At 46.6% G+C, this 71,108-nt stretch overlaps 3 protein-coding genes across 3 annotated transcripts in view; all 3 read right to left on the minus strand.

Moving 5' to 3' along the window:
- Nucleotides 1–7,645: 7,645 nt before the first annotated feature.
- Nucleotides 7,646–8,961, minus strand: Sst (somatostatin). Its single transcript, XM_041678232.1, has 2 exons — nucleotides 8,708–8,961; nucleotides 7,646–8,013 (listed from the first exon to the last, which is right to left on the minus strand). The coding sequence occupies exons 1-2, from the start codon at nucleotides 8,843–8,845 to the stop codon at nucleotides 7,801–7,803; spliced, it is 351 nt and encodes a 116-aa protein (XP_041534166.1). The 5' UTR covers nucleotides 8,846–8,961; the 3' UTR covers nucleotides 7,646–7,800.
- A 21,969-nt stretch (nucleotides 8,962–30,930) lies between these two features.
- Rtp2 (receptor transporter protein 2) lies at nucleotides 30,931–35,097 on the minus strand. The gene is made up of 2 exons (XM_041677735.1): nucleotides 34,934–35,097; nucleotides 30,931–31,438 (listed from the first exon to the last, which is right to left on the minus strand). The coding sequence occupies exons 1-2, from the start codon at nucleotides 35,095–35,097 to the stop codon at nucleotides 30,931–30,933; spliced, it is 672 nt and encodes a 223-aa protein (XP_041533669.1).
- Nucleotides 35,098–64,011: 28,914 nt separating this feature from the next.
- Bcl6 (BCL6 transcription repressor) overlaps nucleotides 64,012–71,108 on the minus strand; it is a 22,340-nt gene continuing 15,243 nt past the window's right edge. The window contains exons 5-10 of the mRNA XM_041678159.1: nucleotides 70,011–70,988; nucleotides 69,288–69,472; nucleotides 67,780–67,947; nucleotides 66,211–66,341; nucleotides 65,968–66,105; nucleotides 64,012–64,279 (exon numbers count right to left, since the gene is read on the minus strand). Coding sequence (XP_041534093.1) covers nucleotides 64,136–64,279; nucleotides 65,968–66,105; nucleotides 66,211–66,341; nucleotides 67,780–67,947; nucleotides 69,288–69,472; nucleotides 70,011–70,988 — 1,744 coding nt within the window. The 3' untranslated portion in view covers nucleotides 64,012–64,135. The remainder of the gene's footprint in view (nucleotides 64,280–65,967; nucleotides 66,106–66,210; nucleotides 66,342–67,779; nucleotides 67,948–69,287; nucleotides 69,473–70,010; nucleotides 70,989–71,108) is intronic.

Here is a 71,108-nt window from a genome sequence, read left to right on the forward strand (position 1 = left end):
TGGGGGAGAATGATACAGGTTGAATGGATGGGGAAAATGATGCAGGTTGAATCGCTGGAGGAGAATGATATAGGTTGAATGGATGGGGGAGAATGATATGGGTTGAATGGATGGGGGAGAATGATGTGGGTTGAATGGATGGGGGAAATGATGTGGGTTGAATGGATGGGGAGATTGATGGGTTGGAATGAATGGGTAGGAGAAATGATGAGGGTAGAATGGGGAACAGTGGAGAGAAGAAGTTGAAGAGTGAGTTAACCAAAACTAATATGAAAAAATCCTATGGAAACAGACTAATGACTAAACTAATTTCAAATTGTAATAATCAAAATTGAGTTCAAATAGAGGCATCCTGTATGAATAGACAATGCTGTTTCCAGAATGTATGGGTTATTAAACAAAAATTGCAGTACCAGAAGTGGGATACTTCCCTATGATCTATTAGTCAGGGAGCCCAGATGCCTCCAAAAATAACACAAGCTCTTGCCCTTGCTCTTAGTTAACAACTATAACTAAATGGTAAGACTCTATTTCGGAAGATGCCATGTATTTTGGTTGCAGGACATAGAGAAGTCAATCTCAAACTAGAATAGAAATTCCACCGTGTTGTCTAGTGCTCACAATGCCAGAATGTTCTCTTCACAGTGCTGAGGGAAAAGACATTAATGATCTTACCCAGTGCTGGATCCTCTGTCCTACAACACCAACCTGCCCAACAAGATGTTACCATTAGTTCAGTCATGGCGTGACTGTTACAAGGTCACCATGTAATGTCTGACAGGATTTGATGCCTGCTCCACAGGAGAGAATGCATGCCTACTATGGTACTGTAAAACTCATCAAAAAGGCCATAAGGTCATAGGCCCTAGACCTTTTTAATAGGGAAATCCTACTAAATGGTCATGTTTTCACATTGCTTTCTAAATATGTATATTATGGCCTGGATTGCTGCCAGCCTTGTTATCAGAAAAAAAAAATAACACCTCTCTTAAAAATAAGCAGCAGCCAAAGAAGAGACTTCTAACTGGTCAATGCTAATAATAAGTGACTCTGAGACCTCAGCCCTACGGGGACATCCTCATCAGCTTCTCCGGGATGCTCAGGGAACACAGCGGAAGAGGAGGAGGAGAGAATGCAAGTGTCACAAAGTTGGGAATAGTGCTATGAAATGCTGTCCTCTGCTCATGAGGCCACAGAAGTTGTGGTTACCCACTCAAGATCATGCCTGTCAAAATTCTAGCATGGGGGAGAGGACCTTCCCTGGGGTCCACCCCTACCTGAGGACCTCTCCTGGGGTCCGCCCGTAGCTGAGGGCCTCTCCTGGGGCCCATCCCTAGCTGAGGGCATCTCCTGGAGCCCACCCCTAGCTGAGGGCCTCTCCTGGGGCCCATGCCTAGCTGAGGGCATCTCCTGGAGCCCATCCATAGCTGAGAGCATCTCCTGGGGCCCACCCCTAGCTGAGGGCCTCTCCTGGGGCCCACCCCTAGTTGAGGGCATCTCCTAGGGTCCACCCCTAGCTGAGAGCATCTCCTTCAGCCCACCCCTAGCTGAGAGCATCTCCTGGGATCCACCCCTAGCTGAGGGCCTCTCCTGGGGTCCACCCCTAGCTGAGGCACTATTGGCAATTGATTGTGGCTGGGAATGGAGAATCATTCTTTTCTTTTAGGGCCACTAGTAGTTTGCCCAAAGGCCAGCAGATGACCCAATACCTATGCACATACAAGTAACATTAATTGGACACAGTTGTATAGTGTTTTTATAAAGAGCACAAGAAGTTAGGAGGGCTAAGGGAGGAATTAGAGGTGGGAAATGGTGGGAAATGTACTCATAATATATTGTATATGTGTATGAAATTCTCAATGAATAGTTTTCAAGTTAATTTATAATAAAATAAAGCAAAAGAAGAAGGAAGAGAAAAAATTTTCCAAATCTCTAAATCCCAGGTTAGTTCTTTCTGTATTTTAGATTCAGCTGAAGAGAAAGAAAGAAAGAAAGAAAGAAAGAAAGAAAGAAAGAAAGAAAGAAAGGGAATAAAGAAAATCTAGGAATGTTGGCACATGCCTGTAATTCCAGCTACATGATACTGGAACAAGACAAGCCTAAAGACCAGCCAGGGTATTAGAGTGAGATTCTGTCTGAAAAACAGACAGGCATACAAACACATGAGCAATCAAAACACTCTGAGCTTAGGTGCTTTGCACGGGAGAGGTGTTTCATTATCTCACAAGTGCAGAGGTTGGAAACTGAAGATCAGGAGGCCCCATCTGTTCAGCTTCTGATGTCAACCTCCTGGCTTTGTCAAGACGCAGCAGATGGTACCGTGTGACAGGGCACATGTGTGAGAGAGGAGGTCACACAATGAGAAAGATAAGGAAGAAACCTCAGGGAAGCACCGGGCTTGCTCTTTGCAACAATTCACTCTTGTGAGGAAAGAATCATTCCTGCGAGACCCAACCCACTTTGCAAAAATCAGCATTCATCTCCTCCCACGTGGTGCCTCCATGACCTCATCCTCCGAAAGATTCACCGTGGGTTACTGCTGTCCCATCGACCGCTGTGGGACAAACAATAGCAGTGGCTACTACCCAGTCTTCAGTGTCGTGACTGGCTTGCCCTGCACATTTAGCACTGCAGCCAATAGATTTGTAGCTGTGTCAAGCCTGGCTTTCGGTAAAACTCACAGATGAGGGAAGAGGAAGGTTTAAGCCCCGAGGCCAATGATGCTGCTCTCTGGCTGTCGTTCACTCATTCATCAAAGCCAAGGACATAATGTTTAACACGTGAAAAAGAAAAGTTACAAGCGATTCCTGAGAAACAGCGCTTCTAGCAAATTCAGAAAACCAAACCCCAATCCCAGAGCTCAAGTCCCCTGTTACTCTAGCAATAATGGAGAAGTAAATCTCCTTTGTATTGTGTGGAGAACTGAGTCAAGGCTGTCTAAAGCCAAGCTGTTTCTAATTCACTTGACAAGTTACAGGTTTTGTGTAACTCCACCCTTTCCCCTAAGAACCAGTGGGAAGAAAATTGGATTAAAAATTAGACACTCTGGTTCCAGCACTGTGTCTCTTAAACAAGTTACCGAGTCTGTGATTCATTTTCCTCATCTGCAAAACAGGAATGTTATAGCATGTTTCAAGTTATCCTATATTATAGAAAGGCAGACTGCCTCAGTAAACCTATATCTTATTTATTCCATCTGGAATGGAATTATTAAGGCTTGGAAGACATTATGTAAAACTAGTAAGAAATCTGGCTTAGAGAAAAGAGGAGTTTCCGGTGGCCTCTGCTCTCCTGTTACTCGGCACAAACCCCTCAGGCAGCCTTTGGCCATTCCTGATTAACGCGTCCCGATCACTGTCCTCAGTTCACTGAAGGCTGGAGATGTATTATACAAGCACAGCTTCCAAGTTTTCAGAAGCCCTTTAATGAAAAACCAAACACCAAAACTAAAGCATTTCCTCTAGCTTGTTAAAGAGCTGGGGAGGACTGGGAGGTATGTGTTCCCTAGCTGTGAAGATGTGGATGAAGAATTCTGGGAAGGTCACCTCAACAGCCCTGCCAGATCATTGTAAAGATCCATCTGCCTCCCAGGACAGCTCCTTTGTCTCTATTCCAAGACAGACTCATTCTTCACAGCAGTCTAATGCAGTGTTACGCTTGAGTTTCTTTCCCCCTTAATCGGTGCCTTCATCATTTCTTTCTAATGTTTGTTCTATAACACTTTCTTGTCCCTCCAAGACTCAAGGAAACTACAAAGCCTAAGTACTTGCAGCAGACTAATAAAACATCAATTATGGAGACGGCCAGACTCCTTTGGGGTCAAATAACCACGTCAACAACCTTGGGAGGATAACAAGGGTAACCTAGGATATTCCCAAACTCTACATCAAGTTACTGTGTTATTAGGGAGTTCAAATGATTCCTGTCTTCTTTCAGTAAAAGAAGTAAGGTGAGCAGGCTGATTTTACAACCCCCTTTCATAACAGCCCCCTCCCATTTTGAGCATTCAGATTGACAGGCGTGAGTTATGTCTCCAGAAAACGGGACTGTGTTTACATCATGCACACTTAGAGCTACAAGCAGGAAACTTGAAATGGTAGTCATGTGATATGTATTTTGGATATTACCTGCCAGGCATAGAACAAATTCAGGTGAGGTTTGTGTGTGTGTGCGCGCATGCGTGGGTGCTCTTTCTCTCTGTCTCGCTGCCTAGCATGCATTCAATCTTTTGGAAATGTCTCTGACAGCTCCTGTCTTCTAATGCCCAGGAAATGACCTGGCGTGGAGTCTTTACTCAATAACTAGTTTTGTTCAGTTAATAGGCACATAAATGAAAAGAGCGAGCTGGACGAGGTGGCACACACCTATAATTCCATCCCTGAGAGAGCTGAAACAGGAAGTTGGAAGCTGAAGTCCAGTCTTGGCTGCTGAATGATACCATAGCCCCCTTGACCTCCCCTAAAAAACAGGGGTCAGTGGTACAGCTTAGCCTGAGGGGTAAAGACCTTGTTGTATCTTCAGTTGAATTGAAAGCAGAAACTAAACCTGCGTGTGTATCCAGAACAGAACTTCACTGATGTCAGAATAAACAAACGTAAAGAAAACGCTAATGATTCTGTTCTCTGTGCCGGTGAGCCGTGATTGGTGGGCAATGAATCAGCCCCTGCTGAGGGCTTGATGAGATGGGTTAGAGACAGCTAGACCCGAGGAGGTTTGCAATTCTCGTGCTTCAGTGCTTATATTAAACTCCCAGCAATGCACTGTACCTTTCCGGTTGTCACACCAGCCACAAATACAGTGATCGCTAACGCTAAATCAAGCACTGAAGAAGAGTCTTGTCAACTAGGAAGTAGAAATTTGCTTCATTGACAGGGAAGCTCATAGATCATTTATTGTTTTTTTTTTTCAGTGAACACTGACAAGCCTCCACGCTTCATACTCCCTACAAGAGACTAGAGAGATGATGGATCAGGGTCACGAGTACTTGCTGTTATTGCTGAGGACCCAAGTTAGATTCTCAGCACCCACACTGGGTGACTCTCAGCTTCCTGTAACTCTGACCTTTGCAGGCACCAACGTAAATGCCCGGGTGTGCATGTTTGTGCACTCACGAGCACATGCACACACAAACATACACTGCCCATGGTTAAAAATAAAATACCTGAAAAAGACAACAGTGTATGAGATGCTGCCTGAACATATGTTTGCCCCAAAGAAGTTCATATAGGAATGCTTACTCTCCACTACACACTCAGACAACCGTAGCAAACAGCAGAATAAGACAAGCAAACAGCGTGGTAAATGATCAGAAAGGGTGCATTCATCTGACAGAATAAAGGAAGAATTGTATAGAGCAAGAAGCATATAAGTGGGTTTAAAAGGCTGTGTTAGGTGTTTTGCTCATGGGAAGAGGAAAAAGCAGACTCTTGTCTTAGCAGCATTTAGAAAATGCATTCCATCCCAAAAGAAGCTTAACCCTAGCATCAAACAGAAGCCAGGGCTCATCTGGTCCTAAGAACTTTAAAATGCTGATCAAACAAAGCCTCTCCATGCCGGGGGTGGGATATGGGTCCACAGACTTGCACTCCTCTCTCAGATGGGGACACTAAGATCTAGAAAATAACAGTGTTTACTCAAGCTCACTCCCTGGAAGAGACAGCAGGTCGTCCAAGAATGCCGAAGCCTGAGTCAGGGGAGACGGAAGCTCCTGAGAGGTGCCTTGCGGCTGAGTGAGACGCAGCCAGCACTCGGGGGATCGTCCAGAGAATCCAACCTAGGGGGAGCTTGGAAAGTAAAAGGCACAGGCCTCTGTATGTTCAAATGCAGAGAGGTAGAATGATAATATCCATTATGCACTTTTCTTTCTTCTGAACTTCTAGGTTGGCACAGAAAGTAATGGTTTTCATTATGGCAATTTCACATGTGCCGTTCTGGATTCTCCTACTGTTTCCCCCTTGGCTCATGACACATATCCCTTATACATTATTCTAAGTGAACCAGACCAGTATTCCTCAGGTACCTTTTTCATGGTCAAAGCCTAAAATGTCAGGGAAAACTGGAAGGGATATGAGTCCCCTTTACTTACAACATGATTCTCCTTATGGAGGTAAAAGTATTGGGGCTCAAAGGTAGGTTACGTTGTCCAAAAGTAACGGCATTTAAATGTTAATGGCCCCGTTTATGTGCAGGCACATGACTGGGTAATTCTTGCTGATGCCCATGCTGCTGTTAGAAACTGACAGCTGAAGATGATAGCAAACATTTGAAATCTCCTTGTACCCGTGCAGCTTATTTACTGCTCAGGAAACAGTGGCACGGTGTTCTCTTAATAGCATGATTCTATTCCTCTGCAGTTTATCGGCAGCCGACATGCATAAGGCTGTCATGTCAACACAGACACAGCCTTGAAGTGGACATGCACTGATGCCGTCCTGAACACCCAGCACAGATGAGGCCCCCAACCCCCCGAGGGAGCTTTGTTCTCATAGAGATCAGTAAAGGGAGTGGGATACTATTCCCATTTTTGATCAGCTTCTCGGAAATTAGCCTCCACAAAAACACATTCTTACTCAAAGTATGCTTTACTGAGCTCACATATTTCCTGTAAAATCTGAAATTCCTCTTTGGTCTTTATTTGCCCCTTTAGTAAGTTTTTACTATTCTATTTATGCTTATTTTATATTTGGTTTATTAATCCAGCAGCTGTGAGGGTTAAAACGCATATCCTCTCCCTCCAAAGACCTCTATTTCTGTACTCTATGAGTTAAATCATTAATATTCTAATCTTCATCTTGAGCAGTCTCATTTACTATGTTGTTTAATGATAATAATAACAGTTATAATTTATTGATTATTTATTATTGGGATTATGCTTTTTATCTGACTCCTGTGTTGCCGGGACCAAAAAGACTTGAGATGGCTCCTCCCGCTATTCTGTGATGAGGGTTTTGAGCATGGATACCTTTAGTATGGTGCAGCATCTGGTGGAGGAACCCGACACTTTTCTTGCGACCCACAGAATTCCTGGGCTTTAATTTTATAACAATGGATAACTAACTTCCCTGTGAACACTAGGTGCATGCCTTTAAAAGGGGGGCGATCTTCTAGCCCTCTTCAGGTGCAGAGAGAACTGTCAAAGAAGATATAAAGCCAATGGTTTTTCTAGAGCTGAATGTTCACAAACTGAAAACAGATTCTAAAGGCCGAAAGTTTATTTTAGCTATTTAAGCCAAGTCCTTCCACCTCTTCTCCATCGTTTTCTTTCTAATTTAAATACGTCATGTATTCTGTGGAGCACCACAGTACCCAGCTGAATACATCAGTCTGCCTGCCCATAAGTTCTAAAAGACATTCTGACAACCCAACATCTATTTCCAAATGTCTTTAATATGTAAATGATGTTTGTGGCAGCTGTCCCCAATAACCATCATTTGGATCCATGCATCACTGTATGGACATTTGAAGTTATGTAAGTTTTAAGGGACCCATCTTTCAAAATCCAACCTTTATTACCACAGGGAATTTGAAATGCGTGTTTATGAGCATTTTCATGCATACCTAGAATGTGTTTATGAAAACGACCCCTCAAGTTTATCATGTATTTTTGAGCAAAACAATTTACTCAATAAGAAGTCAAACACATGGGTTTTTTTCATAATTTCACCATAATTTTATTTTTTATTTACAGTCTTCGATTTTTAATGCAGGGTCTAGTTGAGCATTGAAGGAATGGAGGTTAAGGAAGAGAGATTGGGATTAGAAGAGAGGGTCGGAGGTCTGGCTGAGACAACGATCTTAAAGCTAGCAGGATGTGAAGGTCTTCCAGAAGAAGTTCTTGCAGCCCGCCTTGCGTTCCCGGGGTGCCATGGCTGGGTTCGAGTTGGCAGACCTCTGCAGCTCCAGCCTCATTTCATCCTGCTCCGCTGCCTGGGGCAAGTCATCGGGCTCCAGGGCATCATTCTCTGTCTGGTTGGGCTCAGACAGCAGCTCTGCCAAGAAGTACTTGGCCAGTTCCTGGATAGGGCAGAGAGAGGAGCAAAAGGAGGAATGGGAGAAAGGGGGAAATGTAGTTTGAAAATAATAGCTACTCAAAATCCAGTTTTCACAATAATACAGATGGTTGATGTATTCACTAAATTATGGGGGCGGGGAGCCTTCCAAAAACCCAAATCTGCTTTGTCTCTATAGGCTTAAAACCCAGAAAAACCGCAGGTGATTAAAACAAAGGTTGTTTTATAAATAAATAGAAAGCCAAACGTTTGCGCAGCTCTATTTCCCTTCTCTGAGATACAGAGTGAACCTGAATTCTTGCCGGTCCCCCACCCCTACCCCATCCCCGAGGTAAAGGCAAACCTCCCCGCCAGACTGCAGACTCCCTCGCCCCAGTCTCGTTTTGTGGACTAGCACCGCGCTTCAGGACCTGGGTCAGCAACCCTCGTGGCAGCACCAGGGATAGAGCCCAGTCCCTCCTTACCCAGTTTGTGAATTTTCTTGGACGCCAGGGAGGAACTTACCTGTAAGATGATCCAACAGCTCTGATCAAGTCGGGAGAGAGTAAGAGGGGACCCCACACTTCAAAAGTTTCCCTGAGGGGCTGAGCGACTCTGAGAAGCGCTAGCCAAACACCTGTCGCAGGGGCTTCAGCAAAGCTAAGGGTCCGGGAAGGTGGGGAATTCACAAAAGAGAAGAGTCCCGGGCATTTCCATACCTGTTTTCCTGCGGCTGCGGCCAGAGACTTCTGCAGAAACTGACGGAGTCGGGGGTCCGAGGGGGCGCCGGTGACACCGCCCAAGGCCAGGACGATGCAGAGCGCGGCCAGTGCGCACTGGAGGCGGCAGGACAGCATCTCCGCGGCCACAGGCAGCCGAGCTGGAACGCGGTGGGTCAGCGGACGCTGGTCCTTAGCAGCAGCGACGGCTCCGGGTAGCTTCTCCTTCAGCCGCTATCGAGCTCTCCACGGTCTCCCCCTTTTAAACTCTCTCTCTGACGTCAGTCAAGGAGGCGCCCCCAGATCTCACCAGTGCTTTTACGCACCATTAGCCTCGCAAAATCAATCACAGAAGAGAGGGGAGGCGACACAATTTAAAGTGGCTTATTTTTAAAAAGGAAAAGAAAAAAAGCCTGCACCCACGCAGGCACATGAAATCCCCCATGCCACACAGACCACACAATCTTACTTTCACTCAGTGCTGACAAGTGTATTCCATAGTTCTGTCACATACGTGCGCACTCAATTACAGAGAAAATACCCAGTCCTTGGCCAGTAAACACAGCATCACACATAGTTGGGTACCTGTCTCCGTACCCGGACTACTGAACTAGCCATCCTGCTTAACTGGGTTGTGTGATAAATGAGACTTAAAGCCATCGTCTAGGAGCAGATGTGAGAACGAAATATGCAATTAAGGGAGCTGAACTATTTTCTCTCCCTTCATCTCCTAAAGCCTTGTAGGAAAAAGGATGACTTGGGCCTTAAAGGGGACCTCACTTTTGTCTAATCTACCTATCCTTCTAGTGTGACAAAAGAAAGACCCGGGAGGGACAAACACACATGAGAGAGAAGAGGAGGGAGGGGAACTACACCTGGAAACAACCCTGCAAAGCAGTCTCAGAAATCATATAATAATGCCTCAGAAGTTCAGTGAAGAATGCCGAAGAGATTAGCAGACAATCGCTCTGTACAGCTGGAGCAAAGACTAGACATCTGGACTCCAAGGCCAGGGTTCTTGCTTGCCACGATGATTGTTCTGACAGATCTCTGGCCAGTAGAAGAAACCTTAGGTTAGGAATCCCCAGGACAGGCACATAAAAATCCAGGAGCCCCAGCAGTGTGCCGGCCATTGTGTGTCTGTGTGGGGAAAGGATCAAGAGACTCTCGGAGCCTCTGCCTTCTACTACAGAGGAAGTTTAAGAAGGTCTGCTTGTCATCTAGTTTGGCGACTGAATCTAGTTGGGGGCTCTGGCTGCAGTTTTCAAGACTGCTTATTAGGAAGATGCCAGCTCTGTTCCTGGCACAGAACAGGTGATCTCCACAGGCTCTTCAAGGGTTAATATTTTGGGAGTGTTAGAGAAGTCAATAGTAGAGGGTTTTTTTCTTTTTTTTCTTTCTTTCTTTCCTTTTCTTTTCTTTCTTTTTTTTTTTTTTAATGTACAGCCCCAGAAGTCAAATGAAGCAGAGAATTTGCCCAGTGTTGCTATGGGCCATGCATCATGAGTTAGACCATTCTCAATATTTGCATTCAGATTAGGAAGTATACAGGAGAGAGGGGTTGGTTGGTATCTTGAAGTGGTTTGGATAACATTCCCTTTTGTATCTGTAAGCCAAAGCAAAGAGAGTATTAACATCAAGAAGTGCTAAAGCTTCTTGGGCTCACCAATTCCAGGCAGGGTAAACCCAAAATAAAGCGTTAAATTGGAAGGAAAAAAAAAATCACTCATGTGTGAACAGTCTGCACGAGCAATGAGTCTGGAAAGCTAGGAAACCCAGCCCTGGAAAATAGGCAGTACCCTCTGCACCCTAAGATCCTTCCAGGCTCTAGGTTGTGCCTCAGCGTCTGTACTAGTCACCCATCGTGAGGCACTCTCAGATGACCTGGCCCTCGGCAGACAACTAGCTAAAGAACAAGTGGCATCTGGCCATCTCTCTGTCATCTGCCTCCTCCTCCAGACCGTCCACACGCCTGCCCTTTCCCTCTCCAGTTTGGCCTCTCTCTTTTTCCTCTTCCCATACCCATCTCCTAAATCTCTCTCAGACTGCTTCTCACTCAGCCCTTACCTGCCCTCTCCCTACACTCCCAGCTTCGCTTCTTGTTCTTAACCTCACAGTTCAGTTACTTTCTGACTCTCCCTCTGCTTTCAGGTTTCAACTGACTGTTTCCTGCCTTTGCCTCCCCAGGTTACAAATGACTATTTACTGTTTTGCCTCCCCATCCCCCTTTCTCACCATGCCTGGCTAATGCCTAGCTCCGACTCTGCCTCTCAGCAGCTTTCCTCTCTGATCCCCGCTTCCCTGTCTTGTCTCCTCAGCTGTTTCCTGCTGGAAACACTCTTCTGAGCAGTCTGAGCACCTACTCTGGAATCGCGGAGCGGGAGCTGCTTCTCCCACATTCCCCCTGAAGTGCTGAGGCTGCGGATGGACTAGATGGCTCCTGGGGTTTGATTCTCTCGTACAGTCCTTGGATTGTTAGGAATCTGAGAGCCACTTAAAAGAAGAGGCAGGGCGTATTTTTTCATGCCCCGCAACAGGCAATCTTAGTATAAAGGACGGTTTAGCATTGGACTGTCTCAAACTCGCTAGCCTGCACACCCTGAAATAACCCCCAGAACCTCTGTCCCAGCTCTCTAGGCTGAGAGGGGAAGGTAGACTGTCCTGGTGGTCACCCGGATTCACTTGCCCTCTTCCTTGTGCAGCCTCTAGGGGTCACCAACACTGCAGGCTAAGTTGCACGTGTCACAGAAGGAGACTGAGGTCCTGAGAGCATAAGGACTTTGCACTGGGCTTGAGGAGGGGAGTAACATGGTCAAAGGAAAATGCACCATAGCCCGGATTCCTTGGAACTTGATTCGACTCACTAGCGCCCCTAGAGGCCTAGGAAAATTCTTGCTTGTAATTACCAAAAGTTCTGCTGGCCTAGAAGTTTGGGTTCCAGAAGGGACAGAGCTCCTGCTTGAAGACACAACAAACATTTCATTGAACTGGAAGCTCAGAGTTTCTCCTGGCCACATTGGGATTCTTATGCTCCTAAACTAATGGCCTAAAAAGGAATAATAGTATTGGGAGGAATGATTAATACAGAATGGCAGGATGGGGGCCGAGGGGTAGGGAGTGATTTAATTGTTTCTCCACAATGAAAGTGAAGTTGTTTCTGGGGTGCAGGAGATCATTTAGGGTGTCTCTGGTTATTACCATGTCCTTCAATTAGAGTCAATGAGAAACAACAGCAGTTTAACCCAGGCAGGATGACAAAGGGCCCTTCGGGAAGGAAGATGTGGTCCATTTCTCCAGAAAAAGAACCCAACCCTGCCCAGTTGCTGTCTGAAGAGTGGAGGACACACAGAACGCAGAGGAAGGTAGTTAGAAACACCAGCTAAGGCCAGTTGCAGAAAGATGGTTTGTAATTAACGTGAGTGTTTCTACTTAATTATTATTAGTAGCCGCACACATTTGTGCATGTGTGCACACACATTGAACAATGTCTGTGTTCCTCTAAAATGTTTTCACATTTCTGAAAATGCAAGAAATTTTTCTGAGAGTTCCTGAGAATTTGAGAAGCATGGGCGTATGCTAATGACTTCTCTTGGGCATCTTGCAAATGGAAACCCTTTTACATTCCTGAGAGAATAAACTGGGAACAAAGTCATCGGTGGGGAAATTAACACAGTCTAGAGGGACAAGGGCTACGTGTCTGAGACCCTAAGAACAGATATCCAGGTTTTTCTTGCCTACCATCACCAGAACAGTCCTTATAGGGTTTAAGAACTAGGTCAGGCAACGGAAGTGAAGGTGCTGGTAGCCATGAATCAGTGGAAGCCTATGGAGGCAAGGTGTTGCTGTTGTTCCTAGACCGAAGTAGCCAGCCCTACCCCGAGGGCTGACACTGAATGAGTCAGCCAAATACTGTAGGGAGTAAGCTGTTCAAACTGATGTCATGGTCCAGTTAGACAAGCTTTCCTCCTGGGGGCATGGAGGGCATGGCTCTGGAGGCCAAGTAAGAGGTTTTCACAAATAGGCAGCAGATGGATACTGACCTACACACACATACACACACACACACACACACACACACACACACACACACTAGAAAACCCTCTTTTCTCCTTCACACCTTTACCATGGAAACAAATATGGTGTGATTTAGAGATGATTAACTCTTTTGGATGGTTTCACTAGAATTGCTTTCTAGAATTTAGAGCTGGCTCACAAAAGGTTTAAGTCAGGTGGAGGAAGATGCACTTGCAGTATGCAACCCTCTCCTTACAGAGAGCAGACTTGCCAGGGTATGGTGGTAGAAACGAGAGTAAGCTGTATAGAACCTATTCCTCCCCAAGGGCAAAGCTGCTTGAGGGAAACTCCCGGGAGGACCTTTTCTCCTAAGTGCCCCTACCATCAAGGAGCTCAAGAATGAGCATGCATAGTCCTCCAAGGCGTCCTCTCGGCTGTAGGAGTCCAGCTCACACCCGTGAAGCTGCTGATGCCGATGGAGACAGATGTTGCTGCAAACTTCCACAGAGCCCACACCACAGTGACTGCCGTAGATAACAAAGAGGGAAAAGCTTGCGGGTTTAACATTGTCTGGAGGGAGGGATGTGTGGTGACGTCTTGGAACGATCTTATCTGTTCTTTCTCTTCTCTTGCTCCACTGCGAAAGCTTTAAACCCACTGCCGTCAAGTCTGAATACAGACACAGCAGGCAAGCAGGCATGTTTCCCCAGACCCAGCTTTTCTAATCAGGTTCACACCAGGCCACCCCTCATCAGTCAGTCCTCCTGGTCCCCTAAGCTGTGGTTCCTCAGCGCACATGCCCTCTTCTCTCCCATAGCCACTTGTACCTGCTGTTTCCTCTTTCTGGAATATTTTTGATCCCTCTCTAAAAGTTAGGTCGTACACAGTTCATTCCAAGATATTTCCAATGACTCCATACTAAGAACGAACCAGCTTTCTACTTGTCCCAAAGTGGGTCTTCTGCATCCCATTGTCTGAGGCTCTCCCAGGTCATTCTAAATACTTCTGTGTCTTGAGGGTCTGTGTCTCATCCACAAGCCTAGGGACTCACGGAGTGCAGTCAACTGTCCCGACCATGTCTGCATTCTCATTAAACACAGGCCAGGCTTGGTGGCCTGTACCTGCAATTCCAGCACGCAGAGGTCAGAACAGGTAAATTGTGGCAGCAAGTTCTGTGAAGCCACCTAGCAAATCTAATGCCAGTTGGGGCTTGATATAAAATCCTTATCTTAAAACAAGAAAATTGGGCATAAGGTGGTTGTTGAAAACCAATGTTTAAGTTGCAGATGAGCTTCTTCCTCCTTACGTGTGATGCCTCTATGGATTCTGGGAGTAGGACAAGCATCACAGGCCTCAGGTTCCTGAGGACTACATCCCTTGACAGACGCTACTCACTGTGTAGTCTTCCAGGACATATGCATATTGGTCTCTTGTTCCTTTCTGAGCTTTGAAAAGAAAACAAATCAACCTAAACACTACTCACTGTGGTTGCTTCTATGCTGAGAGTTGGCATTGTCCTTTGACATCCTAATAGAGTTTGAAATATACGCCCTCCTAGTGACCAAGAGGCCTGGGCAGGAAGCATCATCAACCGCCGAAGCAGGCTTCTGTTCCTAACCCAGCTCTCGGCTGTGTTTCACGGTTGACTGGGTGTGTTAATGCCAACCAGACAGGGGCCCCGTGTCACAGTGCCTCTGCAGCTGGATTGGCAACAAGGCATCTTCTGCCACTCTAGCCGGTCACTGGGGGGAGGAGTTGGGAAGGGACTTCTGGGCCTGTCATCCCCCCACGTCTCCCTTCTCTATGTGAATGCCTTTGGTTTCTTTAAAGTCTCCTAAGGACTTCCCCGTGAAATGAAAGCCAAGCTCTGTCCCCTGGTGGCGCCTGGTAGATCCTTTCCCCCTCTGTGCCCACTTTCAGAGACTTAAAGCTGAGGCGTTCCAAGAATTTCCCCAGTGCAGTTAGTAAGGAGCAGCTGTCTTGGCCAGAGTCTTCCATCAGTGGGTCTGAAAATTAGGGGTGGAGATCACTGGCCTACTCCTCAGACCAGCTGGCAAAAGACATCGTCAGAGTGGTTGATAGAGTCCATCTGAACACAAAGGGCCCTTGTTAAATCAGCTTTCAATTTCCCACATTCAAATCTGAGTACTACTCTTAACCCTAGCTCCATGGCTGGCCTCACACTCAAAAACCTATGTTTGCAACTGGAATTTCACACACACACACACCCGGAAATCAATGGTCACAGGCCACTCCCCCCCACCACCATCTCATTTGTCTATTTCATTCATCTCATGTTCACCTCTGCCTCCTTGCTGTATCCCTGCTGGTCCTCTCTCCCAATTGTTTTCCTGGCTTCCATTCTCTCTTTTGTCTCAATCAAACCCTCCCCCCCCCCCCTTTCTCTCTGGGGCTCAGCTTTGTGGAGTCTGAAGAACCTACTCAGCAGCTTTCCCAGGGGTTCCCCGGGTTGAGGGCAGAGGAACTGTGGTGGGAAATGAAGTCTAGTCTAGACCAGAGCCTTAGAAAGCACCGTAATTCCAAACAGGAAAGCGGAAACCAAGCAAGCAAGGGGCGCTGCTGGGGCTGCATGACCGGCACCATTCAGACCCTTGACTTCCCTCGGTCTGTTTTCCTGCCTTGTGACAAGTACCCCATGAGTTAATCCTTGGTTCCTTCCCCCTGCACACACGCACACCCTCGAGTGGTTGGAAACCATGCTGTGATCAGGGCAGCTCCTATTCTATTCTCTAAAGCCTCAGAGGTTGGCTGCCCGACAAGGGTATTATCCTGCAGGAGAAGCTTTGGTGATCAGTAGGCAGAAATGTGGAAATCCTCCATGCTATCATGCCGCGTCTCTGTCCTTTGGGGTGTTTTCTAATCTCATAAAACCAGCCAGACCTGCTGTGCTGTCTCGGGCTGCACTCACAGGGGAGTCTACCATTGCTAAACTGAGCTCTTCTGCCCTCTGCTGGCTCTGCCAAGAGCATCCTGCTTAGGGCGGGCTTTAGCCAGTCTTTCACTCTGTGTAACAGGCATTGTGCTTGAAGTGGGAAGCCCACAAAAACACACAAAATCAGTTCTGTTCTCAAACTTCCAGTGTTTCAACAGTTTGTGTCAGATGCTGGGCAGATGCTCATGCTGACAGGAGCAAGACTCCATCCTTGGCCTCAGGAAGAATCCAAAGGCTTGGCCAGTAACAGATTTTTCCCCCTGAGCCATGCGATGAAAGGGTTAACACTAAAAGAGACCACCAACCCCCTCTAAGTCTCTCTCCTCCCTCCCCCCTTCCCCAAAGGCATTTGGGGACACACACACACCCCCCCCCCGCGCGCGCACGCGCACAGGGAGTGCCCAGATAGAGAGAGCATGTGTATTTCAGGAATTCTGCCCAATTGACAGGTCGATGCCAGAAAGTTTCCAAAGAACAAGAGCTGGAGAGGAAACCAAGTTAGAAGGCAAGGGTTCTAGAACTAACTCTTCTTCTGCATGGGAATGGACACTCCGGAACCTATATGTACAATCAGTGTCGCATTTCTTAGAAGCTGCTGCCAGAACCAGGGACATAACTGCCTTTTCTCACCTTCACGCCAGCAGATCTCACTTCTCTGGCCGGCGGAAAGGAAGTAAAGGAATCTTGTGTGTTGTGCGCTCCCTCTTGTGGCTCTTCTCTGCATTGCTGACGTGCCTTACCAGGCTTTTCAGGGCTCCCAGTCAATCTCCCTGTCTGGAACCAAGGACCCTTCCGGACCAGCGCCTCTCTTCCTGATATGCAGAGGGACACCTTACTTCTTATCCTAATGCCCACTTGCATCCAGTTCTTAAAATACTTTCTTTTAAACAGTTGCAATAAATTTGGACGCTTCCAATTTAATCTTTAATGAAGGAATGAACTGTGTAGCATTGCGGCCTGGATCCCCGTGGAACTCTGCGGGGCAGATGGCTGGACCACTAAAGTTCGCAGCTCAATGTTTTCTTGGAGCTCCTCAATCCCGATGGGGTGCTCTGTAGGTGCGCTTCCACTCTGGAGGCGCTGGTGCTCACCTCTTATCTCCCATCCTTCTAGACCAGTGTTTCTCAACCTGTGGGCCGCGGATCCTTTGGGCCTCAAATGACCCTTTCACCGGGATTACCTAAAACCATCTGTAAACACAGTTATTTACTTAACGATTCGCAGCAGTAGCAAAATTAAACTTATGAAGGAGCAACGAAAATAATTTTAAGGTTGGGGATCACCACAGCATAGAGAAGTGTTCGAGAGGTCCCAGCATCAGGAAAAGTCGAGAACCACTCTTTTTACACAATCTCATCACAGAGCTGCCCGGCTCCCTGTTTATTGAAACACTGAGTTTACTAACTGTAAAAGGCTGAGTGGCTTCCCAAATTCACGTCTCTTTCCTAACCCCTAGAAACTTCCAATATGCGTGTGTTCAGAAATGGGAGTTTGGTAGCTGGAGAGTGCTCAGAGGTTAAGAGCCCTGACGGCTCTTCCAGAACAGTGTATATATAATAAATAAATGGATCATTAAAAAAGAAAAGAAGTGGGAATTTGCAGAAGTAAGTCAATTAGGTCTCTCCCGGTTAGGTTTCCTGGGTTGTCCAGGTAGAGACTGTAACCAGTGACAGGAATCCTTACTGGAGACGGAGGAAAAGGCAGCGGAGGATAAACTTGTATAAACTGTAGACCAGCAGGGAAGTGACACGGCCCTGAGCCCCGGTACACACAGAGCCACCAGAAGCTAGAAGGTACCACAAAGCCTCCTACCCTTTCATCTTTTGAAGTGTGGCCTTGGCTCACACCTCAGTTTTAGATTTCCATCCCCACCCCCAGAGCTGGAAGAAAAGACTCTTCTGTGGTTTTAAGTCACTGTCGTAAGGGTTAATAGCAGCCATGGGAGCGTACAACCACTAAGCCGTTCTCCGCTTTCTACTGACTCAGACTGGCCCAGAGAGCTGGATAAGACCGGCTCAGTTCTGCTCTACACTGGGACCACGTTTCCGGTCCACCTCAACTGGGTTCCCAGAGCCAGGCCCAGACATCCGGGTGCTTTTCCCCAAAGACTAGAGTCTACTCAGGCCTCTGGGGTCTACTTACCACTGTCACTTAAAGCGAGCTCCTTGACAGTCATCCGATTCCGTCTTAATCAGTTAAATTTCAACTGGGGACACGCTGCCGCTCTTGTTGACCTGAAAGCCAGGCTTAGCAATGCTATAGCAATATGGTGGGCTGAGTGGGAGGGTTCAAGTCCCAAGGAGTGAGACAATTTGCCCAAACTACACTGAAGTAGAGACAGGGGGCTGTGAGCAACATAATGAGGAAGAGTTTGGGGGATATTTACCCCGTTCCAATAGCGTTATAGAAAATATACTGTCTACATCGGCAAGGTCAAAGTGAAATGCAGCGGGGGAGTTTTGTATCCACTCAGCTTTGAACCTTTTCCCATCGCCATCTGCTCCACTTGCTGGAAGGGGACTCATCGCTCCCACGCTCTCATTTACCCTAGCTCGGCACCTCTTACTCATGAAAACTTTCAGATAAATTGATGAACCAGTGTCATGCCTCGGGGGAAAAAAATAAACCATTGGCTAAGCAACATTTGACAGCAGGAGTCACAGGGAAGCAAGCAGATGTCAACTTTGGGCTCCTACCTAGAGGACTGGCTCAGAAGAAAGCTGTTCTTAGATTCCTGCAATGTGCAGAAGGGTGCAGAAGATACCCTTCTCTCACCCCACTCCCACCATCACTCATGCCTTGGCCTATGCTCATCTAGGGTTGTATCTTTTACAGGCAAATCCCAATTTCCTTCTCTTAAAAAGAGGACACACATTTTTGTAGCCATGGCATTGTGTATGCCAGGCAAGTGTTTTCTCAGTGAGTTAAAGCCCTGGCCCTCTGCACACTTTTGACGACTTCATAGGATCCAGGCCAAAAGCATGCACCCGGCCTTCTGAGAAGCCACAGGACAAAGGGGCAGACATACCCCTAAATAATTCAGAAACAAGACATGTTAGATGCTTGCTTGTTTTCCATTATAGCAATTGCGTTATTGTTTGTCTTTAGTTCTCCTGTCTGTTAGTTCCTTGTTAAAAAGGCTTGGCCTTTGTTACCAGAGAGTTTTTCTTAAGATGTAGAGACATGCTTTCTTGTCTTGGTGTGCCCTGAAAACTGCCTGGATATATATATAGTAACTTCTTGCAAAAAAAACACTTACAGAGCATTGCATGAATGTGTAATGTCAATCATAATCTTCAGCTATCAGCTTTATGCAAATGACTTCTAAACTAACACACACATCCTTTCCTCATCTGCCTGCCTCTTTGTCCCTCTGGCTTTCTGCTTTCTGATGTTGTTTTTAACTACTGTCTTTGTGGGTTATTTAAATGTTTCTTGTGTGTTTCTTCTTAGTTTCTCTCCATTTTTATCAAATTAAGCCCCCACTCCAACTCAGGACCACAGTGTCTCTCTTGTAAACATTTTAAAAGCTTTCTAACTATCTTTCCCAGCACCTGGTTTCCCCATCAGCACCACCAGCTCTGTCCCTTCCGATTTACCCTATACCATGTGTCCTCACTCAACTTCTGATATTGATTGGACCATGTAACTGTCTTCACTAAATAACTCATGTAGAAATCATTGCCATCTGCATGCGTAGGAGGTCCCCAGTCCTGACACTGAGTCTTGAGGTCCTTCAGAATGACCTTCTAACTTCTTCAGTTTTGTTCAGTGCACACACAGCCTCATTCAGAGGTCATGTTGTTGTGCTTTCCTGTCTCTTTAAGGGACAAGCCACGCCCACTCCCATTACCTCTGACCTGCCCGCCACCATCTTGGGCCCTTTCTTTTCTGCTTCCTTGACGTGCGTTTTTTATTATAAGGAAGACCTGGGAATGTTATGGTTTTGGTCCCTTTAAGAGACAAGCCACACCCACTCCCCTCCCCATCAGCTGAGGCAGGCTGATCTTCAGCTTCCGGCCTGAGCTCGTTCTCTTTTCCATCTTCTTCTCAGAGAGGCAGCTTCGCTTCTGCCTCTCTCCCCACTTCTCTGCTTCCCCCCTTCTCTATCTCTTTCTCCTCTTCTCTCTCTCAATCTCTCTCTCTCTCTCTCTCTCTCTCTCTCTCTCTCTCTCCCCCCTTCACCCTTCCTCCTCCATAACCCCCTGAATAAACATTCAACCTCACCCTGCATGTCTTGTCTATCCATGTTTCTGTCTTCTGCTCGCCCGCCATGTGTCTCCCTGCCTGGGATCAGCCATTGTTCAGGGACCAGCAGCTGTCTCTGCCTGGGGCCCACTGCCTGCTGCCACATGACCCGCCACCACTGCTCTGAGACCAGCAGCCGTCTCTGCCTGGGACTGGCTGCTCCCAGGGCCTGCTGCCTGCCACCACATGGCCCACTGCCACCATTTGGGACTTACAGCATTTCTGCTGCCTACTGCCGCAGGGATCTTGCAGCATTTTTTAAAAAAGAATAACACATGTGTGCTCACCATTCCCTAAGACTGCTGTAGTGCGGCTACACCCATCTCCGCTAGCACACATTTTGCTCAGAACTTTCTGTTTCTTAGCCTCCAGAAGGAAGTGGAGCTCCTGCAATTTGGTATGGGGTGGCATGGGTTTTTTAAGAAAAAAAAAAGTTATGTTGCCTGGCTGTGGTGACACACACCCTTGATCCCAGTACTTGGGAAACAGAAGCAGGAAAATCTCTGTGAGTCTGAGGCCAGTCTGGTCTACAAAGCAAGTTCCAGGACATCCAGAGCTTGTCTTGACGAAGCAAAAAGTGGGGAGGAGTTTTTAATTTTTATAAATACAGAACTCTCTCTTCACAGAGTATGGAGAGTAATAGAAATGCATTGCACAAAGAGATTGAAATATAGTAAGGACCAAGATTCTAAATTAAATTCCCAGGAAAGTTGCCTGATGGGGGGATGGTAAAGATGAAAGTAAAATGTTGTTCATCTCTACAAACCTCATAGTTTACAGCAAGAGAAAGGGAACTATATCAACATGGATGATGCGGGACAAGATGCACTCACCGAGAACAGATTCGAGAGAGAGGATATGAGGACATGCTAGATGGGATGCTGCTGTCTCTAATTCTACCTCAGACCACAAAGTCTCTGATAAGGAGATACTGACTGACAGTCAAGGTTCCCGCTGGGCGTTGGACTAGCATAAGCCACCTTTTGCTGAGAATGAGAGTCACACATTGTAGGCTGGGAGGTTGAGTGTTTAAGGGCAGGGAGCAGCTTAAAGGACAAGGCACAGGGCCATGGAAGTGCAGCTTCAGTGTGAGAACATGTCACCTACATGAGACTGATAGAATGGTCATGATTAGGTCTACCTCCCGGGACAAAGATAAAACCGCAGTGGCTTTTGAAGCAGAGCCCCTTGTTTCTTTCTTGAATTCTTGCTTGATGATCCAAGGATGCCAAGATATCAGGAGCTGGGAGGGCCTCTGTCTTGTTCCCAGCTTGACTCCCAGCTCAAAGTTGACATGATCAGTGCTGAGAGAAATTGAAAAGAGAATGACGCTAACGCTCTGACTAACAAAGAAACAGAAACTATTCTATTGCCCCAAATGGGAAGCAGGAGGCATTTCTGTGGTTGGAATATTATTCATGCTTCTGTCTGTGTTCCAGCATAATTCTGGAGTGGAGTTTGCCTTACCTTGATTGCTTGTCATCCCATCACGGCCATGGATGAGAATGGTACTGTCCGGAATAGTTCGACTGAACAGATAAGCTTCCGAGCCTGGCTGTGAATGCCAGACCAGCTTTTTTCCTCTCTCCACTCTTGTACAGACACCTTGACAAATAAGCACAAATGTATGCCTATTCAATCAGAAGCTATTATTCTCGTGGGTGTGTTCATGCACACCTGGAACTCAGAAGGCAAGGCAGGGGCCTAAGTTCCTGGCTAGGCTGAGCTATGTGGTGAAGCTTTGTATCAAAAGATTTCATCTACAATGAGCTATTAATTTATTAACTCATTAATTTATTAATTTTTTGTGAGGTGGTTAAAGGAGAAGGATGTAATGTACTCACAAAAATGATAAAAGTTTAAGATTATTGATACATTATTTATCTTGAATTTATGATCTTCAAGAGACACATGAATCAAAACACCACATCATAATTCATTAAAGGTATGGATACTATGGCAATACAACTTTTTAACTTTCTTTTTATTTATTCTCTGTATCTTTCACATCAGGCCTTCTGATTCCACCCATCTCCCTCCCTCTCCCTACCCCAGAATAAAACAAAATGAAATTTAAGAGAAAAAAGTGGGGGGAGAAAGGGAAAGCTGCAGTATGTCACAGTGAGTCACGCAGTAAACCCTTTAGCTATACATTTTCACATGCAGGAGTTCACCGCAAAGAATTGTTGGTTTGGTTGGAGGCCCCTGCCCTCTGCTACACCATTGACACTGGACCTCCCTGGGACTCTTCCTGGACATTCTGCTGCTGCCCTTTGTTCTGGAGATCCGGCAGTCCTGAATCCACAGGACTGACCCCACTCCCATCCTGTGCTCTGGCAGATCACAGATTGGGTGGATGTTGGAGTGGGCCAACCATAATCTTGGTTCTGGGCCTGGATAGTTGCAGGGTTGGTCAGCCCACCAGCTCTCCCCTGTCTTCACCACCAGGGGGAGCTCTCCAGCATTGCCCTGGCTAGTTCACCCCTTACAGTGATGAACAAGGGCTGGGACCAGTTCTGCTGCTTTCATATCCTCAGGGTGTGTCCCCCACACCCATACCCTCAGGGTCAGCTCTACTGCGCTGCCCAGGTGAGGTGTCTGCTCCACTCTCCTGAGTGCTGCAGCTGATGAGGGGCAGGGACAGCCTTTCCTGCTCCTATGCCCTCAGGGCCAGCTCTCCCACCTGCCTCTTGTGTGGAAGGGTGGGTGGAAGGTATATGAAGGCATCACCCACCCGCCCATGCCACCACTTAACAGATGAGTGATGGGGACAGCTCTCCCATGCTCACAACTTTGGGGCTGACTCACCCACACATCAGCCAACAGGGTTGGCTCTTTTGTGCTTTGTTTTCCCATGGGTGATAACGGGCTCAATCCTTTGACTGTCTTGTCTGAGTGCGGTGAGATTTCTGGAGCCCCAGCCATAACATTGCTTCCCATGCCTTCTGTCTTCTTTGTCAAGTAGCCTGTAACCGTCTGCCAAACAGCAATCAATGACGGACTTGCTTATTCAGTGGTGTAAAGTGAGCAGAAAGAAAGAAGGCATTTAAAGAGCAGGGCCTCGACTAATGCATACAACGCAGGGGCGAGCAGACTATACACAAACAAAACTAGGGTCTGAGGACAGAGCTGCTGAATAAACTTGCATGAGCTCTACAGGGGCTCTTGCGTAAGCTTTCTAATTTCTCCGCTGTTATTAATTCTTTTAGAATTTCGTATAATTTTTTGATTATATTTACAAACGTCCCCATGAATGAAATAAAAGAGGGAAGACATGACTACCCCTCAAGTATGGAGAAGATTTTTTTTTTTACTGCGGATAGAAGGGAGAAAGCAGGCAGAGGGAAAAGTCCAGGCTGAACATGGCTGGCAGACTAAACAGGACCATGAGAGGAGAGAGGGAGAAGGAGAGCAGGATAGAAGCCAAGAAGTGACCTGCGTCAAGAGACCAAGAGACTGGAGTAGCCAAAATGGCTGAGTTATATAGGGATTGGGTTGAGGGAAGGGAATTGGAAGACCAGCCCCTGGGGGTGAGCGGTTCCTCAGAGGTGTGGTGAGAATTGCTGAGAGAAACCATGGGTACTGAAGGATGCCAGGAGAGCTTTGGTAGCCACAGGTACTGAATGAGACCTGTCTTGAGATTGAGACCTAGCATTCCAGCCTTCTGCTGATGAGAAAATGATAACAATCTCTTCTCTACCTACTTCTTGCTTGAAATCAGGACATCATCGTCAGGGAGCCCAGGAGGACTGGACTGATGGTCAAATGAGAGACCGGAAGACATCTGTTTCACTGGCTGCATGGGTTCTGCAGGACCCCCTGGGCCTAGGGAAGTGCAGGCTGCTTTGGAGCCATCTGGGATGCAGGTTCCAAGAACACCTTGGGCTGGCCCACTGCAGGCAGTGTTTGAGCCATCCACAGTTGACGGGAGATCTGCTGGGACAGATGTAGACTAGAGACAGAGGATAGAGTTAGTTAAAGAGCTTAGGGGACAAATTTTATCTTGGCTGTACACCTGATACGTCGAGGCCCATGGTCCTGGAAGCTGAGGGGAAGGGAGCAGTGTCAAGACTGGGGGAAGAGGGATCTCACCCCCAGGAATAAGCAGGTAGAAAAACTTGGTTGTATATATGCTCCCATGTGGCCTTCACTGGAGGGAAGTCTACCTTAAAGCAAACTAACTCTCCTCCCCCCACCACCCCGTAGCTACTAATCACCTGGAACACCTAAGCTAAGGATGGGACTTGTGTTGGTAATTTTATCTGGTCTGAGCCTGTGGAGGTCTCATGCATGCTGCCTCAACTGTTGGGAGTTCATGTATGACTGCCAGTGGAAGAAGGGTCTCCCTGGAGCCATCCCTTGTCATGTCTATGACAGTTCCAACCTTTCTGCCCCCTTTACTTTGATGACTCCTTGAAGGCAATGGTCCTGGGAGGGAGGGATGTGCTATAAACATTCCACTCAGGGCTGGGCACTCTGCGGTTTCTTATGCTCTGCACCTTGGCCAGTTGTGGGTCTCTGTGTTAAGTGCCATGTACTACAAAAGGCAGCTCCTTCGATGGGGGTTCACTGGTGCACTAATACATGCACATACTGAGAAGTACTGATAAATTATTTATCAAGAAATGATGAATTAGGAGTCAAGTCAGCACTATACCCATTGAGCACAAATAATAGTAGATTCTTTTCTAGGGTCTATGACCTGTCTAGCCACAGATTCTTGTCCCCAGTGACAATGTCAGGTGCTAGTTTCAACTTATGGAGCAGGCCGTAAATCCAACCCAGAGGTTGGTTACTCTGATGCCGTTCATGCTAATACTCCACCAGTGGGCATATCTTGACAGGCAGGTCTTTGTCACAACTTTCTGGGTTCACTTCTGGATAAAGCTGATGGTTATTCTTCCCTGGTAGGATGCAAAGACTCTTTCAGTCTTGAGAAAGCTAGCTAGTAGGGATGAAACTTTCAGGGATGCACCCAGGTTGATTTCACCATGTTCTAGGACTCGGGTGTGTGGTATCATCAGTAATAGGGTCTTGCTGTTGTGTTCTGGAGGGTCCAATAGCTTTGCCAATAACCGATGATGTTTGGGAGTCAGTAGGACCTCATTGACCAACAACACTCTCTCTCTCTCTCTCTCTCTCTCTCTCTCTCTCTCTCTCTCTCTGTGTGTGTGTGTGTGTGTGTGTGTGTGTGTGTGTATGTGTGTTAGAAAGCTTATACAGTAGCATGTTTCTATATTACTTTTTAAAAATGTCTTTAGTATTAGATTGACCTTACTCCCGCCTCCTCATCTATCATGCCCTCCCATCCCTCTCTACGTTAAATTTTTCTTATACTATTATTATTCCATTTAACCCTTTAAATTACTGTCTTCTATCTACCCTCTCTCTAAATCTCCCAGCCATGGACCCTCACTAATTTTCTGACCGCTGTGAGTATTCCAAACGGAACATTTGTGGTTTAAAGGCATTGGTGATTACCTCTAAGTCACCAATAATGCATCCGTGTTTCATTAAGGAAAGAAATGAAAGTACTCCCCCTGGAGTCATTCGACCAAGAACAAGTCCAGCTTTGAATTCTCTCCACCTGCATCTTCCATCTTCTGACTGTTGCGTGAGTCCCCATCTGCGACTGCCTGGAAAAGGCTGACGTGTAAATTTGTCTGTCCATGCATCTGTGCCTGTCCCTGTATGCGGAACTGTGTCTTCTGTCTGTGTGTTTCTTTCCCTAACAAAGAACTTCATTCTGTCTTTATTGAACAGCCTAGAAAGCATCTCATGGGGATGGAATAAGGGGTAGGTTGCAGAAATCTTTAACAGAGTTTTCCAAGGCTGGAGTAACTGGTTGCAATTGATCCCAACTGAACCCGACTACAAGCATCATCATTTATCAAGCAATATCCATAAATGGTTGCTTTTAACTTCTGTCTTTGCTGCTTTCAGCAAATGATACATGTGCATTGCTTATATCGGGGGCATAGAAGAGCACGCTACTTAAGATTACAGCTGTGTATTAGCTTAGGTTGCAAAAGTTGATTACATGGGAAATCCAAGGCAAATAAGGTTGGTTATTACATTGTGCTTTTAAAAACAGATTACTTTCTGTCTCCAGATGGTGCTGGGAAGCCAAGCTGTCACCCAGATATTAGGGGGTTGCTTCTGCTCTCTTGACAAGGTGTCACGGTCCTTGCAATGGCCTTTGAACTGAGCCTCATTATGTGCTCTTGTCTTGTGTAGGGTTTCTGTTGCTGTGATGAAACACTGTGACCAAAAGAAACTTGGAAAGGAAAGGAATTATTTCACTCACAATTCCATGTAACGGTTCATCATCAAAAGCAGCGAGGGGAGGAACTCAAGCAGGGCGGGATCCTGGAGGCAGGAGTTGATGCAGAGGCCTTTGAAGGGTGTTTAGTCCTTAGGACTTGCTCAGCCTACTTTCTTTTAGACCCTAGTACCACCATGCCAGGGATGGCACCATCCACAATTGACTGGCTGTCCCCCACCAGTCACTAATTAAGAAAATGTCTCACAGGCCTGATCTTATTGGGGCATTTCTCAGTTGAGGTTCCCTCTCAGATGACTTTGGCTTGTGTCAGATTGACATAAAACCAACCAACACAACTTGACACACAAACATCACTTTTCAATTAGAAGCCTTCCTTTCTCTTTTATCCTCAGTATGACACATTAATATTTGTATCACAATATAAAACATAAATAACTTTTAAAGTGTAAGTCTTTATAAATTCAAACACATTACAAGTTCAGTTAAAAATCCTAAATCTCTTCTAAAAGTTCAAAGTCTCTCCACTGTGGGAGCCTATAAAAATCAAAACTAAACGAAATGCTTTCTTAATTCAAGAGGAAAGAACCAGAGCACAGCTACAATCTTTAAAAACAGCAAAACCCTACGTCAGCAGTGTAACTAGCTCAGTGTTCACTCTCTGGGATTCACTCACAATCTTCCGGGCTCCTCCAAGGGGCTCGGGTCATTTCTCTAGCTCCACCCCCTACAACACGCACAGTTTGTCTTCCAGGATCCAGGTGGCTCCACTCCACTGCTGCTGCTGTTCTTGGTGGTCATCCCATAGTTCTCCAAAATGCTGGGGTCTTCTGCAACTGGGCTGCACTTTCACCAATAGCCTCTCCTAGGCTCTCTTCATGGTGCCAAACCTCAACTTCTCTCCATGACCCCTTTAATCTTGGGCCCTCAACGGCCACTGAGGTTGCATCTTCACCAGTGGCCTCTCCTGGCCTCGCGCAGTGCCAAGTCTCAACAGCTCTCTATGACCCCTTCATGCCTTTAAAACCAGTACCACTTGGGTGACTCTTATACTACCAAGTGTGGCTTCCTGAGTGAAGTCCAACCCTGGCCGCCTCTGGAACACAGCTGCTGTGTGCTCTTAGGAAAGATTTTCCAGAAGATTTCACATCAATGACTCTGGTCCCTTAATCACTGCTAACTTCTCAGCTCTGGCTAAACCAGCATCAACTTGTCCCAATAACTTGAAGGGTTGACTCTATGGTGCTGGTCTCTTGTTAATCATGTTAATCGTGATTCTTCAGCTCCAACTGACCAGACACCACAGAATCTTGACACAAATGACCCAAAAGAGGTTTTGCTTCCTAGGAAACTTCACAAACTAGGCCTCCAGCATCTGTACTGTTCTCAATATTCTTATCTTTCAAGCTACTGCAGAGCAGCTCACCAAGCATTAAACACTCAGTGTGCCTTGCTTGTACAAAGTTCCAAAGTCCTGCCACAATCTTCCCCAAAACAACACGGTCAGGTCAGTAGCAAAAATACCCCACAGTCTTGGTACCAGTCTGTCTTAGGGTTTCTGTTGCTGTGATGTAGCATCATGACCAAAAAACAAGTTGGGGACTGTGATGAAATTGCTATAGACCCTGGGTACTTTTAAAGTTAGACTTAATGCATATGAATGTATTATGTAATATGTATTATGATATGGTTACAAGCCTATGGGGGGGCAGAATGCATGGTTTGAAAGAAAATGGCCCCACAGGCTCATAGGGAGTGGCACTATTAGGAGATGTGGCCTTGTTGAAGTAGGTGTGGCTTTGTTGGAGGAAGTGTGTCACTAGGAGACAGGCTTTGTGGTATCACTGTAAGTTGCTCTTCATCTTTTTGGTCCCCAATACCCAATACAGAGTTACTATTTAGTTAGCATGGTTGACTAATTCTTGTCCTGTTGAGTACAATATTTCTTTTCTTATCTTCCTTTACCCCCAAGAAAAAATTGCAGGATTATAATTTCTCCAGTAGAGATGAGAAGGGAATCTTGACTTTGAGCCATCATTCATGTTTTATTTATTCCTAATAACTGACAATTTATATGCTAGAGTTACTGACACAGGAAATTGAGGCTTAGTGAGTTCAATATTGTAAGCCTTTGTAATTGCCTGGAAGCTGGTACTGGAACCAGAATGCCAAGAAGTATAGAATAAAGCCTGGTGGTCAAGACCTATGGGGTGGGGTAGAGCAGCAATGAGGCATCTGATGGCGGCATGTCACAAACCCAACATGGGACATGGTAGCCAAGGGATGTGAGGTGGAGTAGGCAGTGAAGAAGAGTGAGAAGACAGCGTTCAACAAAGCACAGAGAGTGTTGGTTAAGCCGTGTGGGGTTGGGTAGCGCAGTGCCAGAGAACAGAACACAGCATACAACCAACATGGCATGGGAAATGGTGCCCAGCCGTATGGGGTAGAGTAAGGCAATGAAGGGGGGTAAGCAAACAACACTCGACATGACATGGGGCATTGTGGACAGATTCTGAGGAGTAGGGCAGAGAGCCAAGGAAAGACAAGAAGAGAGCACCAGATTGTGAAGAAGCAGAAGACCTGGGTTTGGCCAGGCTGATTTGGTAGGGAGCGCCTGATGGTCAGATAGCCTGGTTTATGTGTCTGGAGCTCCATGTAAAAGCTTGGAAACCCATAAAGACTGAGAGTTCATATGTGGTAAAAACCCAAGTTGTGAGGAGAAAGTTGGGAAGAGGGGAATCTTGGGCACCCCAAGAATATAAAGGATGAATGAGAGGGCATGTCCCCAAAGAATATTGCAATGGAGAGGGAAGATGATTAAATATGAAGAGCCAGTGCCATACAGCCACTATAAAAGTTCCTAGATAAAAAACTAAAAATAGAAGTTGGTATATACTCCAAAGAATCTAAGTCAGAGAACCACAGAAGTGCCTAAGCACCCATGTTTATTATGACAGTATTTACAATAGTCAAGTTACAAAATCAGACAAAGTGCCCGCTAACAGATCAATGAACAAAGAAGAATATGTGATATACACACAATGGAATATAGTCAGTCATGAAGAAAAATGAAATAATGCCATTTCCTGGGAAGTGGATGGGACTGGAGATCATATTAAGCTAAGTACGTTAGACTAAGAGAGGGAGGTATCATATGTTTTCCCCCATGTGTGAAATGGAGATTTTTAAACACAAATATGAAAGTAGGCAAGGGATGGCTTGGGGACGAGGGGACCAGTTGTTGGGGGACAAGGAAAGGTGACAGATGGGTGGGTGTGGTCTAAATATATGATTCTTGTGTATGGGAACATGAGAGTGAAACTCGCCTTTTCAATTAACAGAGCAGTTACAGAAAAGGAGGCCTGTGAAAGGCTGCAGACACAGGAGACAGACACAAACAGAGAAGCAGCCAATGTTTTGATCATAAAGTATGGAGTGCTGGCTGTAGGGGCAGAGAAACGAGATTTAATGAATTAAAGAGGACATATGTCTTGGAAGCAAATATAATCTATTCCCTCAATCCTGAAAGGGTAAAAACATCGCCGTGATTGGAAGAGGACAGATGTCAAGTCAGGGAACAATCTCACTCTAGTTAAAAATGAAAATGAAGAAATCATTATTTTCTGAGAAAAACTAGCTAGTGGAAAAGCTTTTCTTCTAGAAACGCCCCGCCTTGTTTCTCTTCACCTATTCTAGCTTCCTTGCCTGGCATCCATTTTTTCAGCAGGGTTTCCTCCCTCTAAGGCAGTGGCCAAATGCCCCAGCTTTGCTGATCATCTGAGGCATGACCTATCCCCTTTGACAGAATTTTGGCAATCTGTTTCTAGACACAAAAACCACATTTTAGCAAGAAATGCAGGCTGGCGCCTCTTTATCCAGTTCTGTTGCTCAGTGTTGCCTTGAGGTTCCCAGGGTAGACAAAGCAGGGGATGGAAGCTCTCTGGAAATTTCTTGATACCCAAACCTTTGGTGTTCTTCTTCCTAGAAATCATCCTTGTCTGCCATTGAGCAATTGTCCCTTTGGGGACAAATTCTGTAAAAGTCTAACTAAGCTCAGAATTACCAAGGAACAGTTTGTATTTCATTTTAATTAATTTAAATTTAAACAGCCACACATGGCCAATGGCTAACCCATTGGGGTGTGTGCCATTGACCATCCAGCCCCCTCCAACTCACCCCCATTTCCACCCCTCCCACCTCCACTCTTATCCCAGACCTAGCACCAGAGTGAGCCTTTCACAGCACTAGAAGCCAGATGCCCAGGAGGACCAGGTGACTGTCTCTGTGTACTGAGTGGAAGGTAGGCACGAGGCACTACTGTCTCCAAGGAGAACCACGCAGGACAATTAGAGGGAACTGAAAGTGAGCATGAGGGTATGACAGAATCAAGAGGAGACCTAAGGCTACGAACAGAAAGCAAAAGAAGGGCTGGAGGTGGCTGCAGAGCAAGAAATGAAGGGGACAAGACAGCCCTGTAGACTTCAGAATCATGCCGAAGCCCAGCAAGCTCCCCAAATTCCCACCTCTCCCTCCTTCCCCTCGTTGCTGTCAAATTAGCAGAAGGACCACTGAGCACCTCCGAGGGCAGCTTCCTCGTTTGGTAGACGAGTGAGCAGGGTGCAAATGATTGAACTTGCAGCAAAGTCAAGAAACGGAGTCCTCAGTCTCAACCCCACGTTCCCTCTCCTCCCCCACCCCCGATCCCCCCCATTCTAACCAGCTTCCCTAAAGAAAGCCAGAGCGGCCTCGGAAGAACTGCAGATAGACAATAACCAGGCAGAGGGTACCCCAAAACAGACACCAACGAAATGAGAAGAAGTTGTAGACAAAACCGGCCTGGCCTTTCCTCTTGGAGGCATCGGTATAGGCAGCGTCCTCCTCCAGCAGCTTCTCACTGGGCTTCCAGTGCACAATGCCTTCCTGGCAGGCCTCGCAGAACTCGCTGCGATGCAGCCCGCTGTCCGGTCGGCTGGCCACGTGAATGCGGTACTGGCCACCATCTTCGTCGTAGCACTGCTCCCGCAGGCTGGTGATGAGGTTGTCCACCAGGCCCTCGATGTTCTCCTCCAGCATGCTGGACTCGTCCAGCCGTGAGGTGCCGCACTGGTAGCACAGCTGCTTGAACACACGCATGCGCACCGAACCAACACGCTGGGCGCGGTCAAGGTGCATATGGAAGAGGATGACTACATTAGCCGACTGCCAGGTGTGCCAGCACCAGGAGCAGTGGAACCTGGCAGGAAAGAAAGGAGGAATAGAGCAGGTGAGACTCTCATGGACAGTCAGAGCTGGGGAGCACAGGAAAGAAAAGACCAGAGCGTTAGAGGCTGAAAATGGAAGAACATGTTTACCAGTCTGTGGGTTCATTATCACTGGAGGTAACCAGCCACCATCTCCTCCTAGTGGTCACCCTGGGGACCCGAGTAGCCTCCTTAGCCTAGCACTGGAGCCATTGGGTAACCAGTCAGTTGTCATCTGGAAGCTGCCTCCTGTGCGCCCTCCTATGGCTTCTGCCCTCCTCCCAGCCTATTGCAGAGTGGCGTCTGGTCAACCTTCAAAGACAGTATGGCTCTCCTTCTCTGCAGCTCATTTCTCATCTGCTACCTGCAGCCTGATGGTGTCTGTGTTGGACTTGCTCAGGCTTCAATCTGAAAAGGAGTGGCAACGTCACCCTCTGACTCCTGAATTTGGCCTGCTCTGAGGAGATGACATACAAGTTCAGATCCTAGCACATTGTAGGACTGTAGTAAGCTCTCCAGAAAAGCAGGATAGATTGACAGCCTGCAATAGACAGGATCAGTGAGAATGCTAAGTTGGATTCTTACACCTTCACTGCCCGTAACGAGTCACCCCAGGCACCGCAGTGATCCTGTGTGAGACGGGAAAAGTAGACTCTGTTCCCTTGCATTCCCACCCTCACCACGACTTTCATGCAGGCCACTTTGTCTAATCTAGACTCCTAGAGTCACCGCCTCAGACAGCTGGAGAGCGGTGGTCTGGGGCTCACCTGCCAAGCCCAGCTCCTCCTACACGCCTGTGATAGAGCACTCCTTAACTCCAGGGAGGCACCTGTGACCCTGAAATGTCCTCTTGTAAGCCCCTGCTCACAAAAGCTTCAGAAGAGCTTGCATGTCCACTGGGCCGTTTCTGTCCTCATGGCTGGGTCTGCCTAAATCCACTGCACAAAGGCTTCAAAGGACCTCTGATGAAGAACTCAATCAATGTAGCCAGCACCAACTGTGTTTTAAGAACTACTCAGCCACTGTGGAATAGCAGTGACAGCAAAGCAGCCTCTGACCCCTGAAAGTCACTGACAGCATGAGCATTGAACGATGTGCTACCCAAGACATAGTCCAAAGGGAAGGGGAATCGGGCTGGCCCTGGATTGGAAGGCTCCCTCTCTTCTCCATCCCTGCAATGTCGGGCCTGAGATTTAATACATCTGAAAGATTAATAGCCAAAGGGCTTTGCACAAAATGACTGTGTTTCAGTTCTTCCTAAGGCTGGCTGGATCTGAGCCCTGAGATAAGAAGCTCTAAGAGCCTTCGGAGCTGTCCCTAAACTCCGGAAGCCCCACATACCTGTTCCAGCCCTCTGCACATTGTCCTCCAAGAGGTTCAAACGCTTCCTGTTTTCAGTCTCCTATATCTTTTTCAATAAGTCAATCCAGAATTATTTCCCCTCTCTCAAACCCCACATCTCCAGAAGTACCTGACGTGGGAGAGCATTTTGGGAGCAATGAGACTGAAGCATAGGAAATAAGAGAACACGGAGCTACTTAGAATACCACCTACCCAGTGCCCAGTGTCTATAACAGGCGCCAACATAAACCAGTCAACCTCTGCTCTCTGAGCTACGTCAATGCAGGTTTGCATGGCCTGCGGTAGGACTCCAGATGCTCAGTCCCCACCCATAATCTGCCTCTTTCTACTCCCACCCTCATGCCGTTCTCTACCCAAGATGCTTCACATCCATACACTATGGACAACCCTTGCTCTGTTCACACCTCCACAACATAGTCACCAGCTGGTCTCACATGAATCCAAATGACCAAAGAGGAGGACTGGTTAGCGCTCCTGCAGGTGGCCTGGAGGCTGTGTGAGCGGGAAACTGTGACCCCAGTCCCAAGGCATCAGTCTGAATGGGAAATGATGTCGGCTTTAGAAAGCCGCAAGGGACACTCGGCATGGTGGGAAGTGAGGAACACTTAGAAAGTGGAGAGTCTCTATTGTCTGATGCAGGTGGGAGAGCTGGCCCTGTGGTCATAAGCATGGGAACGCTATCCCTGACCCCCACCAACTGCAACACTCAGGAGAGGAAGCACTGCATCTCACCAGGACAGCGCAATAGAGCCAACACAGTTTGCGCAGGTATTGCAAAATTTCAGAGCCAACCCTGAAATTGTGAGCAAGGGAGAGCTATTCCCATTACCCACTGGTCTTGTGGCCTCATGGACTGTGGCCGCATGTCCTCTCCCCCACTTCCATCAGTGCCTGGAGCAGGTGGGAGAGTGGCCCTGTGGTCATAAAAGCAGGAGAGGCAACCCTGTTATTGCAGGTGTGTGAGAGCCATCGCCAAAGTTGTAAACATGGGAGAGCTGTCCCCATTTCTCATCCTGCCGGCCAACACTACAGCTACCCAGGCCTAGACCCAGGGTTATGATGTGGCCCACCCCAACATCCACCCACCTGTGGCCTACTGAAACATGTGGAGGAACCTGACCTGCAGACCCAAAGTTGCAGGATCTCCACAGTACAGGGCAACAACAGGAATTCCAGGAAGAGTCCCCGTGAGGACCGAGCATCCACCATGTAGGAGAAACCAGAGACTTCAAACCAGACCAAGGACTCTTTGCATCGAACACTTGCAGTGAAAGCTACATGGACAAAGGGGTTTATGGCATGACTCACTGTGTCACATTGCAGCGTCCGTGATGAGAATTTTAATTCTTTTCCCTTCTAAAATATTTTTCATTTTTGTCTTAAATTTTGCTTTATTTGGGGGGAGAGGCGGTGGTTCGGGTTGAAGGGCAGATGCAAAGGGACAGGGGAATGAATGCGATCAAGATACATGATGTAATAGACACACAGAATACATTTTGGAAAAAGTCATCATAAAATGAAAAAAAGCAAAAAAGAAAGAGAGTCTAGGGGAACCCCTGCCTGGGGTCAACAGTTTCATCATCCATTCAGAGTGAAGTTGGAAGGGCTTGAGTGATATGCTCAGAGGAACTGAGGTGTGAAAACTGGGAGACAGAGAAAGAAGAGGGTATGCCCAAGTCCACAGAGCTATGGAATCAAGTTCTCAAATGCACCATGTGTTCAATAACTTGTTCTGTCTTCAAGTCCAGTTGCATTTGACAGCAGACAGACATGGGAGGACCAGAGCACAAGTCCCCCGACTCCTAGCTTGGCAATCCCCATGGCATCTCCTCTCCATTCCAACTACACCAAGCGCCTGAATTTTCAAGGCACTGAAGAATTACCACTCTTGATCTTTTTATGGAAAATTGATATTCAAATACAGAACACAATTTGTTCCGAGTAATGGGGGAGTCTGAAGAGCTGTGGTTAGAAGCCAAGCCTCTGTGGCTATCAATTCCCTGCTTGTCACCTGAACTGACATGGTGAGACCCAGTGCCGGACCAGACCTGGAAAGTCTGTGGACCCTCCCCAGCAAGGGGGGGGGGGGGTGCTGCACACACACAACCCTCCCGTCAGCCTCTCACCTGCCTGAGGCATGCTGCTCCAGATACTGCTTCCAGCCCGGGCCCAGTTCATTGGGCTTGAGGTTGGGGTCTATGATGAGCTCCCAGCTGTCAGCTGGCTTTGCCACTTCCATCTTCTCATAGAAGACCTTCTTCCACTCACAAGTGGTCAGGCTGGTGGACATGATCCCGCTGGCCTGGGTGGAAATGTGAGCCCTGTCTGAGGAAGAACACAGAAAGCGTGGATGGATGCAGCCTGGGCAGTCTCTGTGGTCCAAAAAGCCTCACCCACAAGACCCAGCTCCCTCTTTTGTCACCCTGGAAGCTGTTGCTATGGCAGCCAGGCAGGTACCAGGAGCCAGAGCTAGGGAGGAGGAAAGTCCCAAGTGGGAGTTGCAGGGTTCTGAACTAGATCATAGAGGCAAACTGAGTAGGAATACTGACCAGGTGGAAAAAGCAGGTAGGCGGTGAGCCCCAGCCCAAACTGCCTGGGGCTGACAGAGGGCCCCAGGGGACAAAGATTATGTGGTGGCCCTGTTCACCCCATTGCTCTTCCACACTTTCTCCAGCTGTGTGCTATGGCAACCGTGGTACCCTAGGGAGCCCCGGAGAAACAGGATGGAGATAAGGAACCTGGTGCTCCCACACTGTTGATGCTCTATGACCACTGTTCGTTGCGTACCAAACACGAGCTACATGACCTGTCCATTAGCACAGACAGACCAGAAACCAGGCTTACATAACCTCCAAAAGTTCATCCCCAGTTCAGATCCAGGCCTTCCCAAATAATGCCTATTCCTTTGATTGTTGTAAGAGTAACTAAGCTCTGGGCAGAGTGATTAAGAGAGGAATGACACTTAGCCCTCCACTGGAGAATTCTCGTTCCAGTTGGTGAGACAGAAGTAATGTAATACACCATGAAAAGCACAATGAGGGCAATTCAGACTACACGGTTGCAACATCCACACCCTGCTCCCAAGGCTCACTGAGGCTGCTGATAGGGGAGCTATTTCCTTCCAAGCTGCAGGTTGCTGCTGCCTCAGCTGCTGCAGGGCAGGCAACAGAACACCTTAGCTCCCTGATGCCCAAGTTAAATTCTTTAGAGACCAGAGGGGACTTAACTCTACGCTTGCATAATCCAGGCGAAGGTGATTTCTCCACAAAGGGGAGGCAGTCTTAGGCAGGGAGAACCCCGGTAGGCGTGATGTTATACCTGGGCTCTGCTCAGAAAGCTGTGAGGGTTCCATGATGCCTGTCGTCTATCAGTTGTAAGTTCTTTAACGAAAGCTCCGGCTCCCTAGAACCCCGGAGACAGCCGAAGTGTGCAGAACTAAAGAGGGTTGCTGGGGCTGGGAGTGCTCAGGGCTGCAGGGTTCCAGAGTTGTCACGTGCCTCCATATGGTTCCCATGTGGGATGAGTTTGGAGCAGTGCCACCGGGTGTCCTCGGGTGCAGAGAAGTGATCTTCCTCTATCTTTGTGCCCACAACCTCAGAAAGGATGAAGCTGTGTTATAAAGCCATGAAGAACACTGATTTCTGGTTTTTCTATTGTTCTCCACTCAAATCTCCACACCCCAGCCCTCTTTTCCTTTCCTTTTTCTTTTTACTTTTATATTTTACTTATTTTCTTTTTTGGAAAGGTCTCACTATGTAGCCTTGACTGGCCTGGAACTCACTATGTAAACCACACTGGGCTAGAACTCAGAGAGATTTGCTTGCTTCTTCCTGAGTGCTGGGACTAAAGGTTTGGACCACCACACCCAACCCAAATCTCTTCATAGTGAATCAGGACAACCGGGGCCTAGAAATGGGCAACTACTCCCAAAGGAACCCAGGGCTTGGTGGCTCCCTGAAGACTGTCCTAAAAACAGCTACAAAGCAGGCAGCCTGCAGGACCCATGAATTCCCAAGAACTGAAGAAAACTGAGAGCAGATTTGGCCTGGCCTAGAGCTACGTGCCACCGTCCAGCTCTGAGACGTACTATGCTATGCCATTGTTCCCAGACCAAAGGTTAGTGAAGGGAAGACAAAGGGACCATGAGGACTGCCAGGGTTCACTGCTTTGCTTTGCTTTGCGTTTCCCTCAGATGATGCAATCCCCATAGGCACAGGATCACACTTAAGTTAGAACGACATCTTTTAAGCAGAGAACAGTGTAGTTCATCTTTCTGTACAGCAATGCCCTTTGCTGGAAAGTCTTTCCTGGGGTACCTTCAATGGGTGTAGCAATGACTAGACAAAGAGTGTAGCAATTACTATACAACAAGGTAGCAAGTACTACCTCCTTCTTCTCAGTGTGGCACTGAGCTGCGCCATTCAAAAGTTCTCCATGTGGGTGCATTGTTTACTGGCAACTCATGGTTCAGAACCTCCTCCTCAACACTCTGGGTGATATTCTTTACAATGAACTAATTTTAGCCTTAATAGCTCCGTCCACCCATCTCCCACAAGCAAAATGGTCCACTCTTTTATTCCTATATGGAATGCTTTTGCAAGATGTTCATCATTTAGAGTTTAATTGTCAGAATATTGTACGACAGTCACATCAGTGTGGGACCTAACACGACGAAGCGACGAAGAGCTAGGAAAGTATATAAATCAGAATTGTCTGGGAGCTGCCTCCCAGAGATGTCTGCATACGCTCTTCAGGGAACACAGTCACCTTCTACCAGCTCCGTGCTGGGCTGAGTCCCCGCACAGCCGGCCATTGTTACTGATGGGCATCTGCTAACCCATTGGGTACCAAAAGTTTAAGTTAAATAACTTAATGGCTCGTGATATTGCTAAAGAAATCCGGGGGGGGGGGGGAGCGGTGTTAAACCTTTCTGTCTCCAATTTCAAAGAACCTTAGAAGGTCCTTGGTGGACCCTTTTCAATGGTACGTGAGGTGATTAGTCTAGATTACAGTGGGGAAATTGGATTGCTTCTCCAAAGTAGAGGTAAGGAAGACTAAGTCTGGATATCCTTTAGGGCAGTTCTTGGTGTTACCATGTTCTGTGATTGAAGTCAGTGGTGGATTACAGCAATCCATTCCAAGCAGGATGACAAAGCGTTCAGACACTTCAGGAATGAAGGTAAGGTCACTCCTCCAGGACAAGAACCAAGACCTGCTGAGATGCTTGCTAAGGGGTGGAGGAAATACAGAATGGGTGGTAGAGGAAGGTAGTTATATAAATATCAGCTTAAGTCACGTAACCAGATGCAAAAATGAAGATAGTAATTCACACAAGTGTTTCTATCTTATTTTGTATTTCTACATATAGACACATACATTAACCTGAGAGTTGTGTTCTCTTTTCTATATTTCTCTATTGTGATGTGTAGCTTCAATTACAGATAGTATCAGTGGTTAAGTGCTGAGAGTCTGTGTTATAGCATTTAAGTTATGAGACATTCAAAGACTAAACACTCCTCAAGGGACTTTGCCACTTTATCTAAAATACACACTGTGCTTGTAGTTGTATTTGGAATCATGATATCATGTTTGGTAAAATTATGATCTTGCTTTTATTTTCTATGGAAATTAAACGTGATATAAAGAGATGTGATTGGGTGTCAACTTGATGAGGGGTGGACTTGTGAGGCTTCATAATGATTGGCAACTTGACTAGCTCTGGAATCAACTGAAATACAAGTTGCTGGGCACTTTCTATAAGGGACTTGCAGCCCAGAAAAAAGGAAATGTGTGGTTGGTTTGAACACATTAATGATAAACTCCAAGTCACCAATAATGTGCTCGTGTCACATTAAGGAGAGCAAAGCATTTCCCTCTGGGGTCATTTAACTAAGACAGCCCAGATCTGAATTCTCTACTTTGTTCCCCCGTCCCCTGTTCTGTCTTCTGTCCCACACCTGTCTGTTATGTGAGTCTGAATCTGTGCCTGATAGAAGGTCATATTGTAAATCTCCCCCATATCTTTCTATGCCTACATCTGTCTGTCTGTCTGTGTCTGCCTGTGTCCGTGTCTGTGTCCATGTCTGTAGACGGAAGGCTCTTCTCCATCCTGCTGGTCCCACTGGACCAGTTTCTCTCCTCCCTCTGGGTCCCCATAGCTGCTTATGAAAGAACCACTTGGGGCTTTGTATCAGTTGTTTGGCCAGTGGCTTAGGCTTCTAACTGGCTAGCTCTCTCTTATAAATTAAGTCATTTCTACTAATCTGTGTATCACCACACAGCCATTGCCTTACCTCTATTCTGGCATCTTTCTTCTTAGGCTGCTGCTGGTCTCTCTTTTCTTGGGTGGCTACATGGTGTCTTCTCCTCCCGCCCTCCCCACCTTCTTTTTCTCTCTGTATCTCGGTTCAGATTTCCTGCTGTATATTCTGCGTGACCATTGGCTGGAACAGATTTATTCATCAACCAATAATAGAAACACATAATCACAGCATGCAGAAGGGTATCTTATATCACATTTCCATGTCTGTCTGTGTCTGTCTGTATCCATGTTCATATCTATGTGTCTGTCTGTGTCTGTCTTGTATCCATGTCCGTCTGTGTCTGTGTCTTTCTGTGTCTGTGTTCATGCCTGTATCTATGTTTGTTTTTGTCCATGTCTATCTGTGTCTATTTGTGTCTGTCTGTGTCTGTGTGTTGTCTGTGTCTGCCTGTGTCTGTGTGTCCCTAACAAAGATCTTAGGTATGTATTTATTAAACAGCACAGAAAGCATCAAGTGGGGAAGGAATAAGAGCTTCTTTACAAAAATAGGTGGTTGTTCTATAAGGAATTAAGTCACTGATTCCAACTGGCCCAGATACTAAGCAGCATTACAAGCATCACTATTCATCAAGTAATATCTGTATGTTGTATTCAACATTTACAGTCGATTTTATATGATTGATTTTAATCTCTATTTTTGCTGTTTTTGGCAAATGATTAGAACATGCCTGCACTACTCTCAGCCATGGCCTTTAAGTTTTATCTTAAGCTATGCTTTATCTAAGGTTATGAAAGCTGATTGCATGGGGGATACAAGGCGAGTATGCTAGTTGTTAAATTGCTCTCTTCAGAGGCGGGCTAACCAAACAGGCTGAGCATACAGAAGGGTAGCAGTCGTAGGTCTTAAGGGATCTCCAGGTACATAATTAACTCTGGCTGTGAGTTAGGCAAAAAAAAAAAAAAAAAGTCCCAGTCTCTTAGCATGCAAGAGATGTTTTCATCCTCCTGCATCACCAGAGATGGGAGAAGGGAACATTGCTTTTTGCCTGCTTGCTTTCATTTTAGTTGACAAGTTTATCAAGCCTATGACTGCTGCATCCCTTCTCTGATATTAGAAACAGTCTCTTTGGGATTCCAACAGAGCAGCATGAATTCTAATTGGTCTTCATAGTAAACAATCGGAGCCGGCTATCACCGGGTGAAAGGTGAAAGGATCAGAGAGCAGCCATCCACTAGTTCTTAACTCTACCATGTTCAGACCAAGGGGACAGTCCTGTCTCTACAAATCCTTCTGCATCTCAGACTGAATCCTCAGACTGAATCCTCAGAATGCAGCTGAGCTCTTGTCTCCTCCTGCCTTGTATTTCTTTCTCCGCCCAGCCATATCACTCCTGTCTCCACCTCCCTAGTGCTGGGGTTAAAGGCAAGTGATCACCTTTGTGAGAGCTCTGTTTCTCTTTTAGACAGATTCACTCTCAAGTAGGCCAGGGTGGCCTTGAGCTCACAGGGATCTGTCTGCCTCTGTCTCCCAAGTGCTGGGATTAAAGGTGTGTGCCACCACTGCCTGGTTTCTATGGCTAACTAGTGACTTAGTTCTATACTCGGACCTTCAGGCAAGCTTTATTTGTTAGATTACAACTGAATATCACCACAACAGAGAGTGAAGACCAGCGACTCTCCAGAAAGGAATGCTCCTAGACTTCAGCTTTAGGGTGGGACTGTTGAGCTGTCTGCCTCATGGACTAAGCAGCTACTGAAATCTTGACCTTTTCTGTATATGACATCCTTTGCTAGACTACCTAGACCATACTGTGTGAGCCAATCCAAAAATCCCGTGTGTGTGTTTGTGTGTGTGTGTGTGTGTGTGTGTGTGTGTCTGTGTGTTCTATACCGTCTGCACCTTCAGAGAACTCTGAGTGACAGACTCCCCCCAGAATCCACTGGTAAACAGCACACCAACCCCACTAGGGTAGGATGGGGAAGTGGATCCTTCAGAAAGGAGAGGCACCTTGGAGGAATAAACCTGAGTATTTTGTAGAGGTGTGTAAAATCCACCAAAACATTCACCTGAATGAAGGTCAGGAAAAGTTCTGCTGTACAGGATTCCCAAATCCTGGTGCCTGGTGTTGGCCTTTTGACTGGCTCCCTTGTGCTTAGAGAACAACAGACCCACCAAAGAGAGAATCCTTGTGTCTCGGGCCTCCAGGAAGATCCGTGTGTCACAACAACTGCCCTATTGCAAGATATACACGTGCTTGACAGACAGAGGGCCACTGTGGACTGCACAGAGTGGTGCAGAATCTTAATCCCGGACCTTTGGAGATCTACGTCTGAAGCCCTGGCCAAATCCTCTTAAGAAGAAAGCCAAGTTTGTTTTCTAACTAACAAAATAAGAGGTAGATCTTAAGGACCCCAGCTTCTAGCACTGCTGTGACTGTTTGAAGAGGCATCGATTTGGGGGCTGGAAGCAAGGCTGCTGCTCTCTCTGTTTCCAATCCCCAAAAGACTTGATTAGATAGACTAACCATTTCTATGAATATCATTTTTTAAAAAATGTGCCTTAAAATATTATGTGTAAAAGCCCTGGAGACAGAACAAGATGAAAAAAGTCATCAGCCCAGATTTGCTCCAAGAAGGAAATCCAGCATGTGAGCAGAGTGTTACAGTGGCCTGTCTCAGAAGGCCATTGCCAACATAAAGGGAACAAAGCCGTATATCTGTCCCTTCGGAAGACCCAGGTGGGGGGAGGGGAAGCTGGGGAAATAGTTCTGCTGACAAAGGACTATGTGACATGATCCCCAGCACCCATGTGAAAGCCTAGGCATGGTGGCATGTACTTGTAGTCCTACAGCCATTGAGGTAGAGCCAGGCAGATTCAGCGCATGCTGGTCTGCAGCCTGGCCTAATCTGTGAGTCTTGAGCCCCAGGGAGAGATCCCATCTCAAATGAGCAAGGTGGATAGTTTCTGAGTAATGGCATCCAAGGATGCCTCTGACCTTCACATGCAGGTGTGTTCGTGTACATAGTAGTCACATACATCTCTCTCTCTCTCTCTCTCTCTCTCTCTCTCACACACACACACACACACACACACACACACACACAAAGAAAGAGAGAGAGAGAGCAATTACATGATGGAGAAATGGGAGAGAAGGGGAAGGGGACACAGAGGCTTATATTAATTATAAACTGTTTGGCCTATTGTTCAGGCTTATTACTGTCTCTTACAACTTAAATTAACACATAATTCTTATCTATGTGTAACCATGTGACTTGTTACCTTTTCTCAGTAAGGCATTCTCATCTTGCTTCCTCTGCTTCTGGCAACACAACTGTGTCTCTGCCTTTCGTCTTCCCAGAATATTTTTAGTCAGGTTGCCCTATCTATACTTCCTGCCTTGCTACTGGCCAATCAGAGTTTTGTTAAACCAATATTAGTGATAAATCTCAAGAGCATTATCCCACAGTAAATTATGTTAAGAAAGAGAGGAAGGAAGGGAGGGAGGGGGAGGGAGGAAGAAAGGGAGGGAGGGAGGGAGGGAGGGAGGGAAGGAGAGAGAGAAAGAGAGAAAGAGAGAGAAAGAAAGAAAGAAAGAAAGAAAGAAAGAAAGAAGAAAGAAGAAAGAAAAGTTTGGGCAGGAAGAATTATACAAGAAACTCCAGAGAACAAAAAGCAAGCAAGATGCGCCCAACACTGATTAAACAAGAAACAGCTATGGGTATGAGCCAGAGCATCAGACAGTTATACTTCAATGGGAATGCAGATTGGGGCAAGAGTGACATGCAAAATCAGTGCAGACCCTGGTTCACTACAAGCATAGTGGATTTTCCTTATTACATACACCCAAGTTTCTCCATTAAGGAACTCAAAACCATTGGAAAACTCAGATGAACAATCCCTCATTGGCACTACTGTTGATCAGTGATGCTTGCTAGCTAGCACCCCGCCCCCAGGACAACGGACAGTGGCATCTGCAAATGGCTTCTCCATGTGACCTGGGTTCTAGTTGCTAGTGTTTTAAGAAAATGCATGACTACCACAAAAGCAATGTCTCCTTTCATATCCTAGTCTCAGAAGGCACACCCACTATTGCCCAAATTTAAGAAGAAGGAATGGAAAGTCTCATATTTGCATATGTAGAAAGGCAGAGTTATGTTGAAGGGAGAAAATAGAAGCCAGGAAACAATGTTGTGATTTTTTTGCGGTGGTTCACATTGCCATGGCTTGTGGGGAAGCTGAAGATTATTCTAGAACACAGAGATATGCATCTATCCTTAGAGAATGAGAACCTAGCAGGCAAACAGGGAGGGCAATCTGTCTGGAGCTGTGCAGCCTAGTCCCATAAGAGCATATGAGTACCTGTCCAATGGGTTTCCTGGGGGCAAGGCACCCGTGGAAATGGATTCTCACTTGGCAAGGACCAGTAGTCTATGGGACAGTATAGGAATTTGCAAACTTCAGGTAGCTTGCAGACTCTTTTCTCTCTCATTATATTGTTGTTTGTTTCTTTGGGTGTTTTTTTTTTGTTGTTGTTTTGTTTTACTTCATCAGTCACACACGCAATAGCTCTAATTTTTTCCTGGAAATTCTGTTCTTTCTTGAGTGTTTTCCCCTAAGATTCAGCAGGAGGCTAATGTTTCTTAAATCTCTTACCTAGAATTACTAACTACAATGCCTAATCCTGGGAACTTTTCTGACTCAATAGGGACAATTAGGTACATATGAGAACAAAACACTTGGAACATTAACCCTGTCTTATGGTTCTGGAAAGGAGAGGAAGGCGGCATGCATACATAGAATAGGGGGAGAAACCTCAGGAACACACATAAAGCCTACTGTTAAGAGTAAGTTCCCTAGACATCAAGCAGATAAAATCAATGGTAGGATCTAGCAATGATCCAAGGGGAAAAATGCAATGTAAAATATGGGATGGAGAGAGCCATCTTTACCATGCGCAGGAGCTTATATTGGTGGGAGAAGTATGGACTAGTGGGATGGGGAAAGAGAACCTTATCAAAGGCCGCCTTTTATAGAGCGATTGCAACATAGAACCCTCCTGTAGAAAAGGGAACTGTATGAAAGCATAAGCTGCAGACATGAAAGAATTGTTTGGGTTTGAATATCATTATTCTTATACCCTTATACCCATGCCTGTTACTTTTTAACTTTGTAACTGAGAGTAGCTGCCCACTGGCATAAACGCTGCAAGAGCAGGGTGTGTCTGACTCCAGAGTTAAGCCTGAAAAAATGCTGAACTCTACGTCTAGAATAAGGTTACGTACCAGGTGGGAAAGTGTACTTGGGGAAGCATAAAGGGGAGCAATGGGGGCTTTCATAATGATTACAATGTACTTCTTAAAAATGATGTATTACTTAAAAGTCAAAAATAGGAGCCAATAATAAAGCCGTGCATATAACCCTGGTAAGAAAACCTTTTTAAATACAAATAAAGATAGCTAGAGCTACTCAGGCTAGCTCCATCTATGCGGGGCCACTTAAGTGTCCACTTGGTGGTCCAAAGTTTTCCTTGCACCAACTACCCTTTCCCATCTCAGGACCTGAACCCAAGCTGAGGCTGGACTCTGGCAGAAATCCCTTCATACTGAGCAGAAAGATGCATGTGAAAAAATCTAGAACCATTTGTAAAATTCCATACCATTTGGTATGCTGGGTTAAAACAGAAGAACAGTCAAAACCAAGACCTCCAAGATATATAGGACGCCATTTCTTTTTTTCCACTCAAGAGTTAAGTTGTTATTTTAAGGTGATGCATAGTCTCTGAATTGATTTAATCCTCTACCACATGATCACATCTGCCTTTTGCTAACAGGCTACCTAGGTACATTGATACCTCTGGCTTTCTGTCCTTTCTGGTGTTCACCACGTTTTCTTGACACATTCGCTCTGATTTCTGGTCTAATTCCTTGAAACTCCAGGATCCCCTGGAAAAGATGGCTTTAGCACACACCCCACTCCACTGTCCAGCCTAATTCCGTGGAATGTTCTTTGTTCATTCCTAGTTAAGACTTGCAACATTAGGTTTTACAAGGAAATGGAGAAATAATTGACAGTGTTTATTGGAAAGGAATTAAAATTACTTGCCAGAATCAAATATTGAATTTCTTAGTGAGACTTTACAAGTTGTTGTGGCCTAGTCCCTAGTGGAGTGCATGCAGACTAGAAACATGCTATGACTTGAACTTGTCCCTCAAAAGCTGTGTCTTAGAAAATTACTCCACAGTAGAAGAACATTGGGAGGTGAGTCTTAATCAGACATGAGTAGGTGGCCATCTGTCTTTGCTCTCTTGACAGGACTAATCTTTTTTTTTTTTTTTGACATTTTTTTTTATTGAGAAAAGGAAAAAAAAAACAAGTTTCCGCCTCCTCCCAGCCTCCCATTTCCCTCCCCCTCCTCCCACCATTCTCTCCCTCCTCCCACCCTTCTCCCCCTCCTCCCACCCTTCTCCCCCTCCTCCCACTCCTCTCCCCCTCCCTCTCCAGTCCAAAGAGCAGTCAGGGTTCCCTGCCCTGTGGAAAGTCCAAGGTCCTCCCCCCTCCATCCAGGTCTAGGAAGGTGAACATCCAAACTGGCTAGGCTCCCACAAAGCCAGAACATGAAGTAGGGTCAAAACCCCGTGCCATTGTCCTTGGTGTCTCATCAGCCCTCGTTGTTCGCCATGTTCAGAGAGTCCGGTTTGATCCCCTGCTTTTTCAGTCACAGTCCAGCTGGCCTTGGTGAGCTCCCAATAGATCAGCTCCACTGTCTCAGTGGGTGGGTGCACCCCTCGTGGTCCCGACTTCTTTGCTCATGTTCTCCCTCCTTCTGCTCCTCATTGGGACCTTGGGAGCTCAGTCCAGTGCTCCAGTGTGGGTCTCTGTCTCAATCTCCATCCATCACCAGATGAAGGTTCTATGGTGATATGCAAGATATTCGGACAGGGCTAATCTTATGTGAGTAGATAAATAGTTTTATTACCATGAGAGTAACCTTATTTTAAAAGTGAGATGACTGGAGAAATGACTCAGTGGTTAAGAGGGTGCTCTGCTCTTGCAGAGGATGAGAATTCAATTCCCAGCATCCACATCAGGCAATCACCACAGTCTTTAAGTCCAGAGCCAGGAGATGCTGTATCTCTTTCTGGCCTCTGTGGTCACTGCAGCCGTGCATACATGCACGCGCGCACGCACAAACACACACACACACACACACACACACGAAATTCATCCGATCATGGAGGCATGTGTTTGCAGTTCTGGCACTCAGAAAGGCAGAAGGATCATTGAGTTCAAGGCTAGCCTGATCTGCATAGTGAAACTTTACCTCAAATAAATCAAGATATCAAATTCTGCTTCTTCTTGCTCTCTGGCTTTCACTGTCCTTGATCTTCTGCCTTGTACCTTGGGATGAGGTAGAAGAAAGGTTCTTTGCAGATACAGTGTTGTGCCTGGGACTTCCTAGAACTATGAGACAAAATAATTTTTATTGTCTATAAGCTACCCAGCCTCTGGCACTCTATTACAGCCTCAGACTAAGACAGAAACCTATAAGGGTACCTCAACCAAATTACTGCCTTAACTACTTTTAGAAAAGAATGATACAGACAAAGAACGGGACAATCTTTTAAATTTTATTTGTTTATATTTTATATGGTGTGTGTATTTTATGTGTGTGTATTTGCCTACATGTATTTCATGTATTTATGTGTACCACATGTGTGTCTGGTAATTATACAGGCCAGAAGCCAGCACTGGATTCCCCTGAAACTACTGTTATAAATCATCGTGAATCACCTTATGGGTCTGGGAACCAAACCCGGGTCCCCTGAAAGAGCAATAAGTGCTCTTAACTGCTGAGTCATCTCTCCAACATTGACCAGGGAAATATTGAAGCAGATTTATCCTGGATATAAGGGAAATTAGAATCTTGAAACCAAGTTAGAAGACAGATGTGGTGAGTGTAAACTAAGAACCGCCAAGGGCAAGAGCCACCACAATTACTTAATCTATCTGCAAGGTGCCCTGAAAGGCAAGTAAAAAATGCCCAAGTGGCCGAGGGAACTCTAAGGCTCAATCAGGAATGGCTTCCATGTCCACATGGTCCCTAATGGTGGAAACTAGAGAGAGAACACCTAGATAGCTGCAGTTCGCGGCCAGGGAATCCGGGTCATTCTTCCAACACACTTTGTATGATGGAAGAAACGGGAGTCACGGGACACCAGACAAGAAAACAATAGACCCTCTCCTCATGCGAGTACCCACATGGACAGGGGATATAAGTTATACCCTATATAAGTTTATATAGGATAAATGTTAATAACGATGCCATGCCGCCCACGTACCACGAGTTCTTCTAAGTGAACATACATCACTTCATCTGACATACGTGAGCCCTTTGAGGCACAGTGTTGTAACGGCGTTCTCTACTTTACATATGAGAGAATTGGGGCTCACAGAGGTAGGGTAATGTTCTAGAGGTCACCAAGGGTCTGTTCGTTCTAGAATTTGGAGCCAAATCACATGCTCACCACCTGTGTACATTTCAACGTGGAGCTTCCTTGGCCACCGTAAAATTTCAAACAATTCAAATATATTGACATTCAAAATCTTTAATGGCAGAATTCATTTTATTTTTATAAGACATCATATCAGGGAAGACAGCCACCCCTGTCTAATGCCTAGCCACTCAGATGGAGTCAGGCCAGCCAGGGTCCTCAAGGCCTGGCCTGGAGGGCCTTATTACAATAAGGAAATATGAGGTGAAGAAATGGGAGGGAAAGAGAAGGAGAATGGTCCATGTGCTCTGGAAAGATGCAGGAAGAAGAAAATGAAGATGGTGAGGGGTGGGCAGATGTTGGAGGCCTGTTTGATACCTGTGACCTTGGTGAGGTCAGTGAGGAGTGGACACCAGGGGCCATGGTGACAACCAGGCAGGGCTGTGGCTGCTCATGGCCGTATCTGGGTACCTGGTCCTACAGCTGCCAGGGTCTGTGTTGATGTCCATGATTCCTGTTGCCATAAAGCAGCGTGCTCATTCCAGTGGGCTGGGCTGCCTCCTGGGGCCGTGTTTGGGCCCATGATCCACACTGCCACTGGGGCCTTACCCATCTGGGCAGCCTTTGCTGCTACCTGAGACAGTAGTGACAGCGTGCTGCCGAGGACCATGTCTGGGCTTGTGGTCCTACTGCAGCCTATGTTGATGCTCACATCCCATGGTGCCACCAAAGGCCACATGAACCCTGGGTCTGGGCTGCAACTGTGGTCTTGTTGGTGTCCCGGGGCCATGCTGTTGCCAGAGACATCCTGATCTGAGTAGCCGGGGCTTAATTTCAGGACTAGTTTGCTTGTTTGATTGTTTGTTTGTTTTGCAACAGGGTTTCACTGTTTAGTTCTGACTGTTTTGAAACTCACTTTGTAAACCAAACTGGCCTCTAACTCACAGAGTTCTGCCTCTTTCTCCCAAGTGCTGGGGTTAAAGGCATGTGCCACTACCGCCCGATTTAATTTTAGGATTTAAAAGTTATTTAAATGATCCTGGTACATTCTGAGTGTTCCATAAATCTTCTTTACTACTATTATCTATGTCTCAGTTGTTTTTCAGCATTTAATATATATTAATTTTAGAGGTAAAGATGCTGGACAGTGGTGGTACACACCTTTAATCCCAGCACTAGGGAGGCAGGCAGATCTCTGTGAGTCTGGCCTACAAAGTGAGTTCGTGGGCAGTCAGGGCTGTTATACAGAGAAACCCTCCCCCCCCCAAAAAAAAATTAGAGAACTATTTAAATGCTCCTTTTGGGGGGGGATATCTATCTCAATAGGATTACAAACTGTCACCTCTCCAGGATTTTGTGTTGTGAACTGTGAAATAACTCAGTGTGGCTCGCTAGTGTCACTTACAAGCTCCTTGAGTTTCAGTGGCATGACGAGCCACAGCCAGGGAAGACTCAAGTCCTGGGTAACTGAGCGGGCAATGAACACTGGAAACAGTAGGCTAAGGAGTTGGACATCTGTGGCTTTGGTGAGTGGCTGACATTCCCAAACATTCCAGTGAGCATGCACCTCCTGTCTCCTCTCCCAGTCTCTTAGACTGGAGAAGTCAGAGGCACTGAGGAAGAGTTGTCGGTTTTATGAGCTCCAGAGTTACCTGGGAGATGGACCCCTGGTGTGCCTGTGTGTGTGGGGGGGTGATCTTCATTACATTAATTTTCATTAATTGTGGTAGGGAGATCCACTACACATGCACACATGCATACAGACCACACACACAACATATACATCATACACATACCATACCACACCACACACAAAACACACCACACATACCCACGATACACATACCACACACACACCACATACATACATCATACAAATACCACAGATAAACCACATACACACCACACATACACACAGGAAGTGGCCCCATTCTCTAGTAGCATGAATTCATGCATCCTTCTCTGAGTCCTAATTATGGATGCGGTGTTACTGGCTATTTCCTGTTTTTGCCACAGGAACTGTACCCTGCAAGTGTGAGACAGAACAAGTTCCTGTCCCTTAAGCTTCTTCTGTAGAGTCTTTCATTACAGCAGCAGAGAGAGAAGCCAAGACAGCGAGTATTTAGGGGTAGAGGGTTGTCTCGGAAATCACCGCTATGGTCTTTTCAGTTACAGCTAGAAACCCGAGCCTGAGGACCATCAGCTTTCCCACCAACGCTAAAGGCTGCTCAAAACTGGCACGGGATCTTGAGCCAGGGCTGTTTGTCTGATCTCACTGTGGTGGGGCCCTGCTCCACAGAGATTCAATAAGCCTCCACAGTCACTCAGTCTCAGGGCATGACCCGAACAATGTTTGGGTGCACTTCTGCCTGTCACTGAAGGGTAACAGTGAGAGTGGGGGTGTGCCCATTCCACAGCCTTGGCAGCACAGTCCGGGTGTTCCCGGTGGCTTTCTCTCTAAATCCACCCAGAACAGGCAATATCACTCCCCCCAAACCTTCCAACCCTGAAAACTTAATTTTCCTCTTGAACTGTGTTATGCAATGGAACAGCCATGCACTGGACCCTGCAGAGACAAGGGTATGAAGTTCTAAGGAGTGGCTCCAGCCTGGCCACTTACCAGCCCAATGTTTTTAGCTCATTCTCACCATTTGCTTGCCAATTAAGGTGGGGTTTTCTTAGTTTGCTTTTGTTTAACTGGCAATATGGTGGTGAGCATCAAAGCTCTTGGATTCGAAACTTTTCTGACCTAGAAAGTGCACTATGTTCATTGGCAGTATTATTTTGAAGGACTTGGAGGGCTCTCGCAAAGATTGGCCTCATTTGACTGAAAATTGGAGCAGGACTTTCGATTTCCTCGGTGTTCAAGGAAAACTAGAAACCTACAATTCAAAAAGGAATGCCGGAGTGGAAATTTATGCTCTCAAGTAGGCCCTCAAATCACACCTCATAAGCCACTAACCACTTGAGTTGAAAGGGATTAAATGAAGAGAGAAGGATTCCTATGGGAAGGGCTCCAAAAGACAGCCTGACCCAATTTACATCTTCTTGGGGGGTACATGGTGGGCATGGGGGGTGGGCTTGACTAAAACTGCCACTTCTTGTCCTACCCTGCCACCTTGTGGCTTAATTTCAGGTTGCACAGGTAAAATAGTCTCAAAATGGGCAGCCAAGAGTTGCTGAGAGAGGGAAAACCAATTTAGGGTGAGTTCCCAGTTGGTTCAATTGATCAGTCCCCAAAACACACACACTAGCAGCACTGAAAGGGCTCAGTATACTGTGTTTATGCATTTATTTGTGTATATAAACATATATGAAGAATGATTTTAAAAAGAGGTTATGAATTTGAGAGGGAGTGTCTTCCCATCTCGATTAACCTAATTTTAGCTAATCCCTCCTAGGCATGCCTAGAAGAAATTCGTCTCTCGGTGATTCCAGATCCACTCAACTTGATAGTCAATATTAACTATTTCAAGTCCACCCTTTGTCAACTTGACGCCCAAACACATCACGTTTAAGCCACAGCCTTCTGCTCCTTGTCCCCATAGGCTCAGGGCCATTTCATAGTGCAAAATGTGTACAGTCCAACTTTGAAAGTCCCCATTGCCTTTGGCAGTTCCAACACTGTTTAAAAGTCCAAAGTCCGAGTTTCTTCTGAGAGTCAAGACAAAGCCTTAGCTGTAAACTCCTATAGTTTTAGTTGTGAGCCTAGCCTTTAATGGCTGAACCATCTGTTCATCCCATACATACCTACAAAATTTAAAAAAAAAAACATGTATAGACCCACCTGGGAATTGGAAACAGACAAGATCACCTGACAAAATTGGGAGCATGGGGGTGAGGGGGTAGAAGGAAGGGGAAAAGGGGAGAATTGAGGAGAACTTGAGGGAATGAGATAGTCGAGATGGAGGAAGGACAGATATGAGAGCAAGGAAAGAGATATCTTGATTGAGGGAGCCATTATGTGGTTAGCAAGAAACCTGGCTCAAAAAAAAATGCCCAGGAATCCACAGGGATGACCCCAACTAAGTCCCTAAGCAATAGAGGAGATGGTGTCTAAACTGGCCTTGCCCTGTAGTCAGACTGATGATTATCTTAACTATCACCATAGAACCTTCGCCCCACAACAGATGGAAACAGAGACAGAGAACCACATCTGAGCACTGGACTGAGCTCCCAAGATCCAGTTGAAGAGTGGAAGGAGTGAGAGTATGAGCAAGGAGGTCAAGACCATGAGGAGTTTACCCACTGAGACAGTTTGCCTGAGCTAATGGTAGCTCACTAACTCCAACTGGACTGGGAGTGAATGAGCATGGGATCAAGCTAGTCCCTCTAAATGTGGTTTGACAATTGGGGCAGACTGAGGGACCACTGACAGTGGCACTGGGATTTGTCTCTACTGCATGTACTGGCTTTTTTGAAATCGTATTCTCTTTGGATATATACCTTGCTCAACCTAGATGTAGTAGGGAGGGCCTTGGACTTGCCACAGGGCAGGGTACTTTGTCCTCTCTTAGGATTGGAGGGGAGGGTGTGGGAGGGTGTGTGAAGGGAGTGAAAGGAGGGGAGGGAGTGGGACTTTGGATTGGTATTCTCTTAAAGTAATAAAAAAATAATAAAGAGATATAATGGGAAAAAGAAAAAGAAAATACAACTATTTAGACAGTTTTAATACATAATAGTACCAAGTCAGCATTCCCGTTTCAAAATGGAGAAATAGCGACATAACAAAGAGCGATCAGACCAAGACCAAAACTTTCAGTGCAAACATGAAGCTCTGAGTTCAGTATCTAGAGCTTGTTGTCTTCATCTGGGCAGCAAAGAGATGAATAGCCCTGCATCTACAGCTCTGTCTCCTATAACACACACACACACACACACACACACACACACACACACACACACACACACTCACAAACAGAGAGAGAGAGAGAGAGAGAGAGAGAGAGAGAGAGAGAGAGAGAGAGAGAAACTCTGGAATCCACTCTATGTCTGCACCTTCCCTTAGCAGGAGACCTGTGGTCCTGGCATCTCCATCATTCTTCAGGCTCCATTGTAACTTTAGCGGCTTCTTCTCCCCAGTGTTGCACAGTGGTCTCTTGGGTCTCCTGGCCACACATTGCCTGGCCTGACTGACTTTTAGAGACCTTGGTTCAAGCCTGCATTTTTCTTTTACTCTTTCGTCTTTCCCACCTGCAAATTCACAGTCAAGTAAAGTATGCTGCCAAGTTCTACTGCAAAAAGAATGGTTCCTTGTCCCCTTAAATAGAGTTGTGGTGGCCTCTGTGTGCCTTGATGGACGAATCTGTGAAAACATCTTCCTGGGTGGTCATTTTGAGCAAGAAACTTTGATGTAGCATTCTTGTTCAGACTCTCATCTTCCAAATGACAAGAAAGGAGCTTGTGATTGGTGGTCTCTTGCCCTTGCGATATTATTTTTACCAATAACCCAAGGCAGCACAGGAGATTTCTCTTTGGTGTTACTGATCTCTTTAACAATTCCGGCCGTTTTCTCAGCACCCACTTTACCAAGAACTTTAAAATCTCCTCTTTCCCCATCAAGTAATCCATTCTCATATGCACTGGCTCCGTTATTGCTCTCGCTTACTGCTGACCTGGATCAGAGCAGCAAGCTGTAGCTTGTATACCATCCTATCTCGAGATTTTTTTCTCCATCAAAAAGATTAGTCCATTGCTTCTTTTTTATTGTTTTTATTATTATTATTATTAAAAATTTCCACCTCCTCCCATTTCCCTCCCCCTCCCCCGCCCCCCTCCCTCTCCCTCTCCCTCTCCAGTCCAAAGAACAGTCAGGGTTCCTTGTCCTGTGGGAAGTCCAAGGTCCTCCCCCCTCCATCCAGGTCTAGGAAGTTGAGCATCCCAACAGACTAGGTTCCCACAAAGCCAGTACATGCAGTAGGATCAAAACCCTGTGCCATTGTCCTTGGCTTCTCAGTCAGCCCTCATTGTCTGCCACGTTCAGAGAGTCCGGTTTGATCACATGCTCCATCAGTCCCAGTCCAGCTGGCTTTGGTGAGCTCCCATTAAATCAGCCCCACCGTCTCAGTGGGTGGGCGCCCCCTCGCGGTCCTGACTTCCTTGCTCATGTTCTTCCTCCTTCTGCTCCTCATTTAGTCTATTGCTTCTTAATTGGGCCTTGTTCACATTCTCAGAACAAAATAAAGTCAGACTCCACCAGGACATCACACAGATGGCCTCTACCCCAGTTCCTGATAGACACTGTGCTCCTCCCTAATACCTCACGAGCTGGACCAGCACTGTCACTATGTCTCTCAGTATTCTGGTCTAATCATCTCCCACAGGATGGCCCCTTAAGTTCTGCTCATCGCATCTAGGGCTGCTCTAGCCACAGTTCCAGACATTGCCACATTCCTCCCATAAACCAGTTCCAAAGGCCCAGTGACCACATGTTCAAGTTTATCCCAGTCACAGCAATCGAAGGACCACTTCTGGACACCAATATTCTACAGTGGTTACTTTCCTCTTTGCTGTGACCCAATGCCCAACAAGAAAAAACTTTAAGAGACAGGGGTTCATTTCAGGGACTGGGGAGATGGTTCAGCAGTTAAGAGCACTGCCTGTTCTTCCAGAGGTCCTGAGTTCAATTCCCAGTAACCACATAGGGGTTCACAACCATGTATAATGAGATCTGATATTTTTTTTTCTGGCCTGCAGGCATACATGGAGGCCGAACACTGTATCCATAATAAATAAATAAATAGATAGATAAATAAATCTTAAAAAAAAAGAGTTTAAGATTACAGTCCAAGAGAATACAATCTAAAATGGTGGGGAAGGGATAGTGGCAGGAAGGTGAGGTGTCTGTCTAGTCTAATCCTGTTGTATCCACAGTTAGTATACAAGGATATATGAGCGTTGGTGCCCAGTGGACAGTGAACTTTCTCTTCTCTTTTGTTTCAATGTGTGTATGTGTGTGTGTGTGTGTGTATGTGTGTGGTATTGGTAGGGACCAAATCCAGGCCTTATTCATGTACTAAGTAAGAGTTCTGTCTCTGAGCTACATCGCAGCTCTTTTTGTTCAGTCTCAGACCACAGATCATGGAATGGTGCCATCACACTTAGGCCGTGAGGGTAGGTCTTCCCAGCTCCATGAACACATTCTCGGAACTCCCTCACAAACACACCCAGAGGTTAGACTCCTAGGTGAGTCTAAATCCTGTCTAGTTGACAATCAATATTAACCAGTACACCGTCATTAAGATTCATAGGCATTAATGCAACGTGGCTGATGTGTCTTTTTTTTTATTGTGAGTTTTCTTTGGCATTTTATTTTTTCTTGTATGTTTAATTGGCATATGATAGTTCTGCACATGTATTGGCATATGTGTGCATTGGTCCACATAGGTTTGTAATAATCAGATCTGCATAGCCCCCACTTTATTAATCACTTCTTCATGGTAAAACCATTCAATGTCCTTTTCTTTTACCCAATTTTTAAATATCACCTATAAGAGTGTTAATGATTGCTATTATCTATGCAATACATCACAAACCATTCCTCCTACCTGCCCTGTGCCTATTGGTCATACTTTCTCTTTTCCTAACAGTGATCTCTGGTTTATGCTGAAGCCATTCAACTACAAATAATAGATCCCTGCCTTTACAAACCACATTTTTCTTTATCCGTTCATACATGTATTGATACTAGGCCATCCCCACTTATTGGTGACTGTGACTCACGCTGCAGTGAATATGGGGTGCTGGTTTATGATTTCATTTCCTTTGAATGTGCATAACCAGCAGTCAGATTGCTGGCTCATCTGATAGTGACATTTCTAATTTTTGAGGAACTTCCATACTGCTTTCCATAATGGCTATATTAATTTACATTACCAAGAATGGTGTGTAGAGTTCCCCTTTCGCCGCTCACGTGACAGTAATTAGCACTTCTTGCCATTTTGATAGCAACCATGCTAGCAGAATAAGGTGATAGTTTGCTGTGATAGAGATTGCATTTCTCTAATGACAGATACGATTGAGCACTTTTTTTCATGTTGCTACTAACCATATGAATGCCTGATGAATCGATACCATTTTTAAAGTATTATTATTAATTATTAGTGTGCCTATGTGTGCAGGCGCATGGGCCACGGTTGTGCTTGCAGGGGTCAAAGGCAACTTTGTGTATTTGGTTCTCTCTCTCTCCACCTTTCCATGGATTCTTGGGATCAAACTCAGGTCACCAGGCTGTGTGGCAAATGTCTTCATCCATCCACTGAGCTGTCCCACCAGCCCCCATAACCACTTTTAGTCTGATCTTCTCTTGCTTTTGAGTAGCTTGAGTATTATATAGAGTCTAAGTATTGACCCTTTGCTGAAGGCATAGTTTGGAAATATTTTTGACTCATTCTATAGGTTGTCTCTTTGGTGTGTTTACTGTCTCCTTCCCTGTACAGAAGATTTTAACTATCCTGAGTAAGATAGCAATCTGTTCCAAAATATGCATTTCTCAGAAGTGGTGCAAAAGGATTCAACAAATTTAACACGTTCTGTTGAAGTTAAATATAGATAATGATTTCAAACAATAAAAAGTCAGGTTCTATCATTTGACATATAAAATGCATGGGACCTCACAGATTCTTTGACCGACAGCTGGGAAGCCTGCATGGAGCCAAACTAGGCCTTCTGCATGTGGGTGACAGGTCTTTGGATTGGCCTATTTATGGGGCCCCTGACAGTGAGACCGGGATCTATCCCTTCTGCATGAACTGGTGCCTTGCTCAGCCTTGATGCAGTTGAGAAGGGGCTTGGTCCTGCCTCAATGTGATGTTCCAGGCTTTGTTAACTCCCCATAGGAGACATTACCCTTTCAGGGTAATGGATGGGGAGTGAGGTGGGGGAGGAGCCGGAAAAAGGAGAGGGAAGGAGAACTGTGGTTGGCATGTAAAATGAATAAAAATAAATAATAAATAAAGTAAAAATAAAGAAGATTTTAAGTTGGTATGGTATTAAAGATGTTAGTTACACATATACTTGTTAGAGTGCACATGTGTATACACACACACACACACACACAGAGAGAGAGAGAGAGAGAGAGAGAGAGAGAGAGAGAGAGAGATTTCTTGAGGAAAAAGACAGAAACAATGTTTTCATAAGCCAAAGAAAACTGAAGATTGCTAGGAAGCCACCAGAGGCTCAGAAAGAGGCCTGGAGCAGACTCCTCCACTTTACTCAAGAGGAACTGGCTTCAGAAATCCAGACTCCAGACCTTGGAGCAGCAACTTCTGTCGCTGAAGCCACTCACTTTGTGATATTTTGATACAGTAGCCCTCACAAGCTCTAGAGGTGGTCACATCAAGAAAGATAGCTCTTTCCAAATGGAGGTGCCCTGCCATCTCATAGGGAAGGCTGGGGCTCTTGAGACCCTCAGGATACTTATCTCCAGCTCAGCTGCTCAGCAAGTTTGGTGGTCTGAATGAAAATGACCCCCAGAGGCTCATAGAGAGTGTGACTATTAGGAGGTGTGGCCTTGGGTGGAGTAGTTGTGTCCTTGTTGGAGGAAATGTGTCACTGTGGGTGAACTTTGAGGTACCAGAAGCTCAAGTCAGGCCCAGTGTGGCATTGTCTCTTCCTGATGCCTGTCAGTTCAGATATAGAACTCTCAACAGCTTCTCCAGCACCGTGTTTGCCTGCGTGCCACTATGCTCCCCACCATGATGATAACAAACAAAACCTCAGAACTATGACCCAGCCCCAATTAAATGTTTTCCTCTATATGACTTGCCTTGGTCATGGTGTCTCTTTACAGCAATAAAAACCCTAACAAAGACAGCAAGGCTGGCCACCACATAGTACCTTGAGGTAGCAATGTGCCATTCCAACTATGTCCTTCTCTAAGTCCCAGAATTCCTAGGATCATCATTTATTGACCAAAATTTTAATGCCTTTTCATATTTCTTTCTACATTATTCATGGTATAGTTTTCCAACCTAACTGCAAATGTTTTGAGGGCCTGGATCATACTAGAAACCTAACTCAGGAGAAAAGTGATCTTCCTGATCAGAATTCTTGTTGTGACCCTTGATGTCTTTTGTTTCTGGACCTGGTTTCCTTGACTATGTGAAATCATTACAATCCCTAAAGTGCCTCAGTTACAATAGTCAATGATTCTCACTCCTTGCATACTTGCTACTTAACCAGCCTGGCTGCTTAAGATATAAAAGCAAAAGAGAAACTTTGTATTGTGGCTCACACTTATGACCCTGGCCCTAAAGTTCAAAGACAACTTGGGTTTGTAGTAAGGGCCTGGCTGTCTATCTTCAAAACAGAAGTAAGGGTGGCTTGATTCATTTGTTAAGTGTGCTAAGCAACTATTCATCTAGGGAGGTGGACCACCAAAGGTGGGAGGAACAGTGGTCCTCTAAGCATCCCCATGCCCTTCCTAGACTCCAAGTTCTTTCTGTTTTGTCCTCCCCCTTCCTAGAACTCTCCTTTCTCAATGCCCACTGAAGCATTCTCCACTTGTGATAAAAATACCCTGATCACCGCATTGGTTGTGCTGGGGATTGAAGGAACTTGGTCTTTCCCATTGGTCCCAGTACTTTGGGAAGACCAAGGTTTGTATGTTTTCTGTGAGGAATGCAGCAAATGCCAGCCACCAGTAAGAAAGTTAAGCATGCAGTTGAGGAGCACTTGGCGTGGGAGTGTGGCAAGCTGAGTTCAGATCTTCAGCAACCACAGAAATGTTGGGTTGCCTTAGCAGAACTGCCTGGAACCCTGGCACTTGGAAGATGGAGACAGGGGGTCCTTAGGGCCAACTGGCTAGGTAGAGTGGCCAAATCAGGGAGTTCTGGGTTTAAGTCAGAGGCCTCGCCTCAATAAATAACATGGAAAAAGACTGAAGACACCTGAGATAAACCATATGGCCTCCCTCCACATAAACATGGGTCCCCACATGTAGGTGAACACACATACACACACACACACACACACACACACACACACACACACACTCTCCAACGGCAGTCACTGTTTTGTTAATTGTAACCAGTTGCAAACTTTGGTTTAATTTAATTCTGAAATGAATTTTACCCAAAAGGATAGGAGCCGTGGGAAAGCTATGTCAAAAACTGTGTGTATTCTTTATGAAAAATCACCAAATTCTCGGCTTTACTGATCCACCCTGAAATGCAACCTTTCATTGTAGTACCATAATTAAATGTGAAACTGGTAACATAACTATTGTAAAAAAATTCCCCAAAGTCAGACACTATCTTTCAGGGTATTATTTCTTTATTTTTATACCCCTGGAGCAGCAGTGACAAACAGGTATGAGCTATTCGATGTGGATGCTGGGAACTGAACTCAGGTCTTCTGAAAGAGCAGCAAGCTTTCTCTGCCGAGCTGTCTCCCCAGCCCCTGGGGTTATTGTTCCTTACAGTCGGTAACACAAAATGATCAAGTTGTTACGAATGAATGTATTTTTCCTTGCCACATTTGAGGAAGCATTACTTAACAATCTCACACTCGCCTTTAGCCAAAAGGGGGAGCAGTGTTACTACTTAACAGTTTTCAGTAATCTCAATTAGTAGTTTGACTGTAGATAATTTCTCCTTTGCTACTTCAGAAACTAGTAAATGACCCTTTTGATATATTTTAAAGTAGTTATGTCAATAAGAACCTGGTAAATAAACAGCTTAAAACCCAAAGATATATCAAACATGAAATATAAAATATCTATGAAGTCTTGCTGCCAGCATAAACTGTGCTCTGGTTCCAGGAGATAGGAACCCGCACAGACTAGATCATGTAAAAAGAAGGTTCTGGACACAGGTACCCTATTATAAACAGTTGTGAGAAATAGCCAGACTCTGACAAAATTTAGGAGCGTGGGGGAGGGGGCAAAAGGAAGGGAAGAGGGGGAAGAGGAGGGAGGAAGGAAGGGGAAGGTTGGGAAGAGCTTGAGGGAATGGGATAGTTGAGATGGAGGAAGGACAGATATGAGAGCAAGGAAAGAGATATCTTGATTGAGGGAGCCATTTTGGGGTTAACAAGAAGCCTGGCTCTAGAAAAATTCCCAGGAATCCACAAGAATGACCCCAGTTAAGACCCTAAGCAATAGAGGAGAGGGTGGCTGAACTGGCCTTGCCCTGTAGTCAGACTGATGATTATCTTAAATATCACCATAGAACGTTCATCTAACAATAGATGGAAACAGAGACCCACATCAGAGCACTGGACTGAGCTCCCAAGGTCCAGGTGAAGAGCGGAAGGAGGGAGAATATGAGCAAGGAGGTCAAGACCATGAGGGGTTCACCCACTGAGACAGTTTGCCTGAGCTAATGGTAGCTCACCAACTCCAACTGGACTGGGAGTGAATGAGCATGGGATCAAGCTAGTCCCTCTGAATGTGGTTGACAGTTGTGGCAGACTGAGGGGCCAATGACAATGGCACTGGGATTTGTCTCTGCTGCATGTACTGACATTTTGGGATCCCATTCTCGTTGGATGTATTCCTTGCTCAACCTGGATGTAGTGGTGAGGGACTTGGACTTCCCACAGGGCAGGGTGCCTTGCCTCCTCTTAAGATTGGATGGGGTGGGGTTAGGGTGTGTGGAGGGAGTGGGAGGGAAGTGGGAGGAGGGGGAAAAAGTGGGAATTTGGATTGTTTTTTTTTAAGTAATAAAATAATAATAATAATACTAAAAGAAATAGCCAGTCTCATAGAAACATAAGTCCAAAAAACTCCAAATAAGAGCAAGCTCCAGAGAACTCCGTATTGGAAGATCAGCTTGCTTTGAGAGCCTCGCTTTGGGGCTCTGCCATTGACATGGCCTGACGAGTGCCCAGGGGGTCTGCTCTTTCCTGGTTTTCTTCCCCACTTGTTTTCCTGAGCGTGCCTCTGGGAGAACATGAGACGGTTTCTTAATAATTACTGCTGCGAGGGATACAAAGAAATGAAAACGAGACGCCTGAGTCCTAACCATGGACGGAACTTGAAGTTCTACAAATAGCTGGGTGTGGGAACTCAGGCAAGCTGGACACTTAGCCGCGAGACCTCGGACCTGCCATGTTGTCATTACTAAATCAGAACGAGCACCTGTTCTTTCCAAGGGCTGGGGTAAGGAGGAGTCTGGTCTCCGTACTTGTCCAGACACTAGATGGCAGCCGACCTGTTTCCCACAGTCCCCTAGTGGGTCACAGGAGACGCTTGAATTAGAGGGTTGTCTCTACTACAAGTCTTCCGACTCCTGAACAGCTGTGCTTGTGTCTACTCAGTCATGTCCATAGGTCTACTGTTGTGACTTGGATGTACAGTCAAGCCCCCAGCCCCACCAAAAGCTATAGTTTTAAAGGCTTATCCTCAGCTGGCCGCACTATTTTAGAAGGTTCTGGAAACTTTAGAAGTTGAGGCCTAGCTGGAGAAAATAGGTCACTCCAGAGCATGCCCTTGGAACTGTGTTATGTCCTTCTCTCTCTTTCTTCCTATCCACAATGATACCCTGTCTCACCACAGGCCCAGAGTTAGAAGAAGCAAGGGCTATGGACAGAAACATCTGAGCTGTGAACTTAAAGATGTCAACACTTTCTTGCCATGTTGAGCATTCTGCCACAACGGAAAGAAGTCTGGGTTGCCCAGTTGTCCACTCCACTCTTGCCAGGGTCATCTGGAAGTAGGAACCTCAACTGAGACAAGCTGCCCTCAGACTGGCCTGCGGACAAGTTTCTGGGGACATTCACCTGTTGGTGTTGCTGTGCGAGTGTCCTGGGCAGATGGGCTAGGGTGGCATCGGACAGAAAACTGAGCAAGCCACGGAGAATAAGCCAATAAGCGGTGTTCCTCCATGTTTTCTGCCTCTTGTTTTGCTTCTAGGTTCCTGCCTTGAGTTCCAGATCTGGCTTCCTTCATGGCAGACTGGGATCAGGGTGTGTAAGCCCAATAAACCCTTTCCTCCCCAAATTGCTTTTGGTCAGTGTTTTATTACAGCAATGGAAAGAAAACTACAACCAAAGCTAATACACCTACCTCAATACACACCTCAACTTGAGGTGTTAACAAACCTTTGCCCCTAAACCCTTCCATGATATGAAGAATATCAATTATAGCCTGGTTTTTGAGAACTTTTTTTTTTTAATATGAAAATGGATTCGCCCCATGCGTTTGTAATAAAATTCTCTCTCCCCTTTGCTCTGGGCTGTATTCTTAATAACTCTGTTTAGAGATGTTTTCTTTTTACTTATTATTAATCGTCAGCTGGCTGTAGCAGCTCCGTCTTTGATCTCCCTTTTGTCGGAACACCGCCCTCCCTGTCTGCTCCTCAGTCTCCCTCATAAATAGTAATGATACAAAAACAGACTCTCAGGAGCGAAAGGAGCCTGGGGCCAGCCTCCCTCAGGCCTGTGAATTGTCATTCCTGAAGCTGTCTATTCCCTAAGTTCTTCTGCCAGGTTTCTATGGGAGCTGAGGGATCATTTTCTCCCTTTCCAAAGAACAGGGTGAGTCGAGGCCTTGAGCTGGCAAGTCCTTTAAAGTCATTTTCAAAGGAAACCTGAGCTGCAAGGCCGTGCGGTTGGCAGAGGGTGGCGTGACTTTCTGAAGCTCTCTCTGGGGCTTTGGGTGGTCAGCTCCTCCAGCTTCCAACACGCGCTCAGAGCCTGCTGCAAAGTCACTGCCAAGAGCTGATCAGTGGGCACATGTCCCCTCTCCACTGCCACCCAGGAACAGGAAGGGGATGCCGACTTTCTCTTCTGGGCCCATTACCAGAACCACACTTGTCTTCCCAGTTCCCAGATCCTGCCAATCAAACTTGGTCCTCGGGGTTTTCTGAGGTAAAATAAAAATGGATGCCAAAGCAGGCCAGTGTGAACTGACATCTGAATCACGGATTCATAACAGGTCTTGTTAACCCAGTCGCCTCTCGGATAAGCTGGGAGACAGAGCCATGGTGAAAATGGTGACCCAACACACACAGGAGAGGTGGCTGTGCTCCAGCCCAGGGGCAGAGGCTTGCTTGGCCTCTGGCCAATCAGAAAGCGCTGAAGTCTATAAATGTCTGTTGGTCACCCAGGAGACCTCAAATGCACTGAGGCTGAGAAGTGTATGACTTAAGCCTTTGACCTGCCCTGTATAGCCAAGTGAAGGAGACTTGTTTACGAAGCCAGGGCCAAGATGGGCCCTCTCATTTTAGAAAAGAATAACCACTGAGGCTCAGAGCAGTGGGGTGAGGGGGGATCATGAAACGTTTGTGTCTAAAGCGCCAGGGCAAGCCGCAGAGCGCAGCCCAGAGCTAGGGGATTCAAATCCTCCACCTGACCTTCAGGTTGGGGTCTGCCGCTGGTCCTGTGCTCAGGACAAAAATAGGCAGAAACAGGACAAACCCCAGTCTACCCTCAAGCAATGGCCCACTTCAACATCTCACGGACCAGCGGCCCCTCCCTTCCTAGAACGGTTCCCACTGGAACCCGAATGCTCGGAGGCCGGACCCGCTTGGATCTCCGTGCAAAGACAGAGCTTCAGAGACATCTCACTTGACTTTTCAACGTTTTATTCTTATATTTGTACAGCTATATTTTACAACGCAATAATGCAGTTTAGACACAGCCAAACCCTGTCTCCGGAGTAATTATAACGACAAGCATGACGCAGAATGTGGGAGGAGTCAGACATTCCCAAAGAGAGTTTAGTTAGTGACAACTTCAAGTCCCTGTGTCTGCCTACACTTCAAAAAGGGACGGCGCACGCTCGCCCATCGTTGAAAACTTCCGTGAAAAAAGGCACCGTGAGGACACGTTACAGGTATATACAAACTGAAAACTAGAACAAAAGTATACATTTCTCCTTCTGCAGCTTTTTTTGTTCTTTTTTGTTTTTAATACACACTTTGTAAATTGTAAACCTTCACTTGCAAAAAAATACAAAGACACTGAGGCATTTTAGACAAAATATTTTCTTACTTATACAGACGCAATACTTAAAATATTCTCTGAAGTGCTCTTTCTCAATAGATTCTCAGATCCGTGTCTGCCTGCAGATACAAAATCGAGCCTTTAACGCAGTTCTATATTTTCAATATATCTTTTTAGGTTTATATATTTATATTATATATATATTTATATATTTACAACTCTGCCATATATTCCTTCACCTTTGGTTAAAAAAATTAAAGCCCTCTCTTTGACAACATACTGAAGTCTTGTCTTTGAAAACAATACACATTTACATACAAAAGAGATTTCTGTTCCCACAGAACGTTTACATTCCTCGCGTTGCAACCTGTCACGTCAGAACTTTTGCCTTCTCCCCTACTTTGATATAGAAGATGAGTTTGCTTTTTGCTGACATGGTTTGTTCGCCTTGCACATAGGAGAAGAAGCAATAGTATTTTCTTAATGTCGTATGGCAGTGTGGGAAGGGGAGCCGCCTTGGCTCCCGGTCCCGCGAACCCCACCCCCACCCCCCCACCCCAACTATGATCTGCACTAGTGGATGAGAGAGGCACTACATCATGGGGTGACCTTTGTAAAGTGTTACAGCATCCTTTGGGGAGGTTCTGAGAAAGGGCTAGGGAGAAAAGAGTCAACACTCCATGCTTCAGCAGGCTTTGGGGAGCTCCGGAGGCAGGTCAGCAGCCGACACGCGGTATTGCACCTTGGTATTGGTGATGGCGCCGTGCTTCTGGCGCAGGTGAAGTCGCAGTTGGCTTTTGTGACGGAAGTGTAGGTTGCACTTCTCACACTGGGGAGACACCAGAAGCTAAACGTTAGTTGTCAGCGACTTCAAGAAATGAGTCCTTTCTCAAAAACCCAGAGCTGGCCGTCTCTGTGAGGGTGGGGTGGCGGCAGCTCCTCCCTCTAAAAGGGAACCCATTTGAATCCTGGCTTCCACTGGAGGTTAAGTATACATTGCTCAAATGTCCCTGCCTTCCCTTCCAGGTCACTCATGTTTCCCAGGCTTGAGATGCCCTTCCCTGACTTAACTGCATGATTCCAAATCATACCCAAGACACAATTCCGATGCAAACTCCCCTAATGAGTAACACATTTCTGAGTCTAAGATAAGCATCCATCTCTTTTTAGATCTTGAATTTACAGCCGTGCCCCGCTACCATCTTTGTGCATTCACGTCCTCACCAGGTGGCTAATACTTTGGAGTGCATACTTCTCATCCAAACCTTAGCGTCTCCCTATGATCTAGCAGAATACACCCTCAGAAAACTGTGACGTCAGTCTGAATACAGCAGCACAGTTGGATTAGATGGCCTAAATTCGTGGAGATTCTTGAGTCTGGGAGATGTCCACGCCAACTGTGCCACCATCGCCCGGCATCCTGTCCATGTCATCTACCAAGCGCTTAGCTTTCCCTTCGGTAAGGGATTGGGGCAATCAATGCCAAATGTCACTCTCAGTTCTAGTCTCTGTGACTAAAATCGGAGCAGATCATGCCGTGGCCACGAGCTTGAGTAACTGGAAGCACTGAATGAATTAGTTACCTAAAAACAGCCGGTTCATGAAGTAGGCACTATTTTCTGGATCAATGTACAGATGAGGAAATTAAGGCACTCAGGGTGAAAATAACCAATTTGCCAAGAGACAAATAGCAAATTCAGAGATGCTCATTCAAAGCCTGCTGCCACCAATGCATCAAAGCACCAAAGCAATCTCAGAAGCTATGGAAGCAAATCAGTGTGGCTCCGTTCCAATTATATATTATTCAGGTCCTACGGAAGTTAAATTTCACAAAACTCACAGTATCCCAGTTTTAATCTACACAGCATTTAAAACTTAACCAGTGGGCTGTAGTTTGCTGAGGCTCCGCTCTGGGACACGCTCATGCCAACAGTCTGTCCTTGACTTGGCACGAAGCATGAAGGCACCTGCTCTTTCTTTTGAATTCCATTTATTTTTATGTACATGTGTGTGTGATTATCTATATCTGCACCATATACGTGCAGAGACCCGGGGAGGCCAGAAGAGAGAGATGAATCCCCTCAAGTGGAATCATAGGCTGCTATGAACCACCCAATTCAAGTGCTGGGAACTGAACAGCGCAGGTGCTCTTCACTGCCGAACCACCCTCCCGTCCCAGCCCGCTCTGTCTTGGAACGATGTTTCCTAGGCTTATTTTTGGTTCTGGTTTTGGTGTTTCCCTTTGCCATATTTCTCTGGTTGCTCTTTGACTAGACTCTGCTTTGACATCTTCGATGCTCTTCAATACATATCTAGTCTAGAGCTATGATGAAGACACTCGGAAAATATTTGTGGAATGAATAGCCCAATTACGTCGCCTTTCCTAAGACCCAGATCACCTAGACCAATGCCTCCATTTCCAAGATGAACACACTGAGACCTGGGACCTCTGCTGCCCTTCTGCTCTGCATCCCTCCCTCTCGGGCCAGCCAGCGGCCATGGCTAGGGTTTACCTACATGGTAAGGTTTCTCTCCTGTGTGGATGCGCAGGTGGCTCTTTAGCGTCTGAAGGTGCCTGAAGCGGGTGCCACAGATTTCACAGGGGTACGGCTTCTCTCCGGTGTGGATGAGCACATGGGCACGGAGGTGGGCCACCTGGGGGGGGCACAGCGTGAGAGATGCCGCCAGGGTGCTCGGCCAGCCTCTGCCCAGGCCCTCACCCCACCCCACAGCGCCCCTTCTCCATGCCGCCTTGCTCACCTGCACAAACCTGGCCCCACAGGTCTCACACTTGTAGGGCTTTTCCCCAGAGTGAATTCGAGTGTGGGTCTTCAGGTTGGCTGGCCGATTGAACTGCGCTCCACAGATGTTACAGCGGTAGGGCTTCTCACCTGTCGCCAGACACATGGAAAAGGGGGGATCATATTTAATGAAGATCTACACAGCCCCTTTTTTTCAAGGCAACTAGCCAAGACGACTTAGGCCTTCCCTTCTCTATAGCAAGGTCAGAGGGAGAATCTAGGGCAGTGGTTCTCAACCTTCCTAATGAATGCTGTGACCCTTTAGTATAGTTTCTCGTGGTGTGGGGACTCCCGATCATGAAATTATTTTCGTTGCTAATTCATAATTGCAATTTTGCTCCTATTAGGAATCGTAATGTAAATGTCTGTGTTTTCTGAAAGCCTTAGGTAACCCCTGTGACAGGGTCATTCAACCCCCAAAGGGATCCCAACTTGTAGGTTGAGAACCACTGATCTAGGGACCCGCCATCCTTCACACACACATACACCAACACACTCAGCAGGGGACAAGGCCAAGAAACAAGCAGTGTCATGGTCGGATGTGAACAGTGCTACGCCTAGGACACACGGGGGAGGCTTCGAGAAGCCCGACCTGCAGAACGAGTGTTGCCACTAGGGCATCAGCCTATAAGGGCTTGAGCAAGAGACTGTCCTTCTCTGGGCCTCAGTTTCCCTCCCTGAGTGGGAAGGGCTGATTTAGACGACCTGGGAAGATGCTTCGGGTTCTTCCCTTGGACAGACTGATGCAATCATCCACTCGCTCGCCAGGGAGATACAATCAGGCTGCTCTAGTTTCTCTCGCAGAACATACTTTTCCGCTTGTGGTAGGCAACTACAGCTGTATTCCATTTGCAGGCCAGGCAGGGTGTGGGGCTGAGCAGAAGCTGGGCAGAGGAAACCAATCTAGGGTTGAGCCTTCCATTATGGAAAGTTTCGGGGATAATGGGGCCACTGGAAGGTCTGAGAGCTAGTTAATGCCCACGACAATGAGGCTGTGAAACTTGCCCTGGGAAAAAGACCGTAAGTTGGTTGATAAGTCCTTGAGGGGCAGCAAGCGGCTTTTGTTGTTAGCTGGCTCTACCCGAACCCAATCCGCTTTGCCAACTACCAGCATTGGTCTCCTCTCTCAACCCCAGCAGAGGCGGGGAAGCAGTACACACAAAGGGTAAGGGGAGTGGCAGGGACAAGACAGGGTTAAGCCCCTAGTTTAGTGGTTCTCAATCTTTTTAACACTGCCACCTTATGGTGACCCCCCCATTATAAACTTATTGTCATTGCTGCTTCATAACTGTAATTTTGCTGTCATTATGAACCATAGTGTAAACATCTGACAAGCAGGCTACCTAATACGCGACCCCGTGAAAGGGCTATTCAACTCCCAAGGGGGTTGCCACCCATACGTTGAGAACCACCGCCCTAGGCAAAGCCTAGATGGGGCCTGCCTTCGGCTTCATGCCAACAAAGTCCCCAGGTTTATCCTCTTGTCTGTAGCCCTAACTGGAGCACTCACTGTGGGACAAGGCCATACCTGTGTGGACGGTCTTGTGGCTGGCGAGGTTGCCTTTGTAGCGGAAGGAAGCCTGGCAGCGGTCACACTTGTACGGTTTGTCGCTGTGCGTCTGCAGCGTGTGCCTCTTGAGTGAGGCCTCCTCAGAGAAACGGCAGTCACATTCATTGCAGAAGAAGGCCCCGTTCTCTGCAAAGCATGGGGGGAAACCACGTCAGCATGGTAGACAGGTAACAGCACGGTAGATCTCAGACGCCTTCGTTCTCTGGAAGTAGGCTAGTGCTATCCTGGACTCCGGGCTCCCTAACCAACACTTACGGGAACCCATAGGACCAGTGGGGGTTTTTATCTTTCTCAGCATTTAGTCGTGGAAGACAGAGATGGGAGAAAGATTAAATCTCAAGGTCTAGGTCTCTCACATGGCCTCACCAATTTGAGGACACCTTAACCTTTTTTTTTCTCCTGGAGCACTGAGAAGGCTTTCTTATCAGTTCAAAGTTCAACGTCTATTCATACACAGCAGCCCTGGGGCAAGACTCTCTAAGCCTTTCTGAGTCTCCCAAGTCAGGTTAATATCCTTGTCCTGCCTACTCACAGGAGCACATTATACTATGAAAAAGAATGATAAAATTATGGGGACACGAGACCCAGATCTAACCCAAATAGTCTTTAAGTCCCTTCAGGAGGGATTAATGACAAAGACTCCATGGTCATCTTTGCATCAAAGACAGGACCCTAAAGGTGATGGCAGAAATGGAAACAGAGGCCCAGAGGCAGGAACTGGATTGCAGAAGAGTCATCTGAGGTCAGGCCGGCACGGTCCCTGTTCTCCCTCTGATTTGTGGCCTGGTGACATGCTGCTCGCAGTCAGCAGCTTCTCTACTTTGTCACAACAGATTGAGAGTGGTATATCCCTGCAATTTAACACTGATTATATATTTCCTTGGTCACAAAAGATAGTTGCTCGAGCTGTTTTCTAGAGTGACACTTTTTACCGGGTTAAAAACTGAGGGAGCCAACGCTGACTATATGGAAATGTGAATTTAATAATTTAGTTCAACTAACTTAATCCAGCAAACCTTTTCTAAGTACCTCCTCCATGCTAGGAACCAACTAAGGCCTGTAAAAGACACAGGAATGACTAAGGCCAGAAGTTTCTCCAAAGAGAATCTACAGCCTTCCAAGAAACACTACCACGCATCCAGGTCAGTACAGTAGTTTTGGCACAAACAGGCTGAGGAAGCTCTGGGGGTCCCAGCAGCCCTGCAAGCCACTGTTGCTGGAATGAAGCTGAAGATTGCTCAGCCACTCAGTTACCCAAGTTGAACACCTACCCCTGACCAGCCCCATTCCTGGTAGACGAGGGGGAGAGACAAACCATTGTTGGTGATGGTGAATACCAACAGATTTATAATCCAGGTCATTTCCTAGACACAGCAGCACCAATAAAATGGAAACACAAATCCCACAGAGCAGAGGGGCCTCCCTTCTCCCAGGCACTGAGAGGGAAGGAGGAGAAAGGGACTTACCACAGCTGGAATCTGAGTACTCTGAGTGGGTCTCTCCCATCTCCTCGGGGAACGTGGGCCCAGCAGTGTGGAGGCACATCTCTGTATGCTGTGGGGACTGAGAGCCACAGGACGTACACTTTGGGGGGTGCATGTAAAGTGGTGAGTGGCTCTCACTGCTGCTTCGGGGGGAGCCTGTCAGGGACCTGGGGACAGAAAAAAAAAGGGGTGTCAGCAGCCAGCAGTAGTAGTCCACATGGTCTCCATGCTAACCTCTCTTTGTATGCTCAGGCAAGCCCAGAGATCACAGTTGCCTTCTGCAGTTCTAAGGGTCGAGCCCTCCTCAAGCTCTCTTTTGCTGACTGGTGTCAATGAGTGCCTAACTTCCACTTCTAGGCTCAGTTGCTTCTCCTAAGGCCTGCAGCCCACAGCCTCTCTTGGTCTAAAAGGAGGGTTCCCTGATCAATCACGACCACAGGAAGTGCCTCTGGGATTTGTGGAATGCTTTTCTCCCACACAAGGCAATGCTCTCTCTTGCTATGGAAAACAAAAGAAAATGAAACAAAAATACAACTTCCGTGAACTATGCTTCATGGCTCAGGTTAACTCATGCTTGTACCAGTCCCGCTGAGCATTTCAGACAGAAGACTTCACAGCCCTGCACTCCGCATCCATCTGAGGCTGGGAAGCTCAGAACTGTGCACAGGTAACCCCTGACCTTAGACCCACGGCCTCTGAAATCACCTGTTCACGATGTTATTGAGTCGGCTGGCTTGGGGGATAGTTGAGTCCTCTCCACTCACACTGAGCTTGGTTGGGGACTGGAGACCAAGGTTCTCAGGCTCCAAAGGTGGCTGGCAGACAGGTGGGGCTGGGTAGACTCGAGGGGAGAGGCGGCCCAGCTCTGCCTGCTCCGTGCCCTCTGATTTGGCATTCTGGTTGAGGCTGTTGAGCACAATGAACTTATACTTCTTCCAGTTGCAAGCTTTCGGGTCAGTGGGGCTCTTGGCTGGCGGGGAGCCAGAGGCCTGAAGGATGCAGGCATTCTTGCTACTGCAGGACTCTGTGGGTGAGTTGGGCTGGCAGTCAGATTTCTGGGGACTCTGGGGACTAACCAGACCCTTCCGGTTCAAGGGTGCATTAGGGGGCTCAAAGTGCAGGGCGATTTCATCCTCCGAAGAGGGTCTCTCTTCTTCTTTGCTGGCCTTGTCACAGGGGAAGTATGGGGCATTCCGGGCAGAGGGGGCAGCAGGCTTGGGGCCTTCAGTCACACTGTAGTGGATGTCACTCCGTGCCTCCTCTGGGACTGCCTCCTTGGGTGAGTAGATGTTGCTGTGGCACAAGCTGGGGGACACCTCCATGGCTGGTCTGCTATATTCACCGGGGACTGGCCTGGCACTGTCGCAGGAGAGGGTCCGGTCCTTGGGGAAGTGGTTAGCCACAGGCATGCGGGCATGGGCATCTCGTAGCTCTTCATCAGAGAAAAGGAAGCTGCTGAGTGGGAGGTGGCTGTACATAGGATACGAGGCTGGCGGTGTTGACAGGCCACTGTAGAGGCCAGGGGGAAAGCCTCTGCTCTCACACCCAGGGGGATTTCTTAGCGACAGGTTGTTCTCCACGACCTCACGCCCTCTGTAGGCCATGATGTCATGGGGCATCAGCATCCGGCTGTTCAGGAACTCTTCTCGGGGAGGCTTAAGTGCTGGGGCCATTTCTGCTTCGCTGTGGGGGTTAAAAATAAAAGACCCCAGGTTAGAACTGTTAATCAGGTGACTCTCCACAGCTATATAACCACTTCTGGGTCTGAGTCAGCTAGACATGGAAGATTTGACTCTGGAGTGA

Source organism: Microtus oregoni, unplaced genomic scaffold (assembly GCF_018167655.1).
Source record: "Microtus oregoni isolate MIOR12 unplaced genomic scaffold, Mior012 000029F_ref0000214, whole genome shotgun sequence".
NCBI lineage: Eukaryota > Metazoa > Chordata > Mammalia > Rodentia > Cricetidae > Microtus > Microtus oregoni.

What these genes read in the sequence shown, in the direction of transcription:
- Sst (XM_041678232.1), bottom strand. Translation starts at nt 8,845, where the DNA reads ATGCTGTCCTGCCGCCTCCAGTGCGCACTGGCCGCGCTCTGCATCGTC. An exon ending in CCGCAGCCGCAGGAAAACAG is followed by an intron (nt 8,014 to 8,707) that starts GTATGGAAATGC and finishes TGCCCTATCCAG; the next exon opens with GAACTGGCCAAGTACTTCTT.
- Rtp2 (XM_041677735.1), bottom strand. Translation starts at nt 35,097, where the DNA reads ATGTCCACCAGCCTGACCACTTGTGAGTGGAAGAAGGTCTTCTATGAG. An exon ending in GAGCAGCATGCCTCAGGCAG is followed by an intron (nt 31,439 to 34,933) that starts GTGAGAGGCTGA and finishes CTTTCCTGCCAG; the next exon opens with GTTCCACTGCTCCTGGTGCT.